At 44.2% G+C, this 71,249-nt stretch overlaps 2 protein-coding genes and 1 pseudogene across 5 annotated transcripts; 2 read left to right on the plus strand and 1 right to left on the minus strand.

Moving 5' to 3' along the window:
* The first annotated feature begins 307 nt into the window (after window positions 1-307).
* Window positions 308-986, plus strand: LOC308616762 (nuclear transport factor 2-like; annotated as a pseudogene). Its single transcript has one exon. The product of its transcript is annotated as a nuclear transport factor 2-like (transcript).
* A 6,969-nt stretch (window positions 987-7,955) lies between these two features.
* Window positions 7,956-11,010, minus strand: LOC308616255 (uncharacterized protein). Its single transcript, XM_081232505.1, has 4 exons — window positions 10,628-11,010; window positions 10,141-10,189; window positions 9,622-9,698; window positions 7,956-8,177 (listed from the first exon to the last, which is right to left on the minus strand). The coding sequence occupies exons 1-4, from the start codon at window positions 10,636-10,638 to the stop codon at window positions 7,985-7,987; spliced, it is 330 nt and encodes a 109-aa protein (XP_081088631.1). The 5' UTR covers window positions 10,639-11,010; the 3' UTR covers window positions 7,956-7,984.
* A 204-nt stretch (window positions 11,011-11,214) lies between these two features.
* Window positions 11,215-52,539, plus strand: ZNF496 (zinc finger protein 496). Of its 3 annotated transcripts, none has more exons than XM_081232502.1 (10): window positions 11,215-11,462; window positions 11,580-11,805; window positions 13,233-13,349; window positions 13,698-14,124; window positions 14,549-14,732; window positions 21,043-21,119; window positions 40,076-40,208; window positions 40,754-40,861; window positions 41,965-42,078; window positions 49,145-52,539. In XM_081232502.1, exons 4-10 carry the CDS (start codon window positions 13,735-13,737, stop codon window positions 49,897-49,899), a joined length of 1,761 nt encoding a protein of 586 aa, XP_081088628.1. In that variant the 5' UTR covers window positions 11,215-11,462; window positions 11,580-11,805; window positions 13,233-13,349; window positions 13,698-13,734; the 3' UTR covers window positions 49,900-52,539. The 3 variants fall into 3 exon arrangements, with proteins under 3 accessions (XP_081088628.1, XP_081088630.1, XP_081088629.1); XM_081232504.1 differs by having other exon boundaries at window positions 40,097-40,208; XM_081232503.1 differs by having other exon boundaries at window positions 11,642-11,805.
* The last annotated feature ends 18,710 nt before the right edge of the window (window positions 52,540-71,249 follow it).

Consider the following 71,249-nt stretch of genomic DNA (forward strand, 5'->3'; position numbering starts at 1 on the left):
CTTCCAGCAATGGGAAAGCTCTGTAATAACAGAGAGACCAGGCAATGGTCCCTGTAAAGAGTCCCGGAAATCAGGGGTCAGATGTACTTGTTGTGTCCCTAGAAATTCCTCAAATGCGGCTGTTAACTTTTCCAGGCTTTTTCAACTCAGTTAAGGAGTCTGATGCTGGATAATTTCTGAGGATTTATCAGGGTGTTAGCTCTGTGCTACTAGAGTAAGTAAATTTTAAAACAAACGAACAGACAGACCGCGCTGGGTTTCTGTCGCCATCGTTGCAGCCCCTTGGGTCTCAACAAGACCGGTGATGCTCCAGAATGGGAGACAAGCCAGTTTGGGAGCAGATTGTATCCAGCTTCATTCAACATTACTACCAGTTATTTGATAACGACAGAACCCAACTAGGCGCAATTTATATTGACGCGCCATGCCTTACCTGGAAACGACAGCAGTTTCAGGGGAAAGCTGCCATTGTGGAGAAATTGTCTAGCTTCCATTCCGCAAAATCCAGCACAGCATCACGGCTCAGCACCATCAGCCCATGCCAGAGAGCTGCATCATCAGCACGGTTGTAGCCCAGCTCAACGCAAGTGAAGACACTACCACGGGCTTCCACCAGATGCTCCTATTAAAGAACATCAACTGATGCTTGGGTTTGCACCAATGACAGGTTCAGGCTTGCCCTGCACAACTTGGGCTAACGTTCTCCCAGCCAGGCACTCATGCTCTTTCCTCCTCCCCCCTCTTCCCAATACTATTCACACTCCTCCAGATGCTCCGAATATCATACACAAATGAGCAGGGCCGCGGTGGGAGTGAGCGCAATACGCTGCTGCTACTGAGGTATTGTGCGTGATGTTTGGACGCTAGACTAGTTGCATCTGACAGGAGAAGTTTGTGTTGTACCAGCGCATGCCTTGGAAAGACAAGTTAATGCAAAAGGTTGTCTTTTTTTTTTTTTTAATCTACTGACAAGTCGTTTTAGTGACCCAGAGAAGGGAAGGAGAAAGCTGCTGCCGCACTGCCCAGATGTACTGATTTGTTCAGATGTTTCAATGCCTCATGATACAATAAAACCACGGAAATTTTCTTAACAAAAACAAACAAACACACAACCTTTTTAAAGAAATTATACCAAGTAGTTGTGTGGGGGGTAAAGGCAGATGTTTTTGGAAGTGAGGCTAAGGATAGAAGTAGATGATAACCTTTCAACTAGAATAGATAATGTAAAGAAAGAAAATAGGAACACAAAGTAACATTTACATGATCGATTCTTAAAGTGGGAAATCTGCATCATCTGAGCCACAGGGAAGATAGCTATGTTCACATCAAGTTGGTTTTAGATGGTACATCTGTCTCATTTGTTAAGTCCCATTAGCCTTCCTCGTGGCAGAGCTGGGGAGTCCCTAGGAAGGCTACCAGCATGAGCCAGGCCCAGGGCCCACCTTACAGTTCAAAATTCTGGCTCTTACCTTTCAGGATGAGGTTTAGAAGCCGGACCTTTCTTATTTCCAAAGCCCACAGCACAGGCTTTAGGATGCTCTTTCTCAGCAAGCTACTACAAACCAAGAGGTTTTGGTTCCCAGACATTCCACAGATCTGGGAGAGGATTTTTACCTGGCAATGTCTTTCCACAACCTAATGGTGACTGAGACATACAAGAGCCCCCTTCAGCGACTGGATTCCATCACAGTTATGGGGCAGCCGACTTTCCAGCCTTCAACTCCTGTACTCACTATTAACTGTCTACATTCTTGTCAAGTCAGTAAGCCAACAGCCCACACACCTGTCTCCTGGGTTTCCCCAAAATACTAACTGAACTCTGGTACCTGTCAAGATCCCCTTAGCCTAATGAGAACTGTTCATCAACACTCCATTTTGTTAAAAGACCCATAACAGCTTATGATAGTGTTAAAGAAAAATTATTCATGACACTGGTTAAAGCACAATAAGGCTGATCTTGGAGAGGCAGCGGTGACTGGTGGCATGAAGCAAGATCTTAATTCCCTGCCCCAGAATTGAACCTGGGTAGCCTGGATGAAAACCAGGAATCCTAGCCACCACACACCCTGGCTCTTGCCCCCAGTGAAAAATGCATTTCTCCCGGAGGCAAAAACTGTAAAAACAGGTACAAAGTTTATTATTAGAGACATAGCACAACAACAAGTGGGAGAGCAAACAGAGAAAGTTTGTTTAGTTAAGACAGAAGCAAGGCAGAGATGCACACCGGGAGAAAAAGGGTGTGGGCATCCGGGTCTTTGTTTACCTTTGACCAATTATCTGGTTTCTTTTTCCACACCTGACCTGCCTTAGGACCCTCCCCAACATGCGTGCACAACTTTTTTCCAAGATGGATTACAGCCCAGAGGTCTATGAGACGGCCTTAACATCACATATTATGGGGTGGTGCCCCCTCCTTTTTGACCCGCAAGGAGCCTTTCTGCGCATGTGCAATGTTTCCCTAGCCCCAAGGATGGAGAAATGTATGACCTCTTGATCTTTTAACAAGGTTTAGTCCCACTCTGTCCCTGCCATAAAAATGTCCAATGTCCGGTTATTTACCCTATTTCTCTTGCTGGTTTTTATATCGAGGTGCAGATCTCGAAATATAGACAGGAGTCCGGTCATAAATATGTAGTCCGGTCATAAATATGTAGTCCTGGAGCCCGTTTGTCTCTTGCTTCAGGAAATGTAATCAGGGGGCTGGTAATGAATGTCTGGTGTGGAGCCCATCTTCTTCTCACCCCAGGAAGTGTGAACAGGAGGCCAGTTGTAAATGTCTAGCCTGGAGCCCATCTATCTCCTGCCTCAAGGCAATCTTTATTCAGGGGACTATTGGGATAGGTGTACGGACCACTGAAACAGGGTTTTGCAATGGGGGAGAGTGATTGGACTCAACTCCAAATACAACAAGGAAAAGTGGGAATTCATAGCCAAGGAGCAGGGTGGAAGAGTCAGTGGATAGAATATTACTAAGGGGAAACATTAGGGGTAAAGGGGCATTCGGGCTAAAGTGACCTGACCTGAGGTGATTCTTGCTGAAGGCAGGCCAGGGTGATCAGATATCACCTGAGGGATGGTGGGGGGATGAGGAACCTGATCAGCGATCTCAAGGGTAATCAGAAATCTCTAGGGTGGGGACTTCTGGTCAAAGTGACTTAGCAGGATTCTTGCTAAAACTGGACAATGCAAAGCAAGAATGGAAGCCCAAAAGTCAGGTCTAGTAGAAAAATGATCAGGGAAACCTGATTACAGTTTGGCTGAGGAGAGAATCTGCCAACAACAGCCCAGCCTTTTTCCTGCAGAATACAGTAAAGCAGAAATTATCAGAGTGAACCATGATTTGTGCATCTTTCTCTGGGCTGCAGGCAAAGAAGCATGAGAAACACTAGCCTACAGAGTGAAATCCAAGTTCTTTAGCCTGGTGTATGAGGACCTCTTACCTCATCTGAAGGTTTGTCACACATCTCCCTCCAAATAGCAAGTGTTTTGCATCATGGTCATTCGTTCACTTATCTCATCTTCATGTTGTACCAGTGAGATTTTCCCGTCTTCCAGGATAAGCCCCACTTGCTCACCCTTGAGCTGGGCTGCTCTGAGTTGATACCCAGTAAATGCTAAATTAAATTAACTCAAAGAAGAGAGAGATTAGGACAGCAGATCTGTTGGCAATTACCTCAATATTCCAGAGAGATGACTTCAACAAAGACAACCAGAATGCCAAAGAGAAGATGGATGGGGGACTTTGTCTATTTTAACCAGTTAGATCTGGGAGATAACAGGCAGGGAAAAGCGGAAGGTGACAACTTTCATGTTTCATGGAATGGTCTCAAATCTGTAAGAGATATCTGTAAGAGACTAGGAACAAGAAACTGGAAATAATAATAAAATAAGCAGAGAAGTAAGACTGCAACAAGTTTCCTAATGCTGCAGGCCAAGTTAGTGGGTGTGTGTGGGTGGGTGTATCCAGACCTGTGTTAGTTTCTTAGGGCTGCCATAACAAATTGCACAAACGGGTTAACCTGAAAAAACGGGAATTTATTCTCTCATAGTTCTAGAGGCCAGAATGTGAAAACTAGGCATCAGTAAGACCATGCTCTATGGAAGAATCCTTTCTTGCCTTCTCCTAGCTGCTGGTGATTATGAGCAATCCATAGTGTTCCTGGCCTTGTAGACCTACCACTCCCATCTCTGGCTTTGTTGTCACATGGCCTTCATCCTGTGTGTCTATCTTCACATGGCCTACTTATAAGGACACCCATCATCAGATTTTGGGCTCACTCTAATTCAGTATGACCTTGTTTTAACTTGTTCACAACTGCAAAGACTGTATTTCCAAATAAGGTTAATTTCACAGTAATAAGCGATTAGGACTTAGATATACCATGCTGTGGGACACATTTCTACCCATTACAGGATCCTCACTACCATCCCTATCTGCACATGAAGTAAACTGAGCTTGAGGGAATGGGGCTGAAGGGAGACTGGCAAAATTGGGAGAGCCAGTAGTTAGGGTCAAGAAATTCCTGAAATAGATCATGCTATGTTTAAAAGATTCAGTGTAGGTACTTGGAGTGTTTGAGGAACAAGGAGTAATTCAGAATTCTTTGTGTCTAGAGCAAAAATATGTGGTGCCATCCAGGTGTTCAATAGCAGAAAAGCAAACTGAGATACACTGTAATAGGAGGTGTCGAACACTAAAAAGTTTAAAAGTTCATGTGCAGCTAATTGAGGAGGAAAAGGGGACTATGATGCATAAGTACCTGTTAAGGATCTCTGGCTCTGTGCTTGGGTACTTATGTAAAAAATTTTGTTTGATCCATGTGAGCCAGGTATTGTATCATCCTATCATGAGTGGAGAAACTTATCCACTGCCTCCTAGAATCTAAGAAACTTGAATGACCAGGGTTGTTTCCCTCCTAAAAGAGTCAAAGCCTGTCCAGGAGCAAAACTGTGAAAATCAGTGAGGAGACAGAAAAGAACAGGCAGGAAAGAAGACACACAGTAAAGCAGCTGTGTGTCCACAGCTGTGGACACAGCTTTTGTAGCAGCTGTGAAATGCCACAATGCACCCGTCTTGGAGTGACTCTTATTTTCTTACCACTGACTCCCCAGATCTGCTTGCTGCACTCATCTATGACTCCACGGCTAAATTACCCTCACCTCCTGACAACCCCTGACCCTCAGTTAACCCCACCCCTCCTGAGCCCACCTCTAAATAGCATGCAAAGCAGAAGTGACCCCACTTCCCTGGTACCGTCCTCCTCCTCCTCCAACCTTCAGCTGCAAACAGACCTTAAGAAGACACTTTCCTTCTTCCTTTATCAAGCCTCACTCCAGCATCCTCTATGCCCCCTCCCTCATGGCACCAGTACAATAAATCTGGTTGTTTCAGTTAACTGAATTTGCCAAACTACAGGCTGGTCCCCGGTGGTCTGGATGAGTCAGTATTAACACCCCAGTGCTCATGAACAGCCCCCCAAACTGATGTTTGGTGCTTTGGCTTTGTTTCTTTGACCACAGCATCCACATGTGACTTCGAGGAAAGGGATGGTACCTTTTTCCAGGGAACAACTGGGTCATTTTAGGTGCTTTCATTGGAGCCCTTAAGTAGTTGGTTATGTTGGCCTTTGTGTAGTTCTCAAAGTCTTTTTGACTTCAGCAAAAGGAACAAAACAAAACAAAATATGAAAATAGATGAGCAGCCTTCATGTGACAGCTGGGAGGCCTGTATTGCGAGAAAATTAATTAAGCCAAATTCCTTCACTCAATGGATTCTCACTGAGCCCTTTTTACCAGCCATAGCCTCTGCTAGATATTGGGGACCAGGTCAGAGCCCTGCTGTCCTTGCTTCCTGGACACCTGTGAATAAGTCACAGTAATATTCAGCACTATTAGTCTTAGAACTGCTAGTCTAAGCTACAGTTTATTGAGCATCTACTATGCCCAGAACCATGCTGACCCCTTTACAACAGAGCTTCTCAAACTGCAAAGAGCTTGGACGTCCCTGGCGGTCCAGTAGTTAAGATTCCCCGCTTCCACTGCAGAGGGCGTAGGTTTGATTCCTGGTCGGGGAACTAAGATCCCACATGCTATGAGGCGTGGCAAAAAACCCCAAAACTTCAAAGAGCTAGAGAGTCCCCTTGTATCTGGCTAACCATGCAGGCTGTGTTTGGGGCCTGAGGGTTCTATTTCTAATGAGCTCCCAGGTAAGGCAGATGTGGCTGGTCCAGGAACCAGACGGCGAGGTGGCACATCTTATACACCTGTTATTTGTCATTGGTCCACAAGCATATTCTGTGGAATGATGACCTCCTCCCCAGGGGAAGATGTAATTGCTGCCCTCCCATATGTAGATACTAGGTTTTAGGAAAGCTACACATGGTACTTCATGGTGCACAGTTGACTTTCCACGTTTGGTATAATTTATGGTTTCCTTTCCTACAGCCCATTCACTTTCCACTCTGCAAGGTGAGCGTGTCATGTCTTCTCCTTCCTGCCCTCACACCTCTACCATCTCCTGCTCCTCCCTGTTAGCCAAGGGCCCTATGGATCAGTCAGGGTTCTCCAGGAAAACAAAACCAATAGGATGTGTGTGTGTGTGTGTGTGTGTGTGAACCTCAGTCTTTACCCTTAAAGACTGATTGGTTGAGGCCCACCAACATTATGGAGGATAATCTGCTTTACTTAAAAGTCTACTGATTTATTTATTTTTAAATTTATTTATTTATTTATTTATTTTTGGCTGCGTTGGGTCTTCGTTGCTGCGTTCGGGCTTTCTCTAGTTGCAGCGAGTGGAGGCTACTCTTCGTTACGGTGCACGGGCTTCTCATTGCGGTGGCTTCTCTTGTTGCGGAGCACAGGCTCTAGACGCGTGGGCTTCAGTAGTTGTGGCTCACGGGCTCAGTAGTTGTGGCTCATGGGTTCTAGAGCTCAGGCTCAGTAGTTGTGGCGCACGAGCTTAGCTGCTCTGCAGCAGGTGGGATCTTCCCAGGCCAGGGCTCGAACCCACGTCACCTGCATTGGCAGGCGGATTCTTAACCACTGCACCACAAGGGATGCCCCAGAGTCTACTAATTTAAATGTTAATCTCATCTAAAAAATATCTTCACAGCAAATCTAGACTAGTGTTTATCAAATACCTGGGCACACTGACCTTGCCAAGTTGATACATAAAATAAATCATCACACCGTGTTTCTTATTTTGCCAAAGTGTCTGAGTATTCAGAAGTCCACTACGGACTTCCACTCACCTGCTCCCCGTCAGCCTCAGGGCCCAGAGGTCACTTTGCCTTCTCCTCTCCCTTCACTGCTCCCCTTGGCTCCTGCCCAGCCCCTCCTTCTTTTAAGCCACACACTGTAATTCTCCCATCCTTAAGATGGGACCCATGCTCCCTTGGCCACTGCCACTTTTTCTTGCCCAATTGTCTCCACTCCCTCACCTCCTTTCTCTCTCCAAACTACTCCATCCCAGCAGCTCTACCACCTCTGCTCTGCTCAGGGGCCCTCTATACCAAATACTAGGGTCAGTATTCTTATCGGTGTTTTTCCTCATCTAATTTGTTCTTCCAGCAGCACTTATCTTCACAGACTATCCCTCTTTCTTGAAACACATTTGCCTGCCTGGGATTCCAAGGCTTGGCACTGCCCAGATTTCTCTCCAGCTCATGGTGGCTGCACCTTCTCCTTCCCCTTTCCCCGCTTCCCCCTTTCTTCTTCTCCTCCTCCTCTGGATCTCCCTCCTCTCTTCCTAGTCTCCAAAGCTGGTGTGGCAGATCCACCCTCTCCAAGGCAGCTTCTCAACCTGCACTCGTCCATCCCAGGGTCTCAATTCCTGGTCCATGCTGTGACAACAGATTTCCACCTTCCGCCTTGGCTTTCTCCCTGGACAGTCATAACTATTTGTCTTTTGAGCATTTCAGACCCAGCAAGTCCAAAACTCATCTTTGTCTCCTAAACCCTTCCCAGAAACCTGCTTTGCAGTCTCCTAGGCAGACCCTCCAATCACCCAATTGGGGCCAAAACTACAGCCGTTTCTCACTCCTTTGACACCCAGCAGCACACCATGGGGGAAATCACCACTGTTCACCAGCTGATTCTGGAATGGACCGTGTCCTGCCTGCATTTCTGTGGCTGCTTCCAACATGGCCTCTGCCTCCTCCATCCAGCTCCAATCTGTTCTGCACAGTGATCACGTAAAATCAAAGTCCCATCAGGCCATGCCTTCACTTGAAACCCTCTAAGTGTAAAATCCACATTCACTCCATTCCAGCCTCCCATTTCTCCAAGGCGGGGGGACAAGCCTCCTGCTTTATGGCCTTTGCATATGCTGTTCCCTCTGCTGGAATGTTCTTTCTACACACCTCTGTTCAGTTTGCCCTCCACCTGCTCTCTCCTCAAATGTTACCTTTTCATGAAGGTCCTACCTGACTGCCCCAGCAGGATCCTTCTTAGCCTGTTTTATTTTTTTCATGCCAACTACCATCTGATTCCCCTTCCAGCTTCTAAAAGCCAGGATCTTCTGTCCACTATGGTCTCCCCAAGGTTAAAACAAATGGTGGCACACAGCAAGCCTTTCATAAGGCAACATAATATAAACCAAATGAAATGTATACATTAAGTGTGAGATGGCTCGATGGTCCTTGAGCAGCATTGACATTCAGGGTTCTCTTTCTGTTGCTCCACTAGTGGTATCTGTCACAATCCCATCTCGTGTCAAGGAAAACTCCTTCCCATGGCCTCCAGTTGCCTGCCCACCTCCACCCTGAGCTGACACCCTACTGCACTTGCTCACTGGCTGCCTCACTGTGCTTCCACAACTTTAGGGCCTTTGCTCTCATGGTGGCTTCTACCTGGGACCCTGATCTCACCCAGGCTTGGGCTTGATCAACTCCCTCATCTCAGATGTCACAATCACAACGGAATCTGCCCTGACCTCTTCTTTAATACTGTGACTGTCACCAGCTCATCCCCAGCACCCCTGTTACCTGATGCTGCTCCACTTTCTTTTTCCTCTGCAGCATGGATCAGACATAGCAGATCATGTTATTGATTTTGCTAACTGCCCACCCTGCCCCTCTCACCCATCCCCTCAGCCAATTGTGTTCACAGATGCACCCTGAGAACCTGGAATGGAGCCTAGCATAATGAATGCCTAGTAGGTACTCAGTACACATTTGGTAAACGATCGAATGGTCCCGCGCATTTAACGAGGTAGACAGCATCATCCTTTTTCTGGATGAGGAAACTGAGGCGCAGAAAGGTTAAGTATACCTGAGATCACCTGGTTAGGAATTGATGAGGCAGGTTTTAACCCAGGTGCTCTGACTCATAACCCCTGTGCTAAGCGAAATGCAGAATAAACACAAAGCTTCAAAGAGATAACAGTGTACAGGGAGGTGTCAGGTCAGGGGAAGGAACTGGACAGGGCAGGGAGGATTGATCTGATGCTGTGTGCTAGGAATTTCTGGGCTCTGCATTTTATCTGCTTTAGAACTGCAGTGGGCAGAACTGTGAGCACAAATTACCAACACTCAACAGGTAGTTCCCTGCCCAGTCACAGGGCTGGGAACCCAGGCAGAGGATCTGGACTTTTAGAGCAGGCTGCGCTATTTGCCAAAGTACCTTAGTCGGACCTGCCTTGGCGAATCCTTGGTTCTTCCCCAGCTTCTCCTCCAGGCCATGGTGCCTGGCTGGTATTCCTGAGAAGGGGGTGCACATGAATCCTGTTAACGCTGAGTCAAATCTGAAGGGGGTGGTTCCCACTTGTATCTGTAGGTTCCAGGTAAGAACTCTGGGTGGCCCTGCCTGCATCTGGCTGTATTTGGGGGAACAATCACTTTACATAAAAATGAGCTTTACTCCTTTGCTTCGATCCATCTCCTGCAAAAGTCACAGAATCCAAGCATACGGCAAATAGTGGCTCCCAGTAACTCCCCTACTCAGGAATGATTATTCATAATTGAGAGGAAGAAACAAAAGGCTCCCAAGTCCAAGGAATAAGGAAAGCAACTCTGCTAAGAAATCCCGTTCCTCAGTGCATCCACCTCTTTCCCACCTGCTCAACCAGGCCACTTTCTTTCAGGGAACTGGTATTGTCCTACTTGATCTGAGAAAAATCATTTATCTGCAATAGTGTATCACCTCTAGTAGACGTAGACATTTCTTTGCCTTCTTCCGTGGGGGAGTCCAACTTCAGTGCCAGGCAGATGAAGAAAGAGAAGGGTTGGTGGGCATCAGGCCTGCTCAGGGACCCGGTACATGCTTGCTCCCAAACCCAAGAACCTGGAAGATTAAGGATGACCCCAGGAAGACCCCTCTGAGCCTTTGAGCTATGTTCAGCATAGGGCAGTGGCAAGGAGCCCTATCCGGAGGTCCAGAGGCCCTAATTCTTCTTGCCCCTCACGAGCCCTCGACTTCAAGTCAAAGTCCCTTAACCTGTCCCTCGGCCTCAGTGTGAACAGCTAGGCACACCCTACACTTAAGGGAGCAATAAGCACTCCGACCACCCACTGGGGGCCAGGATTGACCAAAGTCCCTCTGCGCACTCCCCAGAGTTGTCCTGATGATCAGAAGGGATGTGTTAGGGCCGCTGTGAAAGTCCGCAAACCCCCCAAAAGCCGGAGCTTACACCTTGGGCATCCGAGACGAATCGGGGAGGTGAGTCTTACTTTCTCCAGTCCTCCTCGTCTCTTCAGCGGCCGCGGGCCGGACCTAGAGGAGGGGTTTTGGCTGGAAGGGGGGTTGGACCTGACAGGGCGCGGGGTGCGGGGTGGTCACACCGGGATTCTGAAATGTAGCGGCCCACTGTGCGCGGCAGCCTTCTTCCTCCGCTCCCCCTCCCAATTCCAGCATTCAGCCTCGGCTCCAGGATCGTCCCTTCCGGGCGTCCCCAAGCCCGTGTGGGAGTCCGAAGGGGCAGAACAGCGAAGAGAGGAGCCCCCAGGCCAACCTTCCCACACCAGCGGCCGTCCACGGAAGGGCGCACCCGCGCGAGCCCTCCTGCTGACCGTGTTCTCTGCCCCTCCCGCTCTGCCACCCGCCTCCAGGCGCGGTCCCAGCTGAGCCTTCGACGCCCCGGCCTCCCGCCCCGCCTCGACGCGCGGCCCCCGCGCGAGCCCGCCGGGAGGCAGGGCAGAGGCGGTGTGGTTGATCCACAAAGCCCCCGGCCAAGCTCCTAGGCCGGGGCGCGAGCGGAGCTGAGCGGGGCGTGGCAGGGCGGGGCGCGCCGGCCGGGCCGGGCCGGGCCGGGCCGGGGGTGTCGGATGTCACCCCCAGCGCACACCTCGGCCGGGGGGCGGAGGAGCGAACCACTGAGATGCGAAGACCTCCCCGGTCCTAGAGCGGAGCAGGAAGTGTCCCAGGGGAGGGAGCCGGAGGGCTTCGGCCTTTCCTTTCCTCCGCGTCCGGCGGGCTCCGGAGGCGGTCAGGCCTGCACGGCCCGCCAACTGGGACGCGGCGCGGCGGTGAGTGCGGCCCAGGCGGCTCAGGCTTCTGTGGCCCGCGCGCCCTGCCTCGCTTCCAGGAGCCGTGCGGTGGGTCTCCGGGGAGGGGGATTAGACAACACAAATGTTGTTTTTCAGGCGCCTCCATTTGCTACCATTTCTTCCCTCCTAAGCGGAGCCGTGGTTTTCTGGATGAGCAGGAGACGGGGGCTCGGCTAGCCAGGGACGGAGTGGTCTCTGCAGAGAACCCGCCTCAGGAAGCACACCCGGGGGACCGGGCTGGAAGGATGAGGAGCTGCTGCCGAAGACTTCCGCCGCAGGAGGGATTTGAGTTAGACGCAGGGAAGGAGTTCCAGGCTGTGAGGTGAGGATCCGGGAACTGGGTAAAGTGGAGGTGGTTGTGTGTATGTGTAGGGAGGGAAAGGGAGAGAGGGAAAAGGGAGAGAGATCTGGAGCGAGGAAAGGCTTGCCCTTTTTCCTGGCATAAAATGCCCATCCCCTCCTCTTTCTGCTGATCCAGTTCTGTTCCTCAGCCTAGAGCTTCTTTAAGCATGCCCCGCCCCCCTGTGGGATCCTCTTGGGACCAACGTTAATTCATTCATCACACATCATTTCCGAGACTCCTATGTGCCAGGTGCTAGGGTGACAGGAACACTGCTGTCTGGTTAGGGATGATGGGCAGAGCCTAGAGCCAGATGCCCGAGAGCTGGTATCTGAGTACGGACTGAGGGTGGGGCACAGGTTGGGTGCAGACCTGAGGAACCTAGAGGCCCTGCAGGTGTGTGATGGCTGAGTTCATGGAACGTGGCAAGTGAGTAAGGCTGAGATTGGGTGTCAGATGCAGGAGCAGACACTGGAGGAAATCCGGAGGCGGGGCAAGCTGTAGTGTGTCCAGCCAGATACCCTCAGAGTACTTTTATGCCAGTCTGTATTTGTTTTTATGTTGGAAAGCAAAGGGGTATGGAGCTTTGGGGTTTTCTGATTGCCATTCAGTGGCTTTGTTGATCTTCTGTGAAGAACACTTGTCTTCCTGTGAAATGGGAATGAGGCCTGCGTTTTGCATGGAACCCTTGGGGGTGGGGGCACTGAGCTGTTAAGATTAAGGTGCTAGCATGCTGGGGAGCCTCATAAACCTGGTGAGGAGGGCAAGTGACCATGTCCAAGGATCTCAGAGGCCTTATGGTGGTGGGGGGGGGACTGTGTGCGACCCCATGTGCCATTCATTTTCCCTGGGTCCCATAGTTTTGAGTAGTGGCCGCTACTCTCTGATGTCGCTCTGTATGTGTTCACTGGGGACGTGCAAGGGCCCCTGAGCCCCACCCTGCAGATGTGGAGGCTGTGCCATGAGTGCCCAACCTCTGTTCTGCCTGAGAAAGGTCTGTGAGGTGTGTGTGGTTTTCTTCATTGTGGTTTGAAGAGAAGAGAAGGCAAGATGGGTGGAGGCCAGGTGGAAGGTCCAGACATCGTTAAATATATGCTAAAGTTTACTATTCAGACTTTAGTGAGTTGGGTCGAGGTTCATCTGAAAGCACTGATGTTTTTAAATACATAATGTTATTTTTCTGTAAGAAACTCAGGACGTGGCTGCCTCTTTTGACTTTCTCCATCTCTTGTCTGGGGATCTTCTAGGCTGTCTGCTTTATTCCCTGCTTCCCAGTGCATATTCCACTGAGCAAGGCTGATTCTCAGTCTGTGTCTAGCACTGATCGTCAGCCCTAGCCACCAGCAGGATGAATTTCCTGGATCAGCTTTGAAGACTTTTCCTGTGCATGTCTGTCTTTGTCCTTCTAGCTCATTTTGTAAAGGTCTCAAGGGCAAGGACGGTGCCTTTGGCTCTGAAGCCTCAAGATAGCGGCCTTCTCAGCTCATCCATTTCAGGTCCTTTCCAGGAGGACCTGGACACCGAAGGTACCACAGAGCGTTAATTACATCTCTCTCCTGCATGCGGCCCGGTTGGTCTCCTGGGATGCTTGGAACGCCAGTGTCACGTTGAAATGCCACTGATTTTCTCCTGGACTCCCCGCCTTGTTTGTCCAGTCACCCAGTTAGGGGAATCACAAAATGATGCTTTTGGGAATGGGGTCATTCCTTCTCTCCCTTTGTGTAAGGATCATCCACACTGACACTTCTCACATGTCCCAGGGCTTCTCCCAAGGGCTGGTCTCTGTGGGCTCTTTCACTTTTCCCATCACCACCCCCAAAAAACTACTGCAGGAGACCAGAACATTGAAGCCAGTGATTTCTGTTTGGAAATAGGGTCGTCTTCTGCTGCTGACCCCCATCAAATCCCATCATGCCCACAGCCCTGTGCCCCCGAGTCTTGGCTCCGAAGGAAAGTGAGGAGCCCAGGAAAATGAGGAGCCCGCCGGGAGAGAACCCTAGCCCCCAGGGTGAGCTTCCCAGCCCCGAGTCCTCCCGCCGCCTCTTCCGACGTTTCTGCTACCAGGAGGCGGCGGGCCCCCGGGAAGCCCTGCACCGCCTCTGGGACCTGTGCCGGGGCTGGCTGCGGCCCGAAAGGCACACCAAGGAGCAAATTCTGGAGCTGCTGGTGCTGGAGCAGTTTCTGGCCATCCTGCCCCGGGAGATCCAGGGCTGGGTGCGGGCCCAGGAACCTGAGAGTGGCGATCAGGCTGTGGCTGCTGTGGAGGCACTGGAACGAGAGCCGGGGAGACCCTGGCAATGGGTGAGCAGAGGGAGCCGGGCTGGGCTGGCTGGGAGGATGGGAAAGGAGAGGGAGAGAGTGGGGCTGGGCAGCAGATGTGGAAAGGGGGGCCACCTTGTGCTTTGATGGTTTGGTGGGGTCACGCATCCCCTGGCCAGGGATGAGGAATTCCATCTAGAGCTGTGTGCCTCGGTTATGCCCACATTGAAGTTTGGTTTCCTAAAAAAGCAGATTCCATTCCCTAAAGGCCCTAATTGGTGGCATGGTTATGTTACCCCCCCCCTTTATAGCCCTGTACAAGCCTGAGACTGAGCTTCTAGTGGTAGAGTCAACAGTCAGCAGGCCCAGGGAGGGAGGGGTTTGCCAGTCCCTGGCACAGTTGCTGGTCCTCATCTGGCCAGGGACCTCTCCACCGAGCTCTGAAAAGCCCTCTCTGGGATTGCAGCTCAAGCACTGTGAAGACCCCGTGGTGATTGACGATGGGGACAGCCCTCCAGACCAGGAGCAGGAGCGGCTGCCAGCAGAACCCCAGAGTGACCTTGCAAAGAGCCAGGACGCCCAGCCCATGGCCCTGGCTCAGGGCCCCGGGCTTCCAAGCAGACTCTCGGGCCAGCTCAGCGGGGACCCAGGTAGGAAGCCCAAGGGAGTGGGGAAGGGGTGTTTGTACCTAGTCCTGTGCACTTGGAAGTAGCTCTTGACATTTTTAGTTCTCTCCTTCCCCCTAAGTATCCTGGAACCATTTTCAGCATCTGGTCCTTCCCTAGAGCAATTCAATCAGAATCTCATGAGAGTATCCTCTTCATGGGTGCCAGGTCTGCCCAGAGGGACCTCTACTATGGGTAGGTGTTTTTGAGGCTGCATCATCTTGTCTCTTTGAGGACGCACCTCTGGGCTTTGTTGGTCTGGGGACAGCTGGGCACCGTCGCTGTCCCAGTAGGGCCTGTGTGGGGAGCTGAGCATGGCCATGTCCTCTTGTCTCTCTGAACCTCTCTTTCCCCAGCCAAACAACTTCTGCTCTCAGGATTGTTATAATATTGCAAAGAAATATAAAAATGCTTCCTAGGGGATAGGGTGATATCTTCAGGACTTGGAGCATGGATGTTGGCTAGACGTGTCTGAATATCTGTACAAAATGCACTAATGGCCACAGTCAGGTGGCTTTGGCAGCAGATACACTTGGCTTTGAATCCTCCAGGTATGACCCGGGGCATGCTTCTAAACTCTGCAAACCTCAGTTTCCTGGTCTGTCCAGTGGAGATAATCTCAATAAAGTGAGTCACATGAAATTTTGGTTTCCCAGTACATATAAAATTTGTATTTACACTTTAGTCTATTAAGTGTCCAATAGCATTATGTCTAAAAGATCAATGTACATACGTTAATTGAAAATATTTTATTGCTGAGCCTTCAGCACAATGAAATCTTTTTGCTGGTGAAGGGTCTTGCCTCCATGCTGATGGCTGCTGACTGATCAGGATGGTGGTTGCTGAAGGTTGGGGTGACTGGCAATTTCTTAAAATAAGACCACAATGAAGTTTGCCTCATCGATTGAATCGTTCCTTTCACGAACAATTTCTCTGTAGCATGTAATGCTGTTTTATAGCATTTTACCCACAGAACTTCTTTCCTTTTAAAATTGGAGTCAGTCCTCTCAAACTCTGCCATTGCTTTATCAACTAAGTTCATATAATATTCTAAATCCTTTATTGTCATTTCAGTAGTCTTCACAGCATCTTCACCAGGAGTAGATTCCATCTCAAGAAACCACTTTCTTTACTCGTCCATAAGAAGCAACTCCTCATCCATTCAAGTTTTATCATGAGATTGTCGCAATTCAGTCACATCTTCAAGCTCCACTTCCAATTCTGGTTCTCTTTGCTGTTTCCACCACACCTGCAGTTTCTTCCTCCACTCAAGTCTTGAACCTCTCAAAGTTATCCATGAGGATGGGTATCACCTTCTTTCAGATTTCTGTTAATGTTGATATTTTGATCTCTTCCCATGAATGTTCTTTTTTTTTTCTTTTTTTTCTGGCTGTGCCACGCAGCTTGTGGGATCTTAGTTCCCCAACCAGAGATTGAACCTGGGCCCCGGCAGTGAAAGCACCGAGTCCTAACCAGTGGACTGCCAGGGAATTCCCGTGAATGTTCTTACTGGCATCTAGAACGGTGAATCCTTTCCAGGAGATTTTCAGTTAACTTTGTCCAGATCCATCAGAAGAATCACTGTGTATGGCAGCTATTGCCATGTGAAATGTATTTCTTAAATGATAAGACTTGAAACGTGAAACTACTCTTTGACCTGTGGGCTTCAGAATGGATGTTAGGTTAGCAGGCATGAAAACAATGTTAATCTCGTACATCTCATCAGGGAGCTCTTGGGTGACTAGTCAAAAAGCAGTACTATTTTGAAAGGAATCTTTTTTTCTGAGCAGTAGATCTCAACAGTGGGCTTAAAATATTCAGTAAACCATGTTGTAACCAGATGTGCTGTCATCTAGGCTTTGTTCCATTTATAGAGCACAGACAGAGTAGATTTAGCATAATTCTTAAGGGAAGTTTTAGGAGTTTTGGAATTGTAAATGAGCACTGGTTTCAACTTAAAGTCACCAAATGCATTAGCACCTAACAAGAGAGTCAGCCTGACCTTGGAAGCTTTGAAGACAGGCATTGCCTTCTCTCTAGCTCTGATAGTCCTATAGGTGGCATCTTCTTCCAATATAAGGCTATTGTGTCTAAACTGAAAGTCTGTTGTGCAGTGTAGCCACCTTCATTTAGTGATCTTAGCTAAATCTTCTGGATGACTGGCTGCTTTACCTTGGACTTTTATGTTATGGAGACCGGCTTTTCCCCTTAAACCTCGTGAACCAACCTCTGCTAGCTTCAAACTTTTCTTTTTCAGCTTCCTCACCTCTCTCAACCTTAATAGATTGAAGAGAACTAGGGCTTTGTTATGGATTAGGTTTTCGCTTAAGGGAATGTTGTGGCTGGTTTGATCTCTCCAGACCACTAAAACTTTCACCATGTCAGCAAGAAGACTGTTTTCGCTTTCTTGTGTGTTCATTCGAGTAGCACTTTTAATTTCTTTCAATAACTTTTTGTTTGCATTTGCAGCTTGGCTGTTTGGTGCAAGAGGCCTAGCTTTCAGCCTATCTCAGCTTTTGACATGCCTTCCTCACTAAGTTTAATTATTTCTTCTTTTGATTTAAAGTGAGAGGTATGCGGCTCTTCCTTTCATGTGAACACTTAGAGGCTATTGTAGGGTTATTAATTGGCCTAATTTCAGTATTGTTGTGTCTCACAGAATAGAGAGGCCCGAGGAGAGGGAGAGAAGTGTGGGAGCCATTGGAACACACACAACATTTATCAGTTAAGTTTGTTGTCTTATATGGGCATGGTTTACGGCACCCCAAAACAATTACAATAGTAACATTAAAGATCACTGATCACAGATCACCGTAACGAATACAATAATGGAAAAGTTTGAAATATTATAAGAATTACCAAAATGTGACACAGAAACATGAAGTGAGCAAATTCTGTTGGGAAAATGGTGCCAGTAGGCTTGTTTGATGCAAGGTTGCCGCAAACCTTCAGTCTTTTTAAAAAGTAATATCTGCAGAGTGCAATAAAATGAGGTATGCCTGGATACCCATAAAATACTGAACAGGGGGCCTGAGCTGTCCATGATTTTTTTTTTTTATTTTTTTATTTTTTTTTTGCTGCATCATGCAGCATGCGGGATCTTAGTTCCCTGACCAGGGATCAAACTCGTACCCCCTGCAGTGGAATCATGGAGTCCTAACCACTGGACAACAAGGGAGTTCCTGCCCATGATTTCTAGTTGAATTAATTAATCATCATGGAAAGAAGTGGTGCTCTCAGCTTGAAGGAAGTGACCTGTAGGGTGTGAGGGTTAGTTTGGGCAGACTTGTGCTACAGTTGTGCTACAGTTATAGATGGAAAAAGAAAGAATGAGGAGAGCAGGAATGCGTTATTATGATTCACAGAAGTTGTCCTTGTCATTGTAATAAGGTTTTCAGTTTTTAAAAGTTACATATTACATTTCTTTATGTGTGAAACTATACTGATTTCTGTACAAATCAAATTAACTCTCCAGCCTCTCCTTGGTTAAAAGTCAAGACATGTGCTAGTTTGTTTGGGCTGCCATAATAAAGTCCCACAGACTGGGCAGCTTAAACAACAAATTTATTGTCTCCCGGTTCTGAAAGCTGGAAGTCCTAGATCAAGTTTCTCCTAAGACCTGATTCTCCTTGGCTTCTAGGCAGCCATCTTCTCCCTGTTTCCTCACGTGGTCTTCCCTCTGTGTGTCTGTGTCCTAATCTCCTCTTATTATAAGAGCATCAGGCATATTGGATTAGGGCTCACCCCAATTACCTCATTGTAACTTAATTATCTCTTGAAAAGCCCTATGTCCAAATCTAGTCCCATTCTGAGGTACTGGGGGTTGGGACTTCAACATATGAATTTCGCAGGGATGCAATTCAGCCCATAACCACAGGCATGAGAAACAACCATTTGCCCAAATAAACAACGCATTTGCAAGCAGCCTGGGTTATGCAGGTTGATGATGGCCATGACAGGACCCTCAGGAGGAGGAGGTGCTTCAGGAACTGTAGCAGCCTACTCACTTCCTGGTGAAGTTCTGAGATAATCCAGCTACCATGGATGGGCTTTGGGTCAAAAGGGTCAGTGCTTCCATTTCCTTGAGCAATAATGAATGGACAAAGTAGGCATGATGAGAGTTAGCTATTAAGGACACCTTAAACATTCAGGTGATTTATCATTGTGAAGCACTTCCAGTAAAAGCCATATAGTTCCTAATCTTGAAGCGTTTCCCCAAAATATAGATTTTGTTTAGAGGCTGAAAGCTGTCCATAGTAATCTTTTTTTTTTTTTTTTTTTTGCGGTACGCGGGCCTCTCACTGTTGTGGCCTCTCCCGTTGCGGAGCACAGGCTCCGGAAGCGCAGGCCCAGCGGCCATGGCTCACAGGCCCAGCCGCTCCGCGGCATGTGGGATCCTCCCGGACCGCGGCACGAACCCGTGTCCCCTGCATCGGCAGGCGGACTCTCAACCACTGCGGCACCAGGGAAGCCACAAAGTAATCTTTAAAGCGTCGATGTGCTCATTTATCTTGGTGAAAGATAGGGTAGGGCTGTGTTTTACACCCCAGAAGGTGGTAGGTATGAGAGCAGAATTAAAACATGCCTTCCTCAAATCCATGCCCACCTAGCCTGAGCTTCTGGCAGCAGAGTGATGAGGCTGCCTTCCGTGGGGAATTCTCCTCACACACCCCCCACCCAAATGTCACTGCTGGTCTGAGCTGGCTCCTGTCTCAGGCTGTTGTTCCCAATAGCCACACCTGCCCCTGCTGTTTGCCAAAAGCTTTATGTCCCAGGTGTGAAAGGTGAGGAACTCTGGCTTCTGATGTTAGCTTTGACACTGATTTCACACTATGAGCTGCAGTTAACCTCCCAGATTTTCTCCAAACTGAGAGATGATAGTGCAGCTTATTCTGTGAAAGGAGTACCTTTTGAAACACAGCTCACTCTGACATGGCTGCACCGTGGGCCAGGTGTGTGGCTCACTTCTTGCAGAAGCCTGGGCATGTGCTGGTCAGGGGAGAGAAATCATACGAGAATGTAGCAGAGGCCCTTGATAAGGGAGAGTGAGATGATCCCAGTACTACAATGTGTACACTTTTTTTTTTTTTTTTTTTTTTGCGGTATGTGGGCCTCTCACTGTTGTGGCCTCTCCCGTTGCAGAGCACAGGCTCCGGACGCGCAGGCTCAGCGGCCATGGCTCACGGGCCCAGCCACTCCGCGGCATGTGGGATCTTCCCAGACCGGGGCACGAACCCGTGTCCCCTGCATCGGCAGGCAGACTCTCAACCACTGCGCCACCAGGGAAGCCCTTTTTTTTTTTTTTTTTTTGCGGTACACGGGCCTCTCACTGTTGTGGCCTCTCCCATTGCGGAGCACAGGATCCGGACGCGCAGGCTCAGCGGCCATGGTTCATGGGCCCAGCCGCTCCGCGGCATGTGGGATCTTCCCGGACCGGGGCACGAACCCATGTCCCCTGCATCGGCAGGCAGACTCCCAACCACTGCGCCACCAGGGAAGCCCTACAATGTGTACACATTTTGAGTGATGGTGGTTGGGCACTGTGGGAAGTGCTCTTCCAGGAGCATCTGTTAGAGATAATAGTCTTTCTTAAAGAGCTTTGCAATTTATAAACTTATAAATGTATAAATTTATATGACACTGGAGTCCCACAGTAATCTTAATTGCTAACAGCTCTTACCCCTTTTACTCCATGGAGCTTTAACCTTCTTTTCCCTTGTATTGTGGATGATACAGCTGAGGTCCCTGGACCTGCAGGGAGTCACATAGCTAGTTGGTGGCAGAGCCAACTGGAACCCAGGCACTCCCTGTTACTGCCCCCACTGACATGTCTGAAAGCAAAATGACAGAAATCCTTATTTTGCGAGTGCTTTTTTTTTTTTTTTTTACTTAAATTATTTATTTATTTATTGGCTATGTTAGGTCTTTGTTGTTGCGTGCAGTCTTTCTCTAGTTGCAGCGAGCGGGGGCTACTCTTCATTGTGATTTGCGGTGGCTTCTCTTGTTGCGGAGCACAGGCTCTAGGTGCACGGGCTTCAGTAGTTGTGGCTTGTCGGTTCTAGAGTGCAGGCTCAGTAGTTGCGGTACATGGGTTTAGTTGCCCCGCGGCATGTGGGATCTTCCTGGACCAGGGATCAAACCCGTGTCCCCTGCATTGGCAGGCGGATTCTAAACCACTGCACCACCAGGGAAGTCCCACAGGTGCTTTTTGTGTGCATCATCTGGTAATCCTCTTTCTACAGGTGAAAAAAGAGACCCAGGATTTTATGAGCTATCCATTTCTGATCTCTTTCAGTCCTGCAAGACACCTCCCTTCTTCAGGAAGCGAGTTTGAGGGACGCACAGCAGGTGACTGCCCTCCAGCTGCCCCCGGTGAGTGATTTCTTCAAGGGTCTTTGAGAACCCCATATTTGCCTCTTTCTAAGCCGCATGGCAGCTTTTCCAGGATCTCAGCCAGCTTGCTGTCTGCCCCACAGGTTGTTCAGCCCTAGCAGAGAAAAACTAATACAGGAAGGGCATGAGTTTGTAAAATGCTCTTCTGCATCCCTCCTGCCTGTGTAGTCCTGGCTGTTCACCATGCTGGCTTGTTTGTCATCTTCGGGAGCCTTTGTGCAGACAAGGATGGTGGAAAACAAATGCCCTGGAGTCCTCGTCTGTTGTCCTCTCGGCATCTTAGAGTTCCTTTCCTGTGAAAAAAGAGAGACCTCTTCACTCTTTTACTTCATAGGGTATTTTTTTTAATTTAATAATAATCACTGTAGTAGCTATTTCAGAAATATTAGGAAATGGAGGAAAAAAGCACAGATTATTTCAGCACCGTCACACAACCATGCAGTGAGTTGTTAGGGAATCTCCTCTGCATTTTCCCCTTCCATGTTCCCTCACGAGGCTTACTTTTTACTTTCTCAGTTGTCCTCACAGGATAGGGGCTGGTGTTGGTCTGGCAGGTGCTCTCACCCACCTCTTTTCAGCCCAGTTTCTGCCTTCGGCCTTGGCTTCCCACCATACCCCTTCATTTTTATTTCTAACGCTTTCCATTGGCTGGCATAAAATCTAGTTACTGTACCACAGAGTCATCTCGTCCCACAAGAATGGGCTGTGTGAAGGTATGGACTTTGTTTTGTTTCTGGTTCCCTGGCAGCTGGAAGACTGAAGGACAGTAGATGCACAGGAAACACATCTCAAGTTTGCTGTCCGCACAGTGCATTCGATAAGACTTTAAACTTGGGGAGTAGAGAGGGCTCAGGATAGGAAGGAATTAACCAGGGTACATGGGATGGGGTGTCTCTATTCCCTCAGCGCTGTACTCATGGGCCCTAGTGCTCAGCACACCTGTTTCAGCATCTACTATGTACTGTGATAGTTGTTGAACACAAATGACCCAAAGGAGATGAAACTCATGTTTCTTATTAAAACTTGATACCTTTGACCAGTATGACACACAAGGAGATACTGTGAATTTAATATCTAATGAGCTTCGGTTTTCATCTTGTGAAAGGAAAATGCAGATTTTGATAAACAATGCTGTTTTATCACTCTATTGAGGATAGTTTCTGCCTAGTGCACTAGAAATCACCATTGTGAAGGTCTTTTTTTTTTTTTTTTAGTTTTTAAAAAAAAATTCATTTGTGGTAGAATGTGTATAACATAAAATTTAGTATCTTAACCATTTCTAATGTACAGTAGTGTTTTTAAGTGTTCAGTAATGTTAAACATATTCACATTGTTGTGTAGCCAATCTCCAGTATTTTTTCATTTTGCCAAGTTGAAATTCCTCACAAATTAAGTAATTAATTCCCCTCCATTCCCTCATACCCCCAGCCCCTTGAAACCACCATTCTACTTTTTCTATGATTTGACTACGCTAGACAGCTCATATAAGTGGAATCCCACAGTATTTGTCTTTTTCTGACTGACTTATTTCATTTAGCGTAATGTCCTCAAGGTTCATCCATGACGTAACGTGTCAGAATCTCCTTCCTTTTTAAGGCCGAGTAATCCATGGTATGTATGTAACGCATTTTGTTTATCTGTTCATTCATTGATGGACACACCTTTTATTATAAATAATGCTGCTATGATCATGGCTGCACATAAAGTTTATATATTTTTTATTTTTTTACACAATTGTAGATTCACATGTAGTTGTAAGAAATAACAAGAGATCCCTTGTACTTTTACACTAAATGGTAACATCTTGTAAAAATATAATACAGTATCACAACTAGCATATTGACATTGATACATATAGAATACAGATCATTTGCTTCACTGGAGGATCCTTCATGTTGCCTTTTATAGCCAAGCCCACTTCTCTTTTATCCCATGCTCTCATCCTTCTCTGACAACCACTAATCTGTTTTACATCTCTGTAATGTTGTCATTTCAAAAAAATTACATAAATGGGTTTATACAATATGTAACATTTGGGAATTGACTGTCAGCTAATTCTGTGGAGCTTCAGCCAGGGTTTTACACGTATCAGTAGTCCTTTCCTTTTTTAGTGCCAAGTAGAATTCCTTGGTTTGGATATACCACAGTTTGTTTAACCCGTTACCCGTTGAAGGACGTCTAGGTTGTTTCCAGTTTGGGGCCATTTTGCATAAAGCTGCTGTAAACATTTGTGTACAGGTTTTGTGTGAACATCGGTCTTCATTTCTTTGGGGTAAATGCTCAGGCATTCAGTTGTTGGGTTGAATGGCAAGTGCATATTTAGTTTTTCAGGGAACTACTACATCCTTTTCCAGAGTGACTGTACCATTTTGCATTCCTATGAACAATGTATGACTGATCTACATTTTTCACATCCTCCCACCATTTGTTGTCACTTTTTTTATTTTAGCCATTCTGATAAGTGATATCTCATTATGGTTTAAATTTGCATTTCCCTAGTGACTAATAATGTTGTACATCTTTTCATGTGCTTATCTGCCATGTGAATATCCTCTTATGTGAAGTGTTTCTTCATGACTTTTGCCTGTGTTCTAATTGGACCATTTACTTTTTCACTGTTGTTTCAAGAGCTCAGTATATATTCTAGATACTTGTCCTTTGTTGGATATGTGTTTTGCAAATATATCCTCTCACTCTGGAACTTGTCTTTCCATCCCTTTAACAGAGTTTTTAGCAGAGCAAAAGTGTTAAATTTGGATTAAGTCCAGATTGTGAGTTTTTCCTTTTAAGGATCATGCTTTTGGTGTAAAGTCTAAGAACTCTTTGCTTAGTTTTAGATCCCAAAGATTTTCTCCTGTTTTTTCCTAAAAGTTATATACTTACGTACGCATTTTATGTTTAAGTCCATGATACATTTAATCCATGATCTGTAATCCATTTACATTTAAATCCATGATCTCTAAGTTTTGTATAAGGTGTGAGACTTAGGTCAAGGTTCATGTTTTTTTGCCGGTGGACGTCCAGTTGCTCCGGCACCATTTGTTGAATACGTTTTCTTTCCCCCACTGAATTGCTTTTAATCCTTTATCAAAAATCCATTGAGCATATTTGTGTGGGTCTTTTCCCAGGTTCTCTGTTCTTTTCCGTTAATCTATTTGTCTCTCTCTCTACTAATAGTACATAATTTTGATTACTGTACCTATATACTAAGTCTTGAAATTAGGTAGATTGATTCCTCCTTTTTAATTTTTTTTTCTCAAAATTATTTTAGCTATTTTAGTCCCTTTGCCTTTCTCTGTGAATTTTAGAATAATCTTGTCCATATCTATTAAGGGTATAACTGAGATTTTGATAGGAATTTTGTTAAACCTATATATCAATTTGGGGAGCATTGACATTTTTATCATCCGGATCTTTCAGTCTGTGAGTGCAGAATGCTTCTCCATTTACTTATTTTTTTGATTTCTTTGATCACTGTTATGTAGTTCTTAGATATAAATTTTGTATGTGTTTTGTTAGATTTATACATAGGTACTTCATTTTTTGAGCAATTTTAAATTTTATTTTTAATTTTGATGATAACACATCCATTTATAGTATAAGAAACACAATTGATTTTTGTATGTTTATTTTCTATTCTGTGACCTTGCTGGATTCATACATCAGTTTAAGGAGAGTTTTGGGTTTTTATTTTATTTTAAACAGTTCCTGGATTTTCTGTGTAGACAATCGTGTCATCTGCAAATAAAGGCAGTTTTCTTTCTTTCTTTCCAGTTTTAATGTTTTTATTTCCTTTTCTTGCCTCATTCCACTGGCTAGAACTCCCAGCACAATGTTGAATAGCAGCAGTGGGGACAGACATCCATCCTTGCCTTGTTCCCAATATTAGGGGGAATGTATTCAGTCTGTCACAATCAAGTATAATGTTAGCTGTAAATTTTAAATAAATTATCAAGTTGAGTAAGTTTCTTAATTCCTGTTTTTCTGGAGTTTTTATTATGTGTGATTGTTGAATTTGTCAAAACCTTTTCTACTTCAGTTGATATGATCATGTGAATTTTCTTTAGGCTGTTAATATTACGGATTGTATTGATTGACTTTTGAATATTGAACCAGCCTTGCTTCCCTGGAATAAACGCCTTCTTGTCATGATATAAAATTCTATTTATATATTGCTGAATTTTATTAGCTATTATTTTGTTAAGGATTTTTATATCTATGTTGATGAGAGATACCTGTCAGTGATTTTTGTTTGTTTGTTTTCTTTACTGTCTTTGCCTAGTCTTGTTCAGGGTAATACTAGCTTCAGAAGATGAATTGGGAAGTGTCCCCTCTTCTTGTTTTCTAAAAGAGATTGTATAGAATTAGTGTTCGTTCTTTGAACATTTGGTAGGATACTCTAGTGAAACTATAAGAACCTGAAAGTTTGGGGGTGGGGTGGGTTGTATGTGGTATTTTAATTATATATTAAACTTCCTTAGTGGTTATAAGGCTATTCATACTATCTGCTGAAACTATAAGAACCTGAAGGTTTGGGGGTAGGGTGGGTTGTGTGTGATATTTTAATTATATATTAAACTTCCTTAGTGGTTATAGGGCTATTCATACTATCTGTTTCATAGTAGATGAGTTGTGATAGTATGTATTTTTCAAAGAATTGTTTCATTTCATCTAAGTTGTTAAATTTTTGTGTGTGGAGTGATTTGTAGTTTTCCTTTATCATCCTTTCTGTTATCAGCAGGGTCTGTGATATCCCTGTTTCATTCCTGATATTGAAAATTTGTGCCTTTTTCTTTGTCAGTCATTTCAGAGGTTTTCAATTTTATTGATATTTTCAAAGAACTAGTTCTTTATTTCATTGATTTTTCTCTATTATTTTTCTGTTTTCAATTTCATTGATTTCTGCTCTCATATTATTTTCTTCATTTAGCATGTTTGGGTTTGTTTTACTATTCCCTTTCTGGATTCTTGAGGTGGGAGCTTAGATAATTGATTTGAGACTCAAATGTAAGCATTTCTGATTTAAGCATTTTAGTGCTATAAATTTCCCTGGTTTAGCTACTCACTGCTTTAACAAGGTCCCACAGATTATAATACAATGTATTTTTGTTTTCAGTCACTTCAATGTATTTTTAAATTTCCCTTGAGACTTCTTTATCACACTTTAGAAGTGTGGTGTTAAATTTCCAAGGGTTTGGAGATTTTCCCCTTACCTTTCTATTATTCATTAATATCTAGTTCAATTCCATTGTTTTCAGAGAACACACTGTATTATTTCAACTCCTTCAAATTTGTTGGGAGTTTCTCCTCTCCTTCCAGGATTTCGATGACCCCAGTGTATGGTCTGTCTTGGTATATATTCTGTGGCCATTTGAATAACAAAACATTTTGCTGTTGTCTAGTGAAGTGTTCTATAAATGCTGATTGGCTCCTATTTGTTGATGGTGCTATTGAGTTCTTCTGTATCCTTGCTTATTTTCTAATTGATTGTTGTATTAGTTTTTGAGAGAGGGATGTCGAAGTCTCCAACTATAGTAGCTGATTTGTCAACTATAGTAGTTGATTTGTCTATTTCTCTTTTCCGTTCTGTCAGTTTTTGCTTCACATATTTTGCAGCTCTTTTGTTTGAGACATACACATTTAGGATTGCTATGCCTTCTTGTTGGATTGACCCTTTTATTATTATATGTAATGTCCCCCTCTCTCTGATAATTTTCTTTGTTCTGACATACTTATCTGATATAAATATAGCTACTCTTTCTTTTGATTAATAATTGCATATTAAATATTTTCCACCCTTTCACTTCCAACCTGTCTGTATCATTATGTTTGAAGTGAGTTTCTTTTAGATAGCATGTAGTTGGGTTATGTTTTTTAATCCATTCTGCCAATCACTGTGTTTTAACTGATGTACATAGACCATTTGTATTTAATGTAATTATTGGCACATTAGGGCTTAAGTCTGTTCTGTTTTTTTTTTTTTTCTATTCTGTTTTTTGTTTCTTCATTTTCTTTTTCTTGACTTCCTGTGGGTTACTTGAACATTTTGAAGAATTCCATTTCTGTTTGCCTAGTGCATTGTCAAGTGTATATCTTTATATTGTTAAAAAATATTCAATGATGCTTGTTACAGATGGTAAGGCAGACTTTATTCAGGACCATCTTGACAGGTATAGGGACCACTGTAACAGAATTTTACAGTGGAGGAGAGAGGTGGGGCTTAATTCCAAATACAGCATGGGCAAATGGGAACTTATAGCTTATAGCCAAGGAGCAGGGTGGGGTCAGTGGATGGAAAATTACTAAGAGAAAGCATCAGGGATAGAAGGGATTCTGGCTAGACCAACCTGACAGGTTTCTTGCTGCAGACAGGCCAGGGTGACCAGACATCACCTAGGATGAGGAAGCCAATCAGATGTGGAAGACAGGATATTCTGGTTAAACTGACTTATGCTAAAATTGAGTTTTTCAAGGAAGTGCACAGATGGGCCCAGGGGAAGGTTCAGGAGCCTGACTAAAGTTTGGTCAAGCAAAGAATCTTTGTCAATATAGCTTTTTAGTGATTGTGTTGCAGGAAAAATGGGGCACGAGAGGATGGTCATGTCCCAGGTCTTGGGGGAGTTCCTGGGACAGCCACTAAGTGAGGGTCCTTGGCTTCGCACAGGAAAGAATTCAAGAGCGAGCCATAGTAGTATGAAAGCCGTTTGTTTAAAGAGATACACACTCCGCAGACAATGTAGGGCTTCTCAGAGGGCAAGAGGCTGCACTGAAATATGGGGTGGTTAGTTTTTATGGGCTGGGTAATTTCACAGGCTAACGAGTGGGAGGATTATTCCAGTTATTTTGGGGAAGGGACAGAGATTTCCAGGAATTGCGCCACCGCCCCGTATTTTGGCCTTTTATGGTTGGCCTCAGAACTGTTATGTGCCTGTGGGTGTGTCATTTAGCATATGCTGATGTATTACAAGGAGCGTATAATGAGGCTGAAGGTCCACTGGAAGTCAGATCTTCCACCATCTTGGGCCTCGTAGGTTCTAACTGGGTTTTGTGGTATCCTGTTCTTAATGGTTGTGTCATTTTTTTAATGGTTGTGCCCTTCCCCCTTCCTTCCTGTCTCAGTTGCTCTAGGTATTAAATATACATAACTTATCACAAAATTTTACATCCCTTTCCCCTCCTCCTTTTATAATACAATTGATTTAAATGGTTTCTCTACATACATTTAGAACCACATCAGACATTTTCAACCATGTCAGACAGTGTTATAACTGGTGCTTCAACAATGTTGTGCTTCAACTGGTGCTTTTTAAGTTTTAAGAAAACTTAAAAAGGAGAAGGACAGCCTATCGCCTTTGCTCATATTTTGACTTAACTTTTTCCTTTCTTCCTTTCTTATGTTCCATAGTTCCTTCTTTTATTGTTTCCTTTCTGTTTAGAGAATTTTCTTTAGCCATTCTTTTAGGATAAGTCCGCTGGTGGCAAATGTACCTTTTTTTTTTTTTTTTTTTTTTTGGCAGCGTTGGGTCTTCATTGCTGTGCACGGGTTTTCTCTAGTTGCCTCGAGCGGGGGCTACTCTTCGTTGTAGTGCGTGGGCTTCTCATTGCGGTGGCTTCTCGTTGCGGAGCACGGGCTCTAGGCATTCGGGCTTCAGTAGTTGTGGCACGCGAGCCCCAGGGCGCAGGCTCAGTAGCTGTGGCGCACGGGCTTAGTTGCTCCGCGGCATGTGGGATCTTCCCGGACAGGGATCGAACCCGTGTCCCCTGCGTTGGCAGGTGGCTTCTTAACCACTGTGCCATCAGGGAAGTCCACAAATGTACCTTTATTTGGTTCATTTGAAAATGTCTTGGGCTTCTGAGGGAGGTTGGGAGTTCCAGCTCCCCATGTGGTCTCCACTGATACAGTGTGTGTTGGGGTTGTGTGGGGGAAGGACTGTTATTAGTCAGCAGGATGGAAATCCCAGCTCTCTGCTTGGCCTTGGCCTTCACTGAGACCACCAGTGGGGGTGTTGGGGCACTTCATTGCAGCCTGGTGAGGGTGGAAATCTAGGCTCCCACTCATTCTCTGCTAGCATGAGCGAGGTTGAGGGCCATGTTTTGTTTTGTTTTGTTTTGTTTTTGCAGTACGCGGGCCTCTCACTGTTGTGGCCTCTCCCGTTGCGGAGCACAGGCTCCGGACGCGCAGGCTCAGCGGCCATGGCTCACGGGCCCAGCTGCTCCGCGGCATGTGGGATCTTCCCGGACTGGGGCACGAACCCGTGTTCCCTGTGGCAGGCGGACTCTCAACCACTGCGCCACCAGGGAAGCCCAGGGGGGCCATGTTTTTTTGTGGTGCTTGCTGGACTAGAGCGGTTATTGTCTGTCTAGCTACTTTCCTGGTCCTGTGGCTGAGAGAACAGGCTTTTGTTAGGGTTGTATTTTTATCTGTGCCTGTTGGTATTTTGGGGTCACCTGCTCCTTCAGCTTCAAGTTTTGATATATGAAGCAGAAAGAAAAACCAGGGTACTCACCACTCTGTTGTTCCTCGCTGTGTTGTCTGAGGTCCCTAGCGGGTGTGCCTTCCTCTCTCCACCTTTCAGAGAGAGTTTGCTGTGTTTTTTTAATATATAATTTCCTGGGGTTTTAGTTGTACTTAGTGGGGGGAATTAAAGGAGTGTATGTCTGCTCCATCTTCGAGAAGGCAGCAGAAGTCTCCTCAGAAAATTTAATTTCAAATGGACATATTTATTTCCCCCACCCATTCTTGTTATAAAAATTGGCAAGATTTAGAAAGTGAAAGGATATTACATGTTTCCAGTTATCTGAGAAGATCTCTGAGTGTTTTGATGAACTTCCTTCTTTTCTCTGCTGTTTTGTTTGTGCCTTTCTGGGATTATGCTGCATTGAGTCCTGTTTTTATGCTTTGTCTCCAGTGTGTATGTAAGCATTTCTTCATATGATATAAAAGCTCCCTGGGTATCCTGCTAAGTGGCTGTGTCAGATTGTCAGTGATTGGAGCATCACTGATCCATTTACCGGGACCTGGGACTTGGGTTTGCTTACATGATGCCGTGAACATCCGTGCCCACCGTGTTTTGTTCCTATTGCAGTTTGGGGTAGATTCACAGACACCTATCCAAGGCTTACAGGGGAAAAACATCCATATCTGTTTTGAAAAATACGTAACTGCCAGTTTTTTCTTCAGAATCTTCAGAACCAGGCACCTCTGCAGTGCTGTCTTAGAGCACTGACTTCTTTCATATTTCACCAATAGTGGCAATTACCATCTTTTTCTCATTAAGAGACTTGTCAGGGAGGAAAAAAACTTTTTCTTCTACTCTCTAAGGTTCAGTGGCTGGGAAACTGCAAATTGAGCTGATAAAAGACAGATTAACAGGTGAAAAATATTTATTTTATATGGCCATGGGATGCCTCACAGAAATGAAAGGAAAACTAGAAGGCAGTCAGACCCAGAGAATTATACCATTTTAACTACAGGCAATACATTTATGGAGAAATGACAAGACAGAGGATTTTGAGCTTCAAGGGCTGGTAAGTTGTGGGAAGGCAGCTATATGTGGAAACTAATGGAAGATAAAGGTTATTTAGTTAAATTTGTTATGCTGTCTCTGGGCTGATAAAGAGTCTGGAGTTCTGTCTGGTTATTAAGAGTCACATTGCCCACCCTGGTAGGAGGGGAGGAGTCCTTCACAAAGGAATATTTACGCCCTGCCTTTAGGCAAGTAGGGGGAGGGTACTTCTGCAGTCTTTCTGTTTCTCCATTGCCTACAGCTCAAAACAGCCCTTAGGCCAAAGTGGCATATTTTGGGGTGGTGTATTCTTACCCGCTTCAAGACCAACATCAAGCTCTTTGCTGCAAGCCCTTGTGAGGAGAGCCTGTGGCTTCCTGAGGCTTGTCTTCCACTCTGTGGAACTTGTCTTGGACAGACTTCCCCCACACTGGCCTCTGGCTAGCAGTAAAGCCACCTAAGGGCTGATAACTGTAGGCTCTCAGGCTCCACCCCAGACCCGCAGGGGCATAATGTGCATTTTTACCAGGATGCTTGAGTGATTGATATGTACATCCAAATTTGAGAAGCTCAGTTCCAAACGGATTCATCTTTAGAAATTTTTAAAATATTATTTTTATTTTTATTTTTATTTTTATTTTTATTTTTAACTTTTGCTTTGGCATTAATATCAAGCTTGGGGAAGACTGCCAGAATAGAAAAGACTTGCAAATACTCTTCACTTTAATTCCCCCATTCTCTGTCACTATCTCTCTCCCTCTCCCTCCTCCCTCTCTCTCTCTTACTCTGTCTCTGTCTCAGCCCCAACGCCCCCCCCGCCGTTTTTTTTTCCTGAATCTTTAGGGAGTTATATGCAGACATTCTTCCCCTTTTATCTCTTTGTTCATGCCGAGGGGGCATATTTCCTAAAAGCAAGGGCATTTGCTTACATAACCATAATACAGTTACTACATTCTGGAAATTCAACATTAAAATAATAGTCATAGAGCATCATGCTTCCCAATTATTAGTTGTCCTATGTCCAACATTTTCTCCTTGGAATTTCAGTGTTTGTCGCGGCATCAATAGTTCTGAAGAGTGAAGACTAGTTGAAATGGCAGACTGCTCAGATAGGTTCTAACTCACGATGAGATTCAGGTTACACGTTCTGGTGAGAGTGCCAGGCTGGGTTGTCTTTCCCCATGTGTCACGTCGAGGGCACTGAAGTGGTGTTCCCCATATGGGTCATGTAAGCTCTGATCTCTGGGGTAAGGGTCTCAGGTGGGTTTTTTGTTTGTTTGTTTGTTTTTAAATAAATAAATTTATTTATTTATTTATTATTGGCTGCGTTGGGTCTTCGTTGCTGCATGAGGGCATTCTCTAGTTGCAGTGAGCGAGGGCTACTCTTCGTTGCGGTGTGCGGGCTTCTCATTGCAGTGGCTTCTCTTGTTGAGGAGCATGGGCTCTAGGCACGCGGGCTTCAGTAGTTGTGACACGTGGGCTCAGTAGTTGTGGCACACGGGCTTAGTTGCTCTGTGGCACGTGGGATCTTCCTGGACCAGGGTTCGAATCCGTGTCCCCTGCATTGGTAGGTGGATTCTTAACCACTGCACCACCAGGGAAGTCCCTCTCAGGTGGTATTTTAATATGACATATATACATATATAAGTTACGTATAATTGTTCCATATTTGTTTATTTTTTATATTAACATTGTTTTTTTAATCTTCACCATAATGATGACCGAAAATGGTCTCTATATTTTTACTTCTTTTAATCTGTTTTTTGAGCTATAATTTGCATATACCTATTTTAAGTGCAAAGTTTAGAGAGTTTTTGACAAGTGTCTACACATGTAACCATCACCCAGTCAAGATACAAAACATCTCCATCACCTCAGAAGTTCCCTTGTGCCCTTTTGCAGTAAAGCTGTGCTTTCCTGCCCAGGTCAGCACTGATCTCCTTTTTGTCACAATAGATTTGTTCTTCTTGTTTTAAAATTTTACATAAGTGGGATCACATAGTATGTGGTCCTTGGTGTCAGGCTTCTCTTACTGAGCCCAGTATCAGTAGTTTGTCCCTTTTTATTGCTGAGTAGTATTCCATTGTATAACTACGTCACAGTTGGTTTATCCAGGGCAGTTCCCTGGTGGTCCAGTGGTTAGGACTCCACGCTCTCACTGCCAAGGGCTGGCTTCAATCCCTGGTTAGGGAACTAAAATCCCGTAAGTCACGTAGGACAGCCAACACACACACACACACACACACGCGCGCGCGCGCGCGCGCGCACACACAGTTGATTTATCCATTGACCTGTTGGTGAATATTTGGGTCACTTCCACTTTTGGCTGTTATGAATGAAGCGTGTATGAGCATTCATATACAAGTCTTTTTGTGGATGTATGTTTTCCTTTCTCTTGGGCAATTACCTAGGAGTGAAATTGTCATGGGGAAGTGTATATAATTAATTATAGGAGAATTGGCTGTTTTCTATAATGATTTGACCACTTAGACTCCTACCTGCAATGAATGAAAGTTTCAGTTTTTACACATCTTTACCATATCCTGACATTGTTATTTTAAAAAACATATTTTGGCTATTGAGGTGGATATCTCAATATGGTTTTGGTTTGCATTTGTCTGTTGACTAATGAAGTTGGGTATCTTTTCATGTGCTTGTGTATCATTTCTACATCTTTTGTGAGGTGTCCAACATTTTCCCTGCTTTTTGGTTTGCTTATCTTATTGTGTTTTAAGAGCTTTTAAAAACATATATATTCTGGATAAAGTCCTTTGTCAGATATAAGTATTAGGAATATTTTCTACCACTCTACAGCTTGCTTTTTCATTGTTTTAATGCTGTCTTTTGAAGATTGGATATCTTCAAATTTAATGAGATTGAATTTATCAATTTTTTCTTTTATCATTTAATGCTTTTTGTGTCCTGTCTAACAAATCTTTGTCTACCCCCAGGCCACAAAGATTTTCCTACTGTGTGTTTTATAGTTCTAGGTTTTACATTTAGGTCTTTGGTTCTTTTTTGTTTTTTTCGGTTGTGCTGCGTAGCACATGGGATCTTTGTTCTGCAGCCAGGGATCGAACCCGTGCCCCTGCAGTGGAAGCACGGGGTCTTAACCACTGGACTGCCAGGAAAGTCCCTTTGGTTCTTTTTTTTTTTTTTTTTTTTTTTTTGACTGTGTTGGGTCTTCGTTGCTGTGCACGAGCTTTCTCTAGTTGCAGCGAGTTATGGCTTCTCCTGTTGTGGAGCACGGGCTCTAGGTGCACGGGCTTAGTTGCTCTGCAGCATGGTGGGATCTTCCCTGACCAGGGATCGAACCCGTGTCCCCTTCATTGGCAGGCGGATTCTTAACCACTGCTTCCCTTTGGTTCCTTTTATTTTGTGTATGGTATGAGGTGTAGGGTTTTTTTTTTTTTGATGTTGATATTTAGTTGTTTATCACCATTCACTGAAAAGATTTCCCTTTCTCCCATTGAATTGCCTTGGCACCTTTGTCAAAAATTGGTTGTCCACATATGTCTGGACATCTGGGCTCTACCTAGTACCCTGATTTATGTTTTGATCCTTTAGGCCAAGAACACTGTAACTTTATACTTAGTTTTGCAATTGGTAGTGAGTCCTCCAATTTGACTTTTGTTTTTCAAAGTTCTTTTGGCTACTCTAAGTGCTTTGTATATCCTTATAAATTTTAGAATCAACACATCAATTAAAAATAAATAAATAAAGTCTCCTGGAGTTTTTATGTGGAATTGAACTGAATTTATAGATCATTGTGGGGCAAATTGACATCTTAACATTTTGAAGTCGTCCCATCTAGGAACATGTTAAATCCTTCCATTTACTTAGTTCTTCAGTGTTTGGATGGGGTACATATTTGGTAAACATTTTCCTTAAGAATTTCATGACTTTTGATGCTACTGTAAGTGGTATGTTTTTTTAATATTTCATCTTCCACTTGTTCATATATAGAAATACAACTGATTTTTGTATACTGACCTTCTAACCAGCAACCTTGTTAATTTTACTTATTAGTATAGAAGCTTCTTTGAAGATTCCAGAGGATTTCTATGATTGGATTGTAAGAATTTTGGCATCTAGGCTCAGGTGAAATTCATCACCTTTCTTTTTGAAACTTCATCAAAGTGAAGATTTTTTATATATATATAAATTTATTTTTGGCTGCGTTGGGTCTTCATTGCTGTGCACAGGCTTTCTCTAGTTGCGGCGAGTGGGGGCTACTCTTTGTTGTGGTGCACGGGCTCCTCATTGTTGCAGAGCGTGGGCCCTAGAGTGCGTGGGCTCAGTGGTTGTGGCTCACGGGCCCTAGAGCGCAGGCTTAGTAGTTGTGGCGCATGGGCTTAGCTGCTCTGCGGCATGTGGAATCCTCCTGGACCAGGGCTAGAACCCATGTCCCCTGCATTGGCAGGCGGATTCTCAACCACTGTACCACCAGGGAAATCCCCAAAGTGAAGATTGATAATAGTATTTTATATACATTTTTTCACGTACTAGTAAAGGTGAACTTTTTTTCATGTTTTAAAATATTTACTTTCTTGGTTCCCTCACCTTTTTTTATTGGGTTGGAAAGCTTTTCCAATTGTGGTGTAAGGACTCCATATATTTTAAGTACTCTTTGCCTTTCATAAATGGTGTGCCTTTATTCCCAGTTTGTCATTTGTCTTTTAATTTCATTCGTGCTTTTTCATTACTGTGGATATTTATAATTTTTATGTGGAGTATCTGCCAATTACTTCTTCATATGGCCTCTATTTTTAGTGCCTGAAAGCCTTTGTGGGGGTGGGGAGGCTTCAAGTTTTTTATTTTTATATTCTTTATGATCAAGGATCAGAATCTAGTTTTCTTTCTAAGTAGTTAGCCAACTGTATCAGGCACATCAGATGAAAGTCATCTTTCTTTTTCCCCATTGATTAGGGTTCTGTTTTTTCTTGTAGATTAAAGTTTTAGGTATACCAAATTTTGTTTCTGGACTTTTTCTTCTCTTCTTTATTGGCCTGTTTTTGTTCCAAAGCCACATTTCTGATTTTGAAGCTCTTTTCTCAAATGGTCACCTTACTAATTTGTGAAACATTTTCTTGCAGTTCTTTATATGTCATTAATATTACTGATTACTCATATCACCATAAAGTGATTGAAACACTTAGATTTTTTAAAAATTGAAATAGTGTTATCTTTTCTTTAATGATAGTGAAGGATATCCACAGTTGATAACAAGCTGGTTTAAAAAAAAATAGGAAGAGCAACTCATTAGAAAATAGAAAAATAGGCAAAGAAAATAAGCGAGCATCTTAAGACAGAACCCAACTGGCCAATAAATTCATGAAGAGATGTTCATCAAGGTAAAGGGAGTTACGCTGCTGTGATTGCTTCATACCCACAGTGTTGCTGGAACCTTAGATATCTGACATTACCCGGTGTTGTTGGCAAAGGTGTATGGAAATAGGCGTGCCGATGTATTGCCAGTGGGAGTGTACTTTAGGTACTCCACTTGAAGAAAGAGGTGGAAACACTTAATGTCGGTCAAGATGTATGTTCCCAATGTTCCCTCTACACATCTACTCTGGAGACACTGTTACACATGGATGGGGTGACAGAAGAGAGAGTTCACTGAGCTGGGAAAGACCTAAACATTATGACAGAAGAATGATTCTATGAAATTGTATACCTTAAAGACCTACATTATATCAACGTGGATAAATCTTAACCTGAATGGTGTGTATAAGGCAAGTGTAACATTTCAATACTTACAAAGCAGTGCTGTCATTTCAGGCTATATTTGGATGTAGTGGGAGTTTAAGAGCCACGCATAGAATAGTAAACACCAAATCCAGAGTGCAGCTTCCCTCTAGGAAGGTCTGGGGGTGGGACTGGGCTCGGGAGAAGCCCAAAGGAGACCATAATCCCACCACACCCTTTCAAAGAAAACCTGAAGCAAAGACTGTTACCTATTAATAGTTTATACATCTTACAAGTGGGTACATGGGTATTTTGTTTCAGGTTTTTTTTCGTTGTTTTTTTGGCCGTACCACTCAGCTTGCAGGATCTTAGTTCCCCGACCAGGGATTGAATCTGGGCCACCGCAGTGAAAGCGCTGAGGTCCTAACCACTGGACCACCAGGGAATTCCCCAGTTTTTAATAATATTAAAATATAAATGATACGTGCTTAGGTAGGTCTTCAGACACTAGAGAAAAGCATAAAGAAGAAAAGGAACCTCACATATGATTCTGCAAAACATTGTGTTCTACGTTCTTTACACACATTTTTGCATACATCTCTAATGATTTCCTTAGGAACATTTCCTAGAAATAGAATTACTGGATCACAGTGTATGCTTCTGCCACATTCTCCCAAATATTGTTCAGAAATGTGCAGTTATTTCCAACCGTGTATAAAGGCCTGTTTTCCTACATCCCTAAGTACCCAGGGGAGTATCACACTTTTAATCTTTTCTGATCTAATGGACTTGGGCAAAGAAAAGTATAAATAAGTAATTGTAAACATGTGCCTGTAGTAACATAAACATATGACTGTTGAATTTTATTTATATCCCAGATGACTGACATTTTAAGACAATGTATGTTTAGCAAGATTTCTAGGGGCCCATTAGAAAGCTTTAACCCAGCAATTCCCAATCTTGACCTCTTGTCACAGTCACCCATGAAACTCTTCAAAATATTTTTCCTTGAAAGGGTAATGCTATTTCATAATTCAGAAGACACTAGGTGATATTACTGAACCAATATTAAATTTCTCGGTTGTAGAGCAGTTTTTTTTCTTTTTTTAATATATTCATTTATTTATTCATTTAAGAAACATTTATTGAAACCTGTTCTGTGCCAGATATTGTGTTGGGCATTCAACATACATTATCTCTTAGCCCTCACAATAATACCATCGGGCTTCCCTAGTGGCGCAGTGGTTGAGAGTCCGCCTGCCGATGCAGGGGACACAGGTTCGTGCCCCGGTCCGGCAAGATCCCACATGCCGCGGAGCGGCTGGGCCCATGAGCCATGGCCGCTGAGCCTACGCGTCCGGAGCCTGTGCTCCGCAACGGGAGAGGCCACAACAGTGAGAGGCCCACGTACTGCAAAACAACAACAACAACAACAAAAACCCAAAAAAAAACAACAAAAAAAACCCCTGATAATACCATCTATCTATCTATTGTTAGCAGTACTATTATTATCAGTTAGCAGTGCTATTATTATTATTTTTTCACACACACATACTGTATTTTATTTTTACAAGAGATAAATACACTGACACCAAGCATTGTAAATGGATGACCACAACAAAAGCAACAATGATTGCAATTACCAAACATGAAACACACTCATACTGTGTCATAATACTGACATTCAGTCCAGTAATCCTCCACTGTAACAGCTCCTTTACTTTGCAGTGAAAATTGATTTGTATATTTTTTGCCTTGTAGAGCAGTTTCTTGACCATGGCTCTATTGACATTTTGGCTGGGTAGTTCTTTGTCGAGTTGGGCCGTAGGGGTGGTGTTGAGCAGCATCTTTGGCCTCCACCCGCTTGATGCCAGTAGTGCCCACCCCTCAGTGGTGACAAAAATGTCTCCAGACATTGCCTGATATCCTCTGGGTGCAGAATCAATCCGCTTGGTTGAGAGCCACTGTGCTAAAAGAATTGTGCTGATGTAGGAGAGTAACATCTTTCTTAGGAGGTACACTCTGTCACATATTGGGGTAACGACCTGTGGTACCTGCAACTCCCCAGATATCCAGGAGAACAGGTGAACATACCCAATCACCATATATGTGAGAGGGGGAAATGTGACAAAAGGGCTAAATGTTCATTTATTGACTCTAGTTGAACAGTGGTGTATCCTTCATGTTCATTGTATTACTCTCTAGGTTTAATTTAAAAATTAAAAAGCACGTATGTGGGGGAGGAAGGGTCCAGAGGTACCAGAGGAGATGCATTGAAAATTCTCCTTACCCAGGTCCCCGCCCACCTGTCTACCCGCCAACCCCCGCACCTGGCACCTGGCCCCCAGGCAACCGTATGGCAGTAACTGGTAATATTCCAGAGATTTAGATACAAGGACATGTGTTTAAAATATTGTGAATTCTTTTTCTTTGAAAAAAAAAAAAGATGTTAGTATATTATACAGAAGTACTGTGGGTTGCATTTTTACCCCCAAATTTTATCCCCCAAATTTTATTTTGAAGTCCTTTTCAATTAACTGTATAAACAGTTTTTTAAACCCAAATGGAATTTTATTTTAAATGCTTTGTGATTGAAACACTTTGCAGAAAACCTGTGCTTGTTAAGCCAATATATAATGACATGCTTAGTAGAAATAATACATGTACGTATTTCTGTTCTTCTGGGATTAGAAGGTACAAACAGAAATGTCAACTAGACCAGTAGTTGTTCATCTTTCATATTTTACTTCTCTCAAATATTCTATCAAATGATCAAGGTTCCAGATTATTACAAACAAAACAAATAATTTTTCAATGACATTTACATATATCACCAATTGTCATATTAGTATTTAGAGGAAATTTGAGAACCTAGCTTCATGCTCTAACTGGCTAAGAATTACATTTCCATTTTGTAAATGACTTCTTTAGTTTTATGGACTCCCGGTATTATGTGGACATGCCATCATTTCAGAAATTAAAATTAATTTTAGACACATTCTCATGGTTTATAACACAAAGTGTAAGAAAAGTCTCCCTCCTGTGCATAACCCTGGGGGTCCTAGCACCTTTTGCAGAAGCAGCCGACGGTCAAGACTCTTAGGTGCTGGGCACACAGGGACAATCTAGACAACCTCTGCGCAGGTGCTTTTTTCATGTAACAGTACACCTTGGAGGACTTCCTACGCGGTACAGAGAAGTCCTTATTCTTTCTAACGGGGGTGTGATCAGGCCTTATAGGATGTCCTGTAGCTTACTTAAACAGTTCTTTGTTGATGAGCATAGACCTTGTTTTCAGCTTTAACTATTATCTATTATCATCAGTGCTGCAGCGAAGGCGCTCATACAGACCTCATGCTGCACATGTGCAAAATAAACTATAGAAATGGAATCCCTGCATCAAAGGATGAACACGTAGGTAACCTGGTGGACGTTTGCCTGCCTGGGAGTTGTGGGTTGCAGCCTCCCCAGCACTGTGTAGGAAGGCCTGTTCTGTACATCCTTGGCCACCCTGTGAGGCATCCACTGTTTGGATTCTGCCAAACCAGATGCATCCAAGGTGGATCTCAGGCTAGAACTAGGGAATCAGTGTAAGCTCTGGAGCAGCCTGTCTGCTTTTTCTTTCTCCCATCTGCACAGGGGCTCTGCCTCAACCCCGTCTTCCTTCCCACTTGTTTGTAGCATCCCTCCCCTAGCTTGTCCCCGGATTGAGGTGTACCTGTTCTCCTGTGGTTTCAGAATCGGGTTTCTTCTTTCAAGGATATGATCTTCTGTTTCTCAGAAGAGGACTGGTCCCTTCTAGACCCTGCCCAGACTGGCTTCTACGGAGAGTTCATCATTGGAGAGGACTACGGTGTCTCACTGCCTCCAAGTAAGACTTAACTCTCCTCTCTCCTGAGACCAGGGATCTAGGGGGCCCATATCTGACCTCACTGTTCACCTCCAAACCCTGATGGGAGGTCACCTGTACACAGTGGCCCCAAGGCCACTTCGCAGGTTGACCATTGCCTGCTGCTGTGACATGTAAGTTAGGCTTGTTAGCTGGCTGTTTTGCATAGAAAACCAAATATAACTTGTATCCCTTGCATTTGCTTTTCTTCTGTCATTCTTGTCCTACGGATCTCTTCATTGCTGTTTTTCTAACTGATAGGCCTGAAAGAGTTGCCCCAGGCCCACAGCTTCCCCTTTAGTGTCCTCCTTCCCCCACCCTCTCCCTGCTTGCTCTGGTCTTTCCACTTCTCTGTGGCCCTGTGTGGCCCCTGTTGGTGTCATGGCCTGTCGTGTGTCCCTCCAACTTCTCTCTTCTCTACCTGTCCCAGAGTTGCCTGGGACAGGCAACTTCTCTCTCCTCCCACCCTGGTTTCCTATGGGAGCAGGTCACTGATGAATGTGTATCCTTCCCTTTTCTGTGAATAGATGACCCAGCTGCCCAGCTGGATCTCTCCCAAGGAGAGGAGAATGAGCCACGTGTTCCAGAGTTGCAGGACCTCCAGGGGAAGGATGTGTCTCAGGTCTCCTACTCAGGTGAGTAGTGATACCAGAACTTGGTGAATAGAGCGGGATGGAAGGCCGCTGCCAGCCAGAGGCAGACCTGCTCCCTCTGCCAATTTTCTGCAGCCCTCTGTCACCACTGGACCATGTCTTGGTAGGACAAGTCTTGCCTCGTCCCTCATTCCTTACAGAAAGAATATGGGGATTTTAATTTTGCCAGGTGTGGGGATTGCACTTCATCAACCAGGAACTAGGATGTAATATGAATATCTTTCTCCTCTACTATAAGTGACACCTGGCTTATGCTGACAACCCAGTGGCCCCTCTACCAGTGAGGTCAGATGCTCTCCAAAGGTCAGGTAGGGGAGGAGGAGGGTGTGCCACCTCTTGGCCGGGCACTGGGCATAGTGCCTCTGGCCGCTTCACCTGTCTACTCCTTCCAGCCACATACTGCAGGTAGTGTGAGGAAAGTGAGGCAGGGGGTGGTGCTGGGGCTTGGTTGACATGACACAGTTCAGCAGCAGCATCTCCCAGCCCCCTCCCCACCCCCAGCGTTCTGTGTCACCAGAGCTTGTGTTTGTAACCACTGTGCTGTAATGCCTCAAGATGTCTGCTCCTTCGGGGGAAAAAGTTCTGTACGGTGTCGTCAGCAGGCCCTTGACCGCTTCCCCTTTGGGACCTAAAGCTGGCACCGAGCAGATCTGTACTTCACTCACTGTCCCCACCTGGAACAAGCATCCAGGGCCTCTGGTGTGGCTAGCTTCCCATCCCATCTCTACCCCAGCAGGCCCTGTCCAGGCTGCATTTATGCAGCGTCTGCGTGGAGTACTGGAAATCCCAGCACAGAAAATGGAAATGACAGCAGGGATGGCAGTTACTTGTCCACAGTCAAGTGGAAGGGGCAGAACCAGGATCCACATTCCTCCTATCTAGCTTCAAAACCCACGTTCGTGGTGTTGGCCCATTTTGCCTGCAGATTCATTTGCTCAACAGACATTTACTGAGTGGCTGCCCTGAGAGGGAGCCTAGGCCTACTCTTGGATCACAGCCTGGCATCTGTTAAGATGCACCCCCCCTCCCCGGGTGGTGCTGCAGCTGCAGGGAAAATCAATGTTTTCATTTTCTTCTCTGGAAAGACTTTCCAAGTCTCCAGCCATTCCAGACAGAAGAAAGAAGAAAATGGGATGAGCCGCAGGTGCCAGAGTTCCAAATCTGCCAGCAGACAGTGCTCCCTCAAAGCACCTGCCCAGGTAAAGGAATGCCTGAGAGGGTGTGGGGGAGTGTGCCCCTGGGTGTGTGATGTGTGGCTTGAGTGTGCATATGTGTGTATATGGTGTGTGGTGTGTGTGTGAGCTTGTGTGTGCATGTAGCGTGGGGCTGTGATATGGCATGTGATGGCATGTGTGATGTATGTATAGTGTGTCTGGTGTGTTGCGTGTGTGAGCGTACATGTGTGGTGTGTATGGTTTGTGGCATTGTGTAGTATATGCATGTGAGCATGTCTGCATGTGTGTGGGCATACACGTGTGAGTGTGGTATTTATGTATGTGGTGTGTGTGTGGTGTGTGCATAACGTCTGTGTGAATGCGTGCATGGTGTGTGTGTGCGTGCATGCGTGTTGTGTATGTGTATACATTTGTGCTGGTGGTAGGTTCAGGAATTGAACTTTCTGAAATTCCTGCTGACAGTTCCTTGCCAACTACCTGCCCTAGTTTTGTTTTGCTAGGTTCTCTCCCAGCTCACTCGCAATCTGAGACCCTCCCCTCCTTTCCTTTCTCTTGTGGGTTGAGTCAGGGTGCTGATGTAGTGTGTTGACCACCTAGTTTGTGTATTTCTTCCCTGAGCAAGGAAGACCAGACTCCCTGGACAAAGTGTTGGAATTAAAGAACAGGTTTGCAGAATGCTGAAAGGGGGACCTCTGGAGAATGTGCTCCAACTGCTCTCAGCAGCATTTAGACTCCAAGTAATGCTGGTACAAGTTGCCACCTCCAGAGGCGAAGACGAAAATCCCGCCATATTTAATGTCCTCAGTGTTCAGCCATTCTTCCAAATATCACACCCAAGTCTCCGGTCCTTACTTAAACCCACTGTGTCATGGAGGACTTTTTGCAGCTATGAAGACTGACTCATGCACAATCTGTGATGCCTTTTGGAAGCAAGACTTGCATGATATTTTGGTATTTCCACCTACCATTGTGCAGGGTTCACAACCATTTGTGTTCGCCCCCTATCCTATGTAGACAAAAGGGATTTTATGCTTCCCTGGTGGCGCAATGGTTGAGAGTCCGCCTGCCGATGCAGGGGACACGAGTTCGTGCCCCGGTCCGGGAAGATCCCACATGCCGCGGAGCGGCTGGGCCCGTGAGCCATGGCCGCTGAGCCTGCGCGTCCGGAGCCTGTGCTCCACAACGGGAGAGGCCTCAACAGTGAGAGGCCCGCGTACCACAAAAAAAAAAAAAAAAAAGGGATTTTATGTTTATGTAAATCTACAGTAGATCTACATGGACAGTACTCCCTCCCCACAAGCTTTTTTCTTTATTCCTTTTTTTTTTTTTTGCGGTACGCAGGCCTCTCACCGTTGTGGCCCCTCCCGCCATGGAGCACAGGCTCCGGACGCGCAGGCCCAGCGGCCATGGCCCATGGGCCCAGCCGCTCTGCAGCACGTGGGATCTTCCCAGACTGGGGCACGAACCCGTGTCCCCTGCATCGTCAGGTGGACTCCCAACTGCTATGCCACCAGGGAAGCCCTCCCCACAGGCTTTGATGCTCACCCCTGGTTTTCTAAGGAGCTTGCTTCTGTATGCTGAGGATGTTTATTCATGTGTAGCCCATTCTCAGTTCTGCCTTATGAAAGCTTGATTCTCGAGATACATTTTGTTTTATGTTTTGTTTTTTTGGCCATGAGGCATGTGGGATCTTAGCTCTCCGACCGAGGAGTGAACCTGCACCCCCTGCCTTGGAAGGCGAAGTCTTAACCACCAGACCGCCAGGGAAGTCCCTCGAGATACATTTTGAATCCTCTTCAGCTTCTTCCTGCCCACAGCATGTCTCAGCCCTGGCAGCATCCTTATAGAATGTGGATAGTCATTAATCCCCAGGGGAGTTTTTTAGCTCCACTCCCCCTTTGCTGGGCTCTGACAGAATATACTTTGAAATGGCAAGAAGCTAAGGGTTGCTATCTGAGATCAGTGAGAGATGATAGATTGCAAAGAATAGGCACCATTTTTATTTTGGTAGCCTTTCCCACACTTCGGACAGCAGGTGAAGCGTCCACATCCCCACATCCATGCTCATGAGGGACCCTCCCAACTGGTTCCATTCGTGTCAGTCCAACCAGCACATTGTAAAGCTGCCACTGTGATGGAATATCTTTTTTTTAATTTACTTATTTTATTCTTTTTTGGGGGGTGGGTACTGCATTGGGTCTTCGTTGCTGCACACGGGCTTTCTCTAGTTGTGGCGAGCAGGGGCTACTCTTCATTTTGGTGTGCGGGCTTCCCACTGCAGCGGCTTCTCTTGTTGCGGAGCACGGGCTCTAGGCGCGCGGGCTTCAGTAGTTGTGGCACACGGGCTCAGTAGTTGTGGCATGCAGGCTCTAGAGCGCAGGCCCAGTAGTTGTGGCGCACGGGCTTAGTTGCTCCGCGGCATGTGGGATCTTCCCAGACCAGGGCTCGAACCCATGTCCCCTACATTGGCAGGTGGATTCTTAACCACTGCGCCACCAGGAAGCTCAGAATATCTTTTCTTGTTTATTGTGTTTTCTCTGTGAATTGCCTAGTTGATATTCTTTAGTCCTTTTTTTCTTTTTTGCCCCTTCCCCCTTCACATTTGGTAAGCTCTATGTCTTTATGTCCAAAGCACTGCACCAGTGTAAGGTCTTTACATGATTTGTGCATTATATCCTTACCCAACCTTCTGAGATAGATACTGTCTCAGCCAGCACAGGCTACTATAGCAAAATACCATAGAGCTATTTTCTATTAAACAACAGAAATTTATTTCTCACAGTTCTGGAGATTGAGAAGTCTGAGATCAAGTCAACAGCAGATTCATTGTATGGTGAGGGCTCTCTTCCTGGGTTGTGGTTGACTGCCTTCTCCCTGTGTGCTTGTATGCCCTTTCCTTGGTGCATGCTCATGGAGACAGAACTCTTGTCTCTTCCTCTTCTTATAAAGGTACTAATCCCATCACAAAGGTCCCACCTTCGAGACCTCATATAAACCTAATTACCTTCCAAAGGCCCCACCTCCCATACCATCACATTGGGAGTTAGTGCTTCAACATACAAATTCTGGGGGTGACACAAACTCTTGGCCCGTAACAGGTACTGTGATGTCTCCATTCTGCAGCTGGGACCCCCAAGCTGAAGTCTCTTGCCCAGGCAGCATCTGACACTCACAGGCTGTGAGTATCAGACTGAGGATCTGAACCCATGTTACAGGGCTCCAGGCCCATGCTCTTAATTCCACATTCACTTGCCTTTTCCATGAATTAGTAGAAACTCAAAATTGTGGGTCTCAACCTGTTGCCTCTTAGTATTTGTACATAATTCCTCCTGTTTTTTAACTTTGTTTATGTGTCTTTCAGGACATAAATGGTTTTCTAAAAACGTTCTTAATATGTAAATGCAGCTATTCGTCTCTTTTTTGATTTTGTGTCTTAAGAAAGCCTCCCATCCTAACATTATAAGAATATATTAGTTATAATGCGTTTATTTATTTATTTTTTAAAATCTAGCTTCCTGTCCTCCCTGCTTCTCTCCTTAGCACCCCCAGCTGACAGGGAATGATTCATTCCCAGGCCACAGACTGCCCTTCTTGAGGAGTTAGCCATCAACCTGGTCATGGGCGTTTTCCCCCTGAAAACACACAGCAGCCTGGTTGTTCCCTGGCCATGGAACAGCATAGCCAGAGGCTTTGGTATGCAGCACCCACCCCACCCCCACCACCAGCTGAGCTCAGTTCCCCTGAACCTTGGTCTACTTTATCTCTCGGTTTTAAATTTTTCTTCTGTAAGACAGAGATAATAGTCATAGCTACCTTGTGGAGTTGTTATTGTTGAGGATTAAATGATTTTTCTTTTTTTTTTTTTTGCGTTACGCGGGCCTCTCACTGTTGTGGCCTCTCCCGTTGCGGAGCACAGGCTCCGGACGCACAGGCTCAGCAGCCGTGGCTCACGGGCCCAGCCGCTCCGTGGCATGTGGGATCTTCCCAGACCGGGGCACAAACCCGTGTTCCCTGTGGCAGGCGGACTCTCAACCACTGCGCCACCAGGGAAGCCCAGGATTAAATGATTTAATACATGTAAAAGCACTTACACCAATAACTTCCCTGTTTTCTCTACCATTATCCTCACAGCCAATTCAGCCTCCATCTCCCCTTCTCTCCGCCCCGCACACCCCTTGCATTCATCAGTGCTGAGCTGAGACAACCCTGGTGTGCTGAGCTGAGACAACCCTGGTGTTACTCTTTCTCTGTGGTGTTTTGGGCAACACATCTATGAGTTTCATCTCATCTGCTAGGAATTCTTTACACTGTTGTGTCAATGGCACACAGCACTATTGTTGATTTATTTCCCCCTTTTTAGAAACTATGCATCTATTTTTGGTCACTTCATCTGATTTAAGGGGATGTCATCCTATATGCACTGTATTAGTCTCCTAGGACAGCTGTAATAAAGTACCACAGACTGGGAGGCTTGAACAACAGAAATTGGTTTTCTCAACATTCTGGCAGCTTAGAAGATTGAGATCAAGGTTTCAGTAGAGTAGGCTTCTCCTGAGGCCTCTCTTCTTGGCTTGTAGATAGCTGTTTTCTCCCTGTGTTTTCACATGCTCATATCTCTGCATGTCTGTGTCCTAACCTCCTCTTCTTACAAGGTTACCTGTTGGATTAAGTCCTGCCCTGTTGACTTCATTTTAACTTAATTACCTCTTTTTTTTTAAATTATTTATTCATTTATTTAATATTTGGCTGCATTGGGTCTTCGCTGCTGCATGCGGGTTTTCTCTAGTTGCTGAGAGTGGGGGCTACTCTTTGTTGCAGCATGCGGGCCCAGTAGTTGTGGCTCACAGGATCTAGAGCGCAGGCTCGGTAGTTGTGACACACGGGCTTAATTGCTCCATGGCATGTGGGATCTTCCCAGACCAGGGCTAGATCCCATGTCCCCCACATTGGCAGGCAGATTCTTAACCACTGCGCCACCAGGGAAGCCCCCACTTAATTACCTCTTGAAAGACCTTATCTCCAAATATAGTCACATTCTGAGGTGCTAGGGGTTAAGACTTCAACATAACGTATTTTTAAGAGGAAGAGGATGCAGTTCAGCCTATAACACTTCACCCTCTGTTCCCCCATGAATGATGCTTCTCATATGCAAAATACATTCACCCTATCCCAACATTCCTTAACCTATTCCAGCATCATCAAGATTTAATCTAAATCAGGTTTGGGTGAAATTCAAGGTGTACTCACTTCCAGCTGTGAACCTGTGAATCCAAACATCAAGTTATGTGCCTTCCAAAATGCAATGGTAAGTCAGCCAGAGAGTAGACACTCTCATTCCTAAAGGGAGAGATTGAAAAGAAGAAAGGCTGATGGCTCCCAAGCAAGTCTGAATCCTAGCAGGGCAAATTCCGTTAGATTTTAGGGCTTGAGAGTCATCTTTGGCTCAGGGCTGTGTCCACACTCTGGGCCTGTGGATGCAGTGGCAGTCCTGTCAACCTCTGAACTGCCTTTGGGGCTGGTCTTCCTTTTCCTTCAAGGTTGATGCATGTTTGCAGCCAGATAGCTCTATTAGTTTGCTCTAGAAGTCTGAGAGCCTTCCTTCAGTTCATCCTGTCTCCTTCCTTTTTATTCCAAGGTGGCAGTGTTTCGGCTCATATAATGTTCTTAGAAACACTGTAGGCCTCCCATGCAATTTACAGTAGTTCAGACCGTCAGACAAGAGGGTCCTCTACAGACCATTCCTGGATTATCTCACCTCCATTCCTGGCTTCCGAGAAGGTTGATTGGATCCAAGGTTGTCCTGCCACACCCTCGGTGTTCTCCCCAGAATATACTTTCTCATTTTTTGCAGTACAGGTAGACGGAAAATTTTCTAAATCTTCAAGTCTTCCCTTCCCACTCCCCAGTCTCACGTTCTACCCAGTCCCCCTCACACTTGTCTTAGGATGTATGGACAGATATCCCCATGGACTCTGCCCCTCCCATTGTCTCTCCTGCTCTCTGTGGCTTTGGGTCTTCCTGCTGTGCTCTGTCCGGTTTCACCTGTTCTCACTTTCCCTAAGCTGCCAGAACTCTCCTCACTCCAGCAATTAAGTCCAGAATAACCATATTCCTACTAATATCTTGAAGGGCCTGGCACCACTGCCCCCCACCTCTGTTTTAGACCTGAGCCCCACATTGCACAAAAGTGAGGAAACAGTCCTGAGGGGAGCTGCGCAGTGGGCTCTGGGCTGCAGGCCAGGACTTCATACCAGGTTCCCCAGTACCCACCCACTTCCTCCCCACGGTACAGCTTTCCAACATCACAGGCTTGGGATCCATTGAACGAGCTGCTTCTGCTCAGTTTGTAAAGTCCAGGACATCTCTACGCATCACCACTAGTGGCTGTTGGTGGGCCTCTGATACGACACTGAGAGGGAGAGGTGATCTTGGGCGGTCTGGGACCATTGAACAGCTCTGACATCCCAGCAGGGCTCAATTCCCCTTCAGCCCTGAGCCCTTGGGCACATCACCCGACTTTGCCTATGTTTATAATGTGGCAAATCAGGTATCACTGGGTGTGTCTGGGAGCAAACGGGACTGGGCACGTCAGAAGTCTTGCACAATCCCTGGGTCATTTAAGTGCTCAGAGTATGGTAGCTGGCAGCTTCCTGGCAGTCTGTTTATAGAATATAGGGTCTTCCTCTCTCTCAAGGCTTTTAATGTACCCTGACAGATTTTTCCCCATGCCTGGTTAAGGAAGTCAAGGTTAAGTGATGTGTAAATGCTCAAGACTTACATGGATAGATACAAACTCTTAGAGCTTGGAGGGGTCTCAGTGGCTAGGGAAAAAAAAAAAAAGATTGGGTCTGGGGGCTTAGGAGAAAAAGGTAGGGAAGCGGGAGAGAGGAGAAAGAGGTACCGAGGATATGTTGGCACAGTGTGGCTAAGGGTTTCCTTGCCCCTAGATACACCAGAGGTATCTGCAACCGGGAGATCCCTTGCAAAAATGTGGGTTCCTGGACCCACGCTGAACCTTCCTGGGTAGGGTTCGTAGGGGCTAGAGTGTGGCCTGGGCAGCACCGCTGACCTCCATGTTGCTTTCTGGTAGCCGGAGGTGATGCACCATTTCCCGACAACAGCCTGGATGAGGAGGTGACCATCGAGATTGTTCTTTCCAGCTCTGGGGACGAGGACTCCCAGCTCGGCCCCTACTGCACAGACGAGCTGCAGAGCCCCACGGAGAAGCAGCACAGCCTCCCTACCTCCCACCGGAGCGGCCCTGAGTCAGGGGGCGAGGTGCAGACCTCCTCCAAAAAGTCCTATGTGTGCCCGAACTGTGGCAAAATCTTCCGCTGGAGGGTCAACTTCATCCGGCACCTGCGGAGTCGCAGGGAGCAGAAGCCACACGAGTGCTCGGTGTGCGGGGAGCTGTTCAGTGACAGCGAGGACCTAGACGGGCACCTGGAGACCCACGAGGTCCAGAAACCTTTTAGGTGCGGTGCCTGTGGGAAGAGCTTCCGCCTCAACTCCCACCTGCTCTCCCACAGGCGGATACACTTGCAGCCAGACAGACTCGAGCTACTGAAGAAGAGAGAGCAGGAGGCATCGGGGACCGTGGGCGGGGCTTCCGACGCCCTACTGGCAGAGGGCAAGGCCAAGCTGCGCTTCCAGTGCTGTGACTGCGGGAAGGTGTTCCAGCGTCCCGACCACCTGGCCCGGCACCGCAGTAGCACTCACGCGGACAAGTCCCGGCCCTTTCAGTGCCGGTACTGCGTCAAAAGCTTTTCCCAGAACTCTGACCTTCTCCGCCACCAGCGCCTGCACATGAAGCGCCGGTCCAAGCAGGCGCTGAACTCCTACTGAGTCAAGGGCGCACACGTTGTTGGGTGCAGCTCCAGCCTGGGTAGAGCACATCCCGCTCATGCTCGGTACTGACTGTTTCCAGACTTCCCCAGGACAGAGACCACATCCTCCTGACCTTTACTCTCAGGTACAAATGAGATCGTGGCCAGTTGAGCATTTGTTCTGTCTCTGCTGTGCCAGAAGCCGGGAGGGCGTGTCACCACCAGCTTTGACTTGCCCAGTGTTTTCGGGTCTAGGGGAACCCTGTCCAGTGCTTCCCAAGCGGTGGAGGGACTGGGGCGCCCCCTACTGCAGTGACCCCTTGTGGGGGGTGGTGTCTGTCCCTTACCAACTAACTTTCAATATACTCCCATCCTGTGCTGTCTGAATGCCCACCCCATCCTGAGGTCTGGAGGTAACTGTACTTTCTACCTGACAGCAAGAAGCTGCAGATGAGGTGATGGGTTAGGAGGAAGGCAGGAAGGTGGGGTGGAACCCGTGGGCACAAGGGCAGTAGGGCCAAGCACACCAAACCATGCCATGTCATCAGAAGGCTGAGTCCTGGTCACCATCTGGTCCCCAAGAACACTCAAAATTAGGAGATGGCCCTTTCAGGCTCAGAAACCTTGATGGGGGGCTTTATAGCTTCTTGCCAAATGGAAACCTTTTATTTGTGATGGTGGCTGGTTATTAGGGATTGTGAGCTCATTTAAGGCAAAGCCCACATTTTAAATTGTATGTTGGCACACTCTCCCCAAAGTGTCCTTTCTTTGTACCCTGAAGGTCCTTGGTATATGCCTGGGGGTTAGAAGTGAAGTCATCATCATTTGAAAGGCACATAAGTTTCCTTTCCCATTGGGTCGTGTCTAGGAAAGGGGAGCTCAGCTCCAGTGAATGAGAGGTTCTTTGACTGGGTGAGTTGAGCAGGGGAAACAACAGAACCTTTGGTGAAGTCATTCTCTACATATGTATTAACTTAGTGTGCCAGTTGTATTCGTTCATTAGGGCTGCTGTAACAAAGTACCAAAAACTGGATGGCTTAGAACAACAGAAATTCATCATCTCAGTTCTGGAGGCCAGAAGTCCAAGATCAGGGTGTCAGCAGGGTTGGTTTCTTGTGAAGGAAGGATCTGCTCCATGCCTCTCCTCTAGCTTCAATGGTTACTGACAATTGTTGATATTCTTTGTCTTGTTGAAGCATCACCCCATCTCTACCTTCATCTTTACATGGTGTTCCTGTGTATGTGTCTGTCTCCAAATTTTCCCTTTTTATAAAGACACTAGTCATATCGGATTAGGGCCTACCCTACTGTTTCCAGTATGTTCCCATCTTAACTCATTGTATCTGCAATGACCCTATTTCTAAATAAGGTCACATTCTGAGGTACTGGGGTTAGGACTTCAACATGAATTTGGGGGGGATGGGGAGACACAGTTTAACCCATAAAACTAGATAATCCTGAGGTTCTGCTGTCATTGCTGAGTCAATGACAGGTGAGTCAATACAAACTTGGGTTAGCTTGCTCTCAGTTCTATTGGAAGCAGGATTCAGATCCAAGCTTCTGCTCCCAGGGTGGATGTCCTCTGCATAGAGCCTTTAAATTTCATTGCCTGGGGTTCTGGGCTGGGAGTGACCACTGGTAGTGAAACCGCAAGCAATGAAAACCATGGTCATGTTCCTGGCAGACTGACCAGGTTGGCTCAGCTCAATGAGAAAGCACAGAGGCTCTAGAATATCAGTGACTAAATCAGAAAGCCAGCCATCAGGCATGTGTTACGTATTTGTATGTCAGGTCCCATTAGCAGGCAGTAAGGCTGGGCAAATGAATGCAAGGCCCTTTGTTCCTTGTCAGCCACTTCATTGTCATGTTGAGAGACACTGCTGCCGCAAACTCAGTGAAAGAGTTACAAGGTTTTATAGTTCTGTGTAGATTCATCTACATACCCAGGAACAGTAAATGCAATAAAATAATTTGGTCGTACCCTGAACAAGAAATAAACTATTGAGGCTCTTTGTTTTCTACATAGTTTGCCTCTTGGATTGATCTGCCAGGAGAAGGGAAAAATGTGAATCTTGAAGGCCAAGGGAGGGGAAAATTCCAAATAGAACCCAGATTCTGTGTACATTTACCCCACCCACCTGTGCAGTCTTGCCCAAGGATTCCATTAAGAGGGGAGGTTATGATCCCAAGAGGAACACTACTCAGTGTATTTTATCTGAAAATCTTAAGTAAGAAAGAAAGGGAATGTGACAGAATTGGAACCTTTGGGGATGCTGTGCATCTGTTCAGTACCCATCAAATATTGTGAGGGAGTCCCCCATTCACTTACGCAAACCTGACCAAGGTACTTAGCTTCCCCCTGGATTCAGGAACCCTACTGGGTGATGCAACTCAAATCCCAGGTTCTTTCCATGCAGAAGAACCAATGCGGTTACCTGCTCTGGAGAAAGCTCCTCCAGAAGATAGGAGAACTGACTGACTTAGTCCCTTCCCACCCTCCCTGGGTAGCTGGGCAGACAGGTGAGCTATGTTTCTACCTTGCCATGGATGTTCAGAGACCCCACATCTGAAGAACATCTGTCCTCCCTGTTCATCTGATCCCTTGGCATTGTCCCCATGAATTCACAGGTGCATAATAAAATTCGACTCACTGAATTAATATTTTCGTTTGACTTTTCATTTTAGTTTAAAAAGTAACAAGTAGCACAGCTGAGAGAAATGGTCAGTTGGCCTGACAAAGACAAGTTGAGGTGGGAGGATGCTGAAAACGGCCCTCTGGCTGTCAGGCATCACCTTGTGAAACTTCTGGGCCTCAGATAGATAGTTCTGGTCACCTGATCTGACTTCTCTAGAGGAGAGAGGAAGTAACTGCTTCTTTACACCAGGGATGGGATGAACTCCTGGTAACACCATAGCTGTTTCACCCAACCTCTGCCATTTTCATATAGCCTCTGTCTCCTGACCTCTTGCCACAGCTGGGAAAAACAAAGATAAAGCCAGTGGTGGAAAGGTCCCTTGCTATTCTTAAGTCAAATCATGGCACAAGTGGAAGAGAAGACACCAGTCTGTGCCTACCTTGGACTTGGAGATTGGTCCTGGTTGCTTTTCTCCTATGAGATAGTTTCCCTTCTCTACCAAAAGCAGAGTTTTGATCAGGCACAAACACTTCTGCTTGCAGCATAATGGAGGGAATTTGATGACATTTTTGTCAACTCCCCAGTTCCATCAAATAAACCCAGGTGCATTTTCTATTAGTAACAAAAGTTGATACTGTTTTGTCTTATAAGGAATGGTCAATGCCTACCAGTGCTCCAATGCAAACAAGTCTACAGATTAGGTAACATGTATAAGGAGGCAGCTTAGCCAGCAAAGGAGCATTGGGAGGAAGACTGGATGACCAGGCTCTCCTGCAGCCCTGCCCCACACCTAAGGCACCCAGCATCTGCAGGCTGGTTATTAGGGATCCTAAGTTCATCAAGGGCAAAGCCCTGGGGTTCCATCCATACTTTTTGACCATCCCATACAGATTAGGAATTTTATCCTCCCTCTAAACCATAGCCAACAACCAGAGCACCATGATTAATGCGCATATAATCACCAAAGTACACTGCAGTATTATCAATTCCCCATAAGATGCAGAACTCTCTTAAGAAATGGAAGAGCAGATTCACACATTAATGGGAAGGGCCAGTCTTCACTCGCGTATCTTGGCTGTAGCCAAGGAGATCACAAGCAGATTGGTAACCCCCTCAAGACAAAGGGCTGTCTCAGCACACAAATAAATGGCAGGGGATTGCCCTTTTCCCATCACCTGCTAAAAAACGGTTTGGTACAAGTCATGTCTGTACTAGCCTATTATGTACAGATCTTGCTACATCTTGTCAAAATGTAAAGGGGCCAGGATACCTGCCCTGAAAACGTTGCCGGTCAGAAAAGGTGCAGACTTAATAGTCGGGGTAAATCAATCCCACCCAAATCAAGCTGGATCACCTTTGAAAGTGTCTGTGTGCTCTGAGAAGAGATGGGGGCCTGCTTCCAACCCACTGAAGGTAAATTCAGAGTGATTTCTAGATTTTTTTTAAATAAATTTACTTATTTTTTATTTATTTTATTTATTTATTTTTGGCTGTGTTGGGTCTTCGTTGCTGCACGTGGGCTTTCTCTTGTTTCAGTGAGTGGGGGCTACTCTTCGTTGCGGTGTGCGGGCTTCTCATTGTGGTGGCTTCTCGTTGTTGCTGAGCACGGAGTCTAGGTGCCCGGGCCTCAGTAGTTGTGGCTCGCAGGCTCTAGAGCACAGGCTCAGTAGCTGTGGCGCACGGGCTTAGTTGCTCCGCGGCATGTGGGATCTTGCCGGACCAGGGCTCGAACCCGTGTCCCCTGCACTGACAGGCAGATTCTTAACCACTGTGCCACCAGGGAAGTCCTAGATATTTTTAAGTGTTTCTCTGAGTAAATATTTTGGAAAAGAAGATTTGGAGTGGAAAAGAGTATAAGCTCATATTGAAATCATATCAACACAGCATCTTCAGCAAACAATGACTCATCAAGTTGCAGGTAGGGGGTGGGGTTGCTGAGAGTGGCTGGACCAAATTTATCTTGGTCTCCTTTTTTACAACTCATATTTTTCTAAAATGGCTTGGCTGATGTCCAGATGACATTCTGTGGTCATGATCTAAAAATTTCACTAGCAACTTTCTTTAACCATCTGCTCAAGAAGCCCAAAGTCTAACAGATGTGCACTCACCAAACTTATAGAAGAACCAGGTGCACCAGCAAAGATGGCCACTGAGATGAGAGATCCAGGGGCCTCAGCATCCTTAAGGCTGCCTCCTGTACCTGTGGAGATTTTCATGTAGCTGCCTTTGGTGACAGCAGAGAACTTTGGCTCAGGCACACTCTCTGTCCTTTGAGAAGGTGCTAGGCAGGTGGGCAATCTTGGGGTTTGGAGAGGGTAGGCATAGACCCACATTGTAGTTGGGAAGGAGAGGGTGGACAGATACTGGTATATTCTCTCAATGTTTTCTCCACTGCTAATCACCCACCAAGAACTGAGACCTCATTGTGTTTACCTGTTTACGTTGTCAGCTCAGTATCTGAATCAAAATGGGATATTGATAATGTGTGGTATAAGGTGCACCTTGTCAATTCTGCCCTCCCAAGAGAGACTGGACTCCTATTGGAGCAGGAGCTTGGAAACCAGCTTTTCTAGGTGCTGAGAAGAGCCTGCTGCTATCATAACGCCAATTCTCTGATACCAAGTGGTTGTTCTCTGTGGACAGGGAATGTTGCCTGCCATTCCAGTAAACAAGGATCAAGCCATCGGCCACGGCAGCCCTGCCCCTCCCTCCCCGACTGTGCACCCTGAGGGGAATACAGGATAGAGAAAAACAGGGACTTCCCTGGCAGTCCAGTGGTTAAGACTCCGCACTTCCAACACAGGGGATGTGGGTTTGATCCCTGGTTGGGGAGCTAGAATCCCACATGCCAAGGATAGAGAAAAACAGGAAGCATTATGTGCTTTGGATACTGGCCCTATATAGTTAAGGTGCTTATCTAAGGAATAATTTCAATGAGCCCAGATTCTTGCATCTTCCCTTACAGAGAAAAGTGCTAAAATCATTAACTTGAGGTGTCTGTTTTTGTGAGTAGCAGTAATAAATGCAGTCACTCTCCCACTAGGACGGACAATCTGAGAATATGGAACACATGATTTTTGGTTTTGTTACTCTTTTGGGCAAAGGTGAGATTTTTCTGAGCTGGGTTTTAAGTGGCAGAGGGAAGCAAATTCCTTTTTTGCAACTTTTCTTGGTCACTTGGGAAAGAGAAGTCTGAGACAAAAGATTGTCTGAAGCCAGACAGACTCTTTCTCCCTAAACCTGAGCTGATCTCCTTCAGCCTCGAGAAAGGGCCCTCCAGGGGATATCAGTGCTAGCCCATGTGCTCCACACCCCTTCCCCACCCATGTTTGAGTCACAAGATGTGGCTGAAGAAGACATAACCACAACCCTGGCTGAGTTTCAGGCTCTGGATAGCAAAGATGAAGTTGAAACTGAGCAGGACCCTGTGGGTCCCTCCTGGGCACAAAAGCCTTTCTGTGCCCCCTGTTTCTTGTTTGTAGGAAATAGGCTTCATTCAGCCTCCTTGACCTTCCCTGAGTCAAAAGGGTAGATCTAAACAGTTGCTAATCAAGGGAAAGGAGAAGAATGCCGAAACAAGGAAGGAGCTGTCAATAAACAATAGTGCAGTGTTGGGGCAGGGTTCTAGTTCCTCCTCAAGCAGTATACATAACAATATCTTTGAGTTCTTCTGCTGGAACTAAGGCTCCAACCCAGGTGGAGGCTGGTAAGTTCATGCTGAGCACAAGATTCCTGGAATACTGCCCAGTTTCCTCAGCACCAATCAATCAGAAGAAAGTCACACACCCTGCAGCCCTCACCCCAAATTTTGCCTATGAAAACATCCCCCCCACAGAAAAAAAAAAAAGAAAACAAAAAAAGACAAAACAACTTTTCCTCCTAAACCATTGAGGAACTCAAGGTTTTTGAGCATAGGCTACCCATTCTCTTTGCTTGACCGTGCAATAAACCTTTCTCTGCTCCAAACTGATGTTTCAGTTTATTTGGCGTCAGTGTGCATCAGGCACACAAACTTTGTTCAGTAACAAAGTCATGATAAATCCAGGGAAGAAAAAAAAATCATTTTTAATGAAAAGGCCCTGGTCGGCTTTGAAATAGGTTAAGGGTGACACATAAAGGAAGGGGGCACAGCACAACCATTAAAAGAATGACACAACCATTAAGAAGAACAGGATACCACAAAAACAGGTTAGAACTTACTAGGTCCAAGATGGTGGAAGATTCAACTTCCAGTAGACCTTGAGCCTCATTATATGCTCATTGTAATACATTAGCATCTAAATGACACACCCACCCGTGCCATGACAGTTCCGAGGCTGACCATAAGAGGCCAACCATAAAAGGCCAAAACGTGGGTGGTGGCCCAGCTCCTGGGAATCTCTGCCCTTTCCCCAAAATGGTTGGAATAATCCTCCCACTCGTTAGCCTATGAAATTACCCAACTCATAAAAGCTAACCACTCCCACATCTCGGGGCCACTCTCACTTTCCAAGACCCTGACCTCATGCCCTGGGGTCACCTCTCTTGCCTTCTGAGATGGCCCATACTCTGTCTATGGAGTGCATATCTCTCTAAATAAACCTGCTTTAACTTTACTTTGGCTCCCTCCTGAATTCTTTCCTGTGTGAAGCCAAGGACTCTCACTTGGCGACCCGTCCCAGGGACTCACTCGAGACCAGGGACATGACCATTTTCTTGTGTACCATTTTTCCTAGAACATGGGGAAGAGACTTCATGAGAAGAGGACTTCTTTTACCTGGAAACACCTAGGAGCTGCCCTCACTGCTCATCCCTCTCCTTTGCTCCCTTGGTGGCTGGGAGGGACTTATAAAAGTCCAGATGCCTTTGGCTTGGCAGCTGTGGGCAATAGATGACATTAACTCTTGGGTGCCACCTATCTATTCCTCAGAGGGACAACTCTCTTTGGGACCCCAAAGTATCACTTTGGGGACTGGTTTATTCCAACAAGGCTACAGCAGAAGCTCCATGGTGGGGTGGGGTGGGAGGCAGGGGTGGTCCATTTCTGAGTATTGTGTATCCTAGTGCATTTTTGTCTTGATAATCAGACCAAACCTCCAACAGTCATGGAAACACTGATATCTTGGAGGTACTCAGCTCTCCCAACTATAATCTCCTGCCCCTCCCTAACCTCTGTCTTTCTGTCTTGTCTGTCTGTTTTCCAGGAAGGCATGTGAGTGCAACAGAGAGACCTAGGGAGGAGACCTGACTGGATTCTGGTCTCACCATTCTGCATAGCCCTGAGCATTTTCCTGGGAGTCTTTTAACTGCTCTGAGCCTCAGGAGTCTGCTCAGTGACAGTCCCCTTGACCTGTATGGGCAGAGGCACAGCTGTGCCTGCCAAGCTTGTAACCTGAGCTCACCCCTGCATCATCTGACCTAGAAAGGGAAAGGTACACACATAAGTTGTGCAAGATTTTATATGAACCTTGACATGCCCCTCCCTTTGGTAGATGGTAACCCAAGAAGCAGGAAAAAAGGCTCAGGAATTTCCCTATAACTGGAAGAAACTTGTGTATTTACCTCTTATGGCAAGTGGAAGAGCTTGGAAGAGCTTTGCCCATGTTAACTCATTTAATCTTCACAATTATTTAGCAAAATAGGCACAATTATTACCCTCATTTTATGGATGAGGCATGGAGTGGTTAAGGATTTTGATTAGGGACACACAGCTGACCCAAGATTCCAATTCAGGCAGCCTGTATAGGTAGTCTGGGCTTTTCATAGTGTGCTGAGTTACTGCTCACTAAGGCATTAAGCAACAAATTCCAAAAATGATTTTTAAATTACTGCTGTGATAAAGGCTACAGACCAGAAATGCAGAGAGAAGATACAGGGAGGTATTCCTTAGTCTATGAAGTCAGGGAAGGCTTCCATGAGAAGTAACTTTGAAAGTGAGATGTGGCAGATGAATAAAAAGTAGCAGGAAAAAGGGAGGGGACAGGAATTTCCACATCTGGTAGGACAGAGGGGAATAGGCCAGAGTAGCACCAGACCTTGTACTTTACTTTGAGAGTCCATTTGGACAAGGATGTGTTTTCTAAGATGTTTCTGCTGCAGTGGGGTGAAGGGGAAGGAGTACTGGGGCTACTGGAGAGGGACAGCAGGTACAGGGGAGATAGTGAGGTATAGGGGAGGGGCAGTGCATCAGTGTAAGGCAGGACAGTACACAGGAAGGGCAGTGAGTTTTAGGAGTGCAGAGGAGTGGTAGTGAGATTTAGGAGAGAAACAGTGGGGCAGTGGGGTGCAGAGGAGGGGCAGTGGGGTACGTTGTAGGGGCAGTGAGTTTTAGGATAAGGACAGTGAAGTCAGGGGAAGCGGGCAGTGCTGGGGATTTGGGGGAGGTGAGTTTCAAAGCTGTTGAGCTAGGACAACTGAGATACCAATCAGGAGCTGGTAACAGCAACAGAGGGTGCAGAGAAGTAGAGAGATCTGAGAAATATGTGGGAAGTAAGCAGGGGAGAACTTCCCAGTTTCTGACTTGAACAGAAGGGTGATATTTTGAGGAAGAAGGAATATTTCTGCATGAGTTCGGTGTGAGACTTGCTGAGTTTCAGGGTAGCCACAGGGAGGGGCAGCAGGATATGAACATCTGGAAATCAGGGAGAACTTCAGGCTGCAGGGGAAACACTTGTCACTGTAATTAAAGATGTGAGAGTAAATGAGATGGCCATGGGAGAAAGCACATAAGGGCAAGAGACCCTGGATGGAGAGTCCTAGGAAACATCTATATTTAAAAACCTCAGTCCATACCATCAACCAAGAAAAATGCAGAAGGCTGCAAATTAGAAAAGAGTTTATTTGGAGTCTTAGAAATTGCAATTCAGGAGACAGATTCAGGTAAAACCCAAAGAATTTTCTGGAAAAGAAAGAGTCAGTGGCCGCGGAGCAACTAGGCCCGTGAGCCACGACTACTGAGCCTGCGCGTCTGGAGCCTGTGCTCCGCAACAAGAGGCCGCGATAGTGAGAGGCCCGTGCACCGCGATGAAGAGTGGCCCCTGCTTGCCACAACTAGAGAAAGCCCTCGCACAGAAACGAAGACGCAACACAGCAAAAATAAAATAAATTAATTAATTAATAAAAACTCCTACCCCCAACATCTAAAAAAAAAAAAAAAAAAAGAGTCAGTGGCTTATAAAGGCAAAAGCCACAGAGCTGTTAAAGTTGTCTGGTAAGAATTATGATTAACTCTGATACAAGAAAGAAAATATTTGATGGGTTAGCTAAAGATGGTGGAGTAGAAGGACATGTGCTCACCCCCTCTTATGAAAACACCAGAATCACAACTAATGGCTGAACAACCATAAAAACAAAAACAAAAACTGGAACCTACCAAAAAAGACACCCTACATTCAAAGACAAAGGAGAAGCCACAATGAGGCAGTAGGAGGGGCACAATCATGGTATAATCACATACCCACCAGGTGGGTGACACACAGAGTGGAAAACAATTATACAGCAGAAATTCTCCCACTAGAGTGGAAGTTCTGAGGCCCATGTCAGGCTTCCCAGCCTGGGGGTCTGGCAATAGAAGGAGGAACCCCCAGAGAATCTGGCTTTGAAGGCCAGTGGGATTCATTTGTAAGACTTCCACAGGACTGGGGGAGACAAAAACTCAACTCTTGGGGGGGCACACACAAAGTCTTGTGAGCACCAGGACCCAGGGGAAAAAAGAAGTGACCCCACAAGTGACTGGCCAGACCTACCTGCTAGTATTGGAGGGTCTCCTGCAGAGGCTGGGTGTGGGGGTGTGGGGGGCTGTGGCTCACTGCAGGGACAAAGACACTGGGAACAACAATTCTGGGAAGTACTCATTGGTGTGAGCCTTCCTGGAGACTGCCATTAGCCCCACAAAACAGCCTGTAGGCTCCAGAGCTATGTAGCCTTAGGTCAAACAACCAACAGGGAGGGAACACAGCCCCACCCATCATCAGAGAAGTAGATTAATGCTTTACTGAGCATGGCATTGCCCACCAGAGGGACAAGACCCAGCTCTACCCACCACTAGTCCCTCCCATCAGGAAGCTTGCACAAGCTTCTTAGATAGCCACATCCACCACAGGGTGAACACCAGAAGTAAGAACTACAATCCTTCAGTCTGTGGAATGAAAACCACAATCACAGAAAGTTAGACAAAATGAAACAGCAGAGAGTTATGTACCAGATGAAGGAACAAGATAAAACCCCAGAAAAGCAACTAAGTGAAGTGAAGGTAGGCAACTCTCTGGAAAAAGAATTCAGAATACTGATAATGAAGATGATCCAGGATCTCAGAAAAAGAATGGAGGCAAGGATTGAGAAAATGCAAAAAATGTTTCACAAAGACCTAGAAGTACTAAAGAGCAAAGAGAGATGAACAGTACAATAAATGAAATGAAAAATACACTAGAAGGAATCAATAGCAGAATAACTGAGGCGGAAGAATGGATAAGTGACCTGGAAGACAGAATGGTGGAAAACACTGCCATTGAACAGAATAAAGACAAAAGAATGAAAAGAAATGAAGACAGTCTAAGAGACCCCTGGGACAACATTAAATGCACCAACATTCATATTATAGGGGTCCCAAAAGGAGAAGACAGAGAGAAAGGACCTGAGAAAATATTTGAAGAAATAATAGCTGAAAACTTCCCTAATATGGGAAACGAAACAGTCACCCAGAGAGTCCCAGGCATGATAAAGCCAAGAAGGAACACACCAAGACAGACAGTAATCAAATTGACAAAAATTAAAGACAAAGAAAAAATATTAAAAGCAACAAGGGAAAAATGACAAATAACATACAAGGGAACTCCCATAAGGTTATCAGCTGATTATTCAGCAGAAACTCTGCAGGCTAGAAGGGAGTGGCAGGATATATTTAAAATGATGAAAGGGAAAAACCTACAACCGAGATTACTCTACCCAGCAAGGATCTCATTCAGATTCGATGGAGAAATCAAAAGCTTTACAGACAAGCAAAAACTAAGAGGATTCAGCACCACCAAATCAGCTCTACAACAAATGCTAAAGGAACTTCTCTAAGTGAGAAACACAAGAGAAGAAAAGCACCTACAAAAACAAACCCAAAACAATTAAGAAAATGGTCATAGGAACATACATATCAATAATTACCTTAAACGTGAATGGATTAAATGCTCCAACCAAAAGACACAGGCTTGCTGAATGGACACAAAAACAAGACCCATATATATATTGTCTACAAGAGGTCCACTTCAGACTTAGGGACACGTACAGACTGAAAGTTAGGGGATGGAAAAAGATATTCCATGTAAATGGAAATCAAAAGGAAGCTAGGGTAGCAATTCTCATATCAGATAAAATAGACTTTAAAATAAAGACTGTTACAAGAGACAAGGAAGGACACTACATAGTGATCAAAAGATCAATCCAAGAAGATGATTTAACAATTATAAATATATGTGCACCCAATATAGGAGCACCTCAATACATAAGGCAACTGCAAACAGCTGTAAAAGAGGAAATGGACAGCAACACAATAATAGTGGGGGACTTTAACATCTCACTTACACCAATGGACAGATCATCCAAAATGAAAATAAATAAGGAAACAGAAGGTTTAAATGGCACAATAGACCAGATAGATTTAACTGATATTTATAGGACATTCCATCCAAAAACAGCAGATTACACTTTCTCCTCAAGTGCGCACAGAATATTCTCCAGGATAGATCATATCTTGGGTCACAAATCAAGCCTCAGTAAATTTTAAAAAATTGAAATCATATCAAGTATCTTTTCTGACCACAACACTATGAGATTAGAAATGAATTACAGGGGAAAAACATAAAAAACAGAGACACATGGAGGCTAAACTCTACGTTACTAAATAACCAAGAGATCACTGAAGAAATCAAAGGGGAATCAAAAAATACGTAGAGACAAATGACAATGAAAACACGACAAGCCAAAACCTATGGAATTTAGCAAAAGCAGTTCTAAGAGGGAAGTTTATAGCTATACATGCCTACCTCGAGAAACAAGAAAAATCTCAAATAAACAACCTAACCTTATACCTAAAGGAACTAGAGAAAGAAGAACAAACAAAACCCAAAGTTAGCAGAAGGAAAGAAATCATAAAGATCAGAGCAGAAATAAATGAAATAGAAACAAAGAAAACAATAGCAAAGATCAATAAAACTAAAAGCTAGTTCTTTGAGGAGATAAACAAAATTGATAAACCATTAGCCAGACTCATCAAGAAAAAGAGGGAGAGGACTCAAAACACTAAAATTAGAAATGAAAAAGGAGAAGTTACAACAGACACCACAGAAATACAAAGCATCCTAAGAGACTACTACAAGCAACTCTATGCCAATAAAATGGACAACCGGGAAGAAATGGACAAATTCTTAGAAAGGTATAAATTTCCATGACTGAACCAGGAAGAAATAGAAAATATGAACAGACCAATCACAAGAGATGAAATTGAAACTGTGGTTAAAAATCTTCCAGCAAAGAAAAGTCCAGGACCAGATGGCTTCACAGGTGAATTCTATCAAACAATTAGAGAAGAGCTAACACCCATCCTTCTCAAACTCTTCCAAAACATTGCAGAGGAAGGAACACTCCCAAGCTCATTCTATGAGGCCACCATCTCCCTGATACCAAACCCAGACAAAGATACTACAAAAAAGAAAATTACAGACCAATATCACTGATGAATATAGATGCAAAAATCCTCAACAAAATACTAGCAAACAGAATCTAACAGCACATTAAAAGGATCATACACCATGATAAAGTGGGATTTATCCCAGGGATGCAAGGATTCTTCAGTATACGCAAATCAATCAATGTGATACACCATATTAACAAACTGAAGAATAAAAACCATATGATCATCTCAATACATACAGAAAAAACTTTTGACAAAATTCAACATCCATTTATGATAAAAACTCTCTGGAAAGTGGGCATAGAGGGAGCCTCCCTCAACATAATAAAGGCTATATATGACAAACCCACAGCAAACATCATTCTCAATGGTGGAAAACTGAAAGCATTTCCTCTAAGATCAGGAACAAGACAAGGATGTCCACTCTCACCACTATTATTCAACATAGTTTTGGAAGTCCTAGCCATAGCAATCAGAGAAGAAAAAGAAATAAAAGGAATCCAAATCTGAAAAGAAGAAGTAAAGCTGTCACTGTTTGCAGATGACATGATACTATACATAGAGAATCCTAAAGATGCCACCAGAAAACTACTAGAGCTACTCAGTGAGTTTAGTAAAGTTGCAGGATACAAAATTAATGCACAGAAATCTCTTGCATTCCTATACACTAATAATGAAAAATCTGAAAGAGAAATTAAGGAAACACTCCCATTTACCATTGCAACAAAAAGAATACCTAGGAATAAACCTACCTAGGGAGGCAAAAGAACTGTATGCAGAACACTGTAAGACACTGATGAAAGAAATTAAAGATGACACCAACAGATGGAGAGATATACCATGTTCTTGGATTGGAAGAATCAATATTGTGAAAATGACTATACTACCCAAAGCAATCTACAGATTCAATGCAATCCCTATCAAATTACCAATGGCATTTTTTACAGAACTAGAACAATAAATCTTAAAACTTGTATGGAGACACAAAAGACCCAGAAGAGCCAAAGCAGTCTTGAGGGGGAAAAAAACGGAGTTATAGGAATCAGACTCCCTGACTTCAAACTATACTACAAAGCTACAGTAATCAAGACAATATGGGGGCTTCCCTGGTGGCGCAGTGGTTGAGAGTCTGCCTGCCAATGCAGGGGACACGGGCTTGTGCCCTGGTCTGGGAAGATCCCACATGCAGCGGAGCGGCTGGGCCCGTGGGCTGCTGAGCCTGCACGTCCGAAGCCTGTGCTCCACAACGGGAGAGGCCACAACAGTGAGAGGTCCGCGTACCACAAAAAAAAAAAAAAAAAAAAAAAAAAAAGACAATATGGTACTGGCACAGAAACAGAAACATAGATCAATGGAACAAAATAGAAAGCCCAGAGGTAAACCCACGCACCTATGGTCAACTAATCTATGACAAAGGAGACAAGGATATACAATGGAGAAAAGACAGTCTCTTCAATAAGTGGTGCTGGGAAAACTGGACAGCTAAAGAGTGAAATCCAAACACTCCCTAACACCATACACAAAAATAAACTCAAGATGATTAGACACCTAAACGTAAGACTGAACACTATAAAACTCTTAGGGGAAATATAGGAAGAACACTCTTTGACATAAACCACAGCAAGATCTTTTATGATCCACCCCATAGAGTAATGGAAATAAAAACAAAAATAAACAAGTGGGACCTAATGACACTTAAAAGCTTTTGCACAGCAAAGGAAACCATAAACAAAATGAAAAGACGGCCCTCAGAATGGGAGAAAATATTTACAAATGAATCAATGGACAAAGGATTAATCTCCAAAATATATAAACAGCTCATGCAGCTCAATATTAAAAAAACAAACAACCTAATCCAAAAATGGGCAGAAGACCTAGACATTTCTCCAAAGAAGATATACAGATGGCCAAGAAGCACATGAAAAGCTGCTCAACATCACTAATTATTAGAGAAATGCACATCAAAACTACAATGAGGTATCACCTCACACCAGTTAGAATGGACTTCATCAGAAAATCTACAAACAATAAATGCTGGAGAGGGTGTGGAGAAAAGGGAACCCTCTTGCACTGTTGGTGGGAATGTAAACTGATATAGCCACTATGGAGAACAGTATGGAGGTTTCTTAAAAAACTAAAAATAGAATTACCATATGATCCAGCAATCCCACTACTGGGCATATACCCTGAGAAAACCATAATTCAAAAAGAGTCATGTTCCAAAATGTTCATTGCAGCTCTATTTACAATAGACCAGAGATGGAAACAACCTAAATGTCCATCATCGGATGAATGGATGAAGAAGATGTGGCACATATATACAGTGGAATATTACTCAGCCATAAAAAGAAAAGAAATTGAGCTATTTGTAATGAGGTGGATAGACCTAGAGTCTGTCATACAGAGTGAAGTAAGTCAGAAAGAGAAAGACAAATACCGTATGCTAACACATATATATGGAATTTAAGAAAAAAAATGTCATGAAGAACCTAGGGGTAAGACAGGAATAAAGACACAGACCTACTAGAGCATAGACTTGAGGATATGGGGAGGGGGAAGGGTAAGCTGTGACAAAGCAAGAGAGAGGCATGGACATATATACACTACCAAACGTAAAATAGATAGCTAGTGGGAAGCAGCCACATAGCACAGGGAGATCAGCTCGGTGCTTTGTGACCACCTAGAGGGGTGGGATAGGAAGGGCAGGAGGGAGGGAGACACAAGAGAGAAGAGATATGGGAACATATGTATATGTATAACTAATTCACTTTGTTATAAAGCAGAAACTAACACACCATTGTAAAGCAATTATATGCTAATAAAGATGTAAAAAAAAAAAAAAGACACATTCACCCCAGTGTTCATTGCAGCACTATTTACAATAGCCAGGTCATGGAAGCAACCTAAATGCCCATTGACAGATGAATGGATAAAGAAGATGTTGTACATATATACAATGGAATATTACCCAGCCATAAAAAGGAACGAAATTGGGTCATTTGTTGAGACGTGGATAGATCTAGAGACTGTCATACAGAGTGAAGTAAGTCAGAAAGAGAAAAACAAATATCGTACATTAACCCAGGTATTTAGAACCTAGAAAAATGGTACAGATGAACCAGTTTTCAGGGCAGAACTTGAGACACAGATGTAGAGAACATATGTATGCACACCAAGTGGAGAAAGCCATGGGGGGGTGGGGGGGTGATGAATTGGGCGATTGGGATTGACATGTATACACTGATGTATATAAAATTGATGACTGATAAGAACATGCTGTATAAAAAAATAAATAAAATTAAAGATAAAAAAAGATTTTGCAAACTCTTTGGGGGAAGAAGTAATAAAATTTTTAAAAAATTAATGGAAATTTACAACTAATATAATTTGCAGTCCCCAAATAATTTTACAGGTTATTTTTCTGAATAAATTCATTGAGAATTATTACAAATTCTCTGTTATATTTGTTATATTAACCTTTGTAATGTGGTTGGCAAATACAATTGAGTCAATTGTACACACCAATTATATCTATAGGCTTTTAATTTTTTGCTTTTCATTCATTTTTGCATCTCAGACTAGACTTCTGGAACCTTTGTCTTTTTCTTCAATTAAATTATTGGAAAGTATTTTATTAAACATTGATTACAGATAAATGCTCCCTCTTGATCTAAAGTGTCTAACTTTTCTTGGTTTTTTGTTTTTGGTTTTGGTTTTGGTTTTGGGGTTTTTTTGGCCGTGTCACGCAGCATGGGGAACTGCAGCATGGAGGATTTTATTTCACCCACCAGGGGTCGAGCCCATGCCCCCTGCAGTGGAAGTGCAGAGTCTTAAACACTGGACCTCCAGGGAAGTCTCTTTTCTTGATTTTTTAAAGTCAAAAAGTATAGTTGATTCTCATTATTTGTGGAAGTTATGTTCTACAATGTTACTTAAACCACTGAATTAGAAGATACTGATTCATTGTTCCTAGAAAAAATGCAAGGTTACGTTAGTGTGGCCCTGGAGTCACAACATTTTTATCAATTGATTAATACATAACCTGTTTTATGTGTATTTCTGTTTAAAGACAACTTATTGTCTTTAATATGTTTATTTTTTGTATTTATTTTCTTTATTATTTAATATTTATTATTAATTAACATTGAACTCATGGCCAACAGCACTGTAACTCATGCCTCAGGGTGAGTGTAACATACAATGTTTTTGGTAAGGCACATCACAGACTTCCATGCTTAGTCACACTAGACAGCACATCAGCACTACGCTTGGGGGTGATCTTAAACAGGAAAATCACCAAAATGCAAAATTGTGGCTCTAAATATTTCACAAAAATGACCTTGTTTACTGTATAAAAGCTGAAACAAGAAGACGGAGCATTGCCTTGTTGACTTTTGTGGGGAATGTGCATATCAGATGGCTCAAGTTTTTTGCTTTTCTATGCACATTTCTGAGTCATTATGGAAATACTGTGAATATTGTTTTGGGGGTTATAAATAAATTTTAATAAGTAAAATTACAAATATGAATACACAGTTAAAGAGGTTTGCTATATATAGTTTTTTTTTTTTTTCTCCTTTGCGGCACGCGGGCCTCTCACTGTTGTGGCCTCTCCCGTTGCGGACTCACAGGCTCAGCGGCCATGACTCATGGGCCCAGCCGCTCCGCGCCACGTGGGATCCTCCTGGACCAGGGCACAAACCCGTCTTCCCTGCATCAGCAGGCGGACTCTCAACCACTGCACCACCAGGGAAGCCCTATATATAGTTTTATGTTTAAAATTTCTTATAGTTTTAAGATAATATTTTCTTTTCTCTTGGCTTCCATTAGAGATTTTGTAAGTTGTACTGAAACTCACGATACTTTTTTAGGTAGCTTGCTTTCCTTTGTTTTGACTAAATTCATTTTTTCTCTAAGCATTGGTGTTCCTATTAACTATGCTGTGTCTGTTTATGAATACCCAACTTTAAAAATCATGCTTACGTCTTGGTAGGTTGTATGATTCTAGGAATTTATCCATTTCTTCTAGGTTGTCCTGTTGTTGGTGTATAATTGTTTACAGTAGTTTCTTGTGATCCTTTGTATTTCTTTGGTGTCAGTTGGAGTGTCTCCTCTCTCATTTCTGATTTCATTTGAGTCTTCTCTCTCTCTCTCTCTCTCTCTTTTTCTTCTTGGTAAGTCTAGCTAAACTTCTGATACTTTCTTTTAAAAAAAACCCAACTCATAATTAGATTGATATTTTCTATTGCTTTCTCCCCTCTTTTCATTTATTTCTGCTTTGATCTTTGTTATCTCTTTCCTTCAGCTAACTTTGGTCTTACTTTTTCTTGTTTTTCTAGTTCCTTGAAGTGTAAAGTTAGGTTATTTGAGATCTTTCTTTTTTCTTAAGGAAGATCTTTATCACTATAAACTTTCCTCTTAGAATTGCTTTTGCTGCATCCCATATATTTTGATATACTGTGCTTCCTTTGTGTTTTTCCAAAATATTTAAATTTTTTTCCATTTGAATTCTTTGACTCATATGTTGTTCAATATTGTGTTGTTTAATTTCCATATATTTGTAGATTTTTCCTTCTTTCCTCTTGTTTTTGATGTCTAGCTTCATACTATTGTAGTCAGAAAAGATTGTTGGTATGATTTCAATTTTCTTAAATTTGCTGAGTCTTGTTTTATGTCCTATCATACGATCTATCCTGGAGAATATTCCATGTGGACTTGATAAGAATGTATATTCTGTTGCTGTTGGATGGAATATTCTATATATGTCTGTTGATCCTATTTGGTCTAAAGGAGGGTTCAATTCCAATGTTTCCTTGTTGATTTTCTGTCTCATGATCTATCCAGTCGATAGTGGGGTATTGAAGCCCTCTGCTATTACTGTATTGTTGTCCATTTCTCCCTTCAGATAGGGTGTGTATGTATTCATAACTCTTGTATCTTTTTGATGTATTGACCCATTTATCATTATATAATGACCTTCTTTGTATCTTGTCACCATTTTTGGTTGCCACTTATTTGGAATATTATCTTCCATACCTTTTTTGGGAAATATTATCAACCCATTTCCCCAGCTGAAATAGGTCTCCTGTAGGCAATACATACTTGGGTCTTGTTTTTCTTATCCATCCAGCCACTCCGTGCCTTTGGATTGAATTAAATCCATTTTCATTTAGAGTAATTATTGATATGTAAGGACCTACCACTGCCATCTTATTGTTTGCCTTCTCCTTTGTTTTGTATCTCCAGTGGGTTTCTTTTCCCCCTGTGTTTCTGCCTACCTTTGTAAATTGGTGGTTTTCTATGGTGGTACACTCTATCTCCTCTTTTTTATGTCTAGTGAATCTACTCTAGAATTTTGCTTTGTGGTTACCATAAGGTTTACATAAAACATCTCATACATAAAACTGCCCATTTTATGCTGATAGCAACATATATTTGTTTATCTGATAAAGGTTCCACCCTTTTACTGCTCCCCTTGTATATTTTTGATGTAAAAATTTACCTCTTTTTATACTGTGTATTCATTAACAAATTATAGTATTCATAGTTATTTGTAATGATCTTATCCTTTAACATTTATACTATAAGTAGGTGGTTGACATGCCATTCTAATAGAGAGTTATAGTTTTCTAATTATGACTGTCTATTTTTACCATTACCAGAGTGTTGTGTACTCTCATATGTCTTTACGTTGCTGATTGATGTCTTTTCACTTCAGCTTAAAGAACTCCTTTTAACATTTCTTTCAAGGCAGATCTAGCGGTGGTGAACTCCCTCAACTTTTGTTTATATGGGAAGGCTTTATTTCTTTTTCATATCTGAAGGATAACTTTGCTGGATAAAATATTCTTGACAGGAAATTTTTATCTTTTAACACTCTGAATATGTCATTTCACTCTCTCCTGGCTTGTAGGATTTCTGCTGAGAAATCCACTGATAGCCTAATTGGAATTCCTTTGTCAGTTACTTTCTTTTCTTCTTTCACTGGCTTTAAGATTCTTTTTCTTTTTTTTTAACTTTTGATCCCTTTCAGCAATTCCTTCCCCCATCCTACTCCCCTACTCTAGCTTATGGCAATTACCTATCTGTTTTCTGTATCTATGAGGTTTTTTTTTTTTAAGACTCCACATATAAGAGAAATCATATGGTTTTGTCTTTCTCTGTTTGACTTATTTCACTCAGCATAATATCCTTGAGGTCTATCCATGTTGCCACAAATGACAAGATTTCATCTTTTTAAATGGCTGAATAATATCTATATTTATGTCTATATGTCTGTGTATCACATTTTCCTTATCCATTCATCTGTCAAATGGAAATTTAGGTTTTCATGGTTTGACTATTGTAAATGATGCTGCAATGAACATGGGGGTGCATATATCTTTTTGAGCTAGTGTTTTTGTTTTGTTTGGATAAATACCCAGAACTAGAATTTCTGGGTAAAGATCCTTTCTTAATCATTGATCCTTGACAGTTTTATTATAATATGCTTTGAAGAAGGTCTTTTTGCATTGAGATAATAACGTGTTCTATTAGCTTCATGGGCTTAGATATCCAAGTCCTTCCCCATGTTTGGGAAGTTCTCAGCTATTATTTCTTTAAATAAACTTTCTGTCTCTTTCTACTTCTCTTCTGGTACACCAATTATTCTTATATTTGCTCTTCTGATTAAATTCAATAGCTGTCACAGAATTTCTTTACTTTTTAAAAATCTGAGTTTTCTCTCCTCTTATAATTGAATTATTTCTATATTCCTATCCTCTAACTCACTTATTCTTTGTTTGATCTGGTCTGCCCTGTTAACAATATTCTCTATTTCAATCTTTATCTCATCATTGAATTCTTCAGCTTCAGAATTTCTGTTTGGTTCTTTTTCTTCTTCTTCTTAATAGTTTCAATATCTTTAGTAAAACTCTCCTTCATTAATTTTATTAATTTTATTCCTGAGTTTACTAAAATGTCTTTCTGAGTTTTCTCATAGCTCACTGAATTTCTTCATAATGGCTATTTTGAATTCTTCATCAGTTAGATCAAAATATTTCATGCCTTGAGTTTGGCTGCTGGAGAATCATCATT

The sequence above is a fragment of the Mesoplodon bidens genome (genome assembly GCF_964165515.1).
Source record: "Mesoplodon bidens genome assembly, chromosome: 4".
Taxonomy (NCBI): domain Eukaryota; kingdom Metazoa; phylum Chordata; class Mammalia; order Artiodactyla; family Ziphiidae; genus Mesoplodon; species Mesoplodon bidens.

Excerpts from the sequence above, each read along its gene's own strand:
- LOC308616255 (XM_081232505.1), bottom strand. Across the intron at positions 9,699-10,140 it reads AATGTCTACGTCTACTAGAG|GAATACCAGCCAGGCACCAT; the intron begins GTGATACACTAT and ends CCCCCTTCTCAG. Across the intron at positions 8,178-9,621 it reads CCAAGGCAGGTCCGACTAAG|AACAGATTGGAGCTGGATGG; the intron begins GTACTTTGGCAA and ends ATCACTGTGCAG.
- ZNF496 (XM_081232502.1), top strand. The coding sequence starts at position 13,735 with ATGCCCACAGCCCTGTGCCCCCGAGTCTTGGCTCCGAAGGAAAGTGAG. Across the intron at positions 21,120-40,075 it reads CTGCCCTCCAGCTGCCCCCG|AATCGGGTTTCTTCTTTCAA; the intron begins GTGAGTGATTTC and ends CTGTGGTTTCAG. Across the intron at positions 40,862-41,964 it reads GTCTCAGGTCTCCTACTCAG|ACTTTCCAAGTCTCCAGCCA; the intron begins GTGAGTAGTGAT and ends TTCTCTGGAAAG.